Source organism: Urtica dioica, chromosome 3, assembly GCF_054948205.1.
Source record: "Urtica dioica subsp. dioica isolate 48M chromosome 3, U.dioica_male_clone48M_v1_H2, whole genome shotgun sequence".
In the NCBI taxonomy this organism is placed as follows: Eukaryota; Viridiplantae; Streptophyta; class Magnoliopsida; order Rosales; family Urticaceae; genus Urtica; species Urtica dioica.
The window spans coordinates 37,912,325-37,984,413 of record NC_142758.1 but is presented as its reverse complement, the minus strand read 5'-3'; the positions used below and the strand labels follow the sequence as shown (position 1 = coordinate 37,984,413).

Sequence of the window (72,089 nt, the reverse complement as noted above, 5' to 3'; positions counted from 1 at the left end):
AATTGGTAACTGAGTTTGGTGATAAACCACCTAGTCTGGGGGCAATCTATGCCCAATAGTGAAAAACAATGCACTATAATAATCAGAGGTACAAGGACTTTGCATATTCTCTCTCAGGAAGCCATTTCCTCTAATTCCCGATGGACTCTAATTCACCCCTTAGATCATTGATCCTACTCTCTATTACGCAAACCTCTCATAAAGATCGTCGTAGAGAAATAAATGCAAACACAACCTACGATCAAGTCTCTTTGATGCGGCCCTACCTTAGGACCTGATCCAATAGCAAACCCTAACCATCTTCGAACAATCCGACTAGAATCCCCGTAATTCGCGTAGGGCCCAAATTTGAAATTCCAAAATTTTGGCCTCGGGCGCTGTAACGAAACTTATAGTATATAGAATCGAAGCCCAAGATGATATATGCGGTGGGACGGGTGTAGTCAATCCAAAATCGACTTTATGACCAAATTAGACTTTTTGGGAACTTTTGGTCAATTTGAATTTTTTTTCTTTATCCCCAATTTCGAAATTAACTCTGACTTTGATTTCGAAACCCTAAATCTGGTATTTTTGAAATTGAATAAACAAGCTTTTGAAGAATATGAGCATACCTCTACATCATTCTTCCAGTACGGTGCGCACAAAATTGACACGTAATTATCACACTCGGTTGACGATGAAGAACAAAATCAAAAGAAGTAAGACATAAGTCGACATGTGTGGATTATTAAAACGAGTTAATTGATGATCAAATCCCTACGAATATTTTGTTAGAATCATAAGCTATTCTTCCATGAATCAGTGGATATCGAAACATCATAGGATCTATCCTCAAAGATCTCGGAACTAAAAACATGACGATGAAATTTTTAATATGATTCATGCGAAAACGAACTCGTGATCAAAGTGACCCAATTATCTTGAACAACTAGTTGTGTTTAGTCTTGAACATCATAAAATTTGGCCAAAATAATAAAACATGCCATAAAGACATTAACCAATATGTTTTTCTCTTTAACCGATGTTAACAAAAATCCCATCTTTACAACAATATATTAAAATATCCGGGTATGACTATTCCCAAGATTCGAGGTACACCATCTCGGGTTTTGGGGGTCGGACCATCACTAGATCCGGCTACTCCTTGACTCGGGCTTGGTTAGAGGACAGACAGCCCCGCCCTTCTAGCTGGAACCTTGGTGGCTGCGGGAAGAAGAATGTTCCAAGATTATCTGAGATTCATCAGGTGTGGAGCATAGTGGGGAGACCGATCCCTCAGTGATGGCAAATCTCAACATGTGCGGTCGAACCTTACACACATGGAGCAGCGCCAAATTTGATTTTCTGCCTAAGAAAATCATTGACACGGAGAAGCTTGTGGATGAGGTACAAACAAAGAAATGATCGGAGGGCGAGGTTGCCCATTTTCGGAGACTTAAATACCAAATCCTTCCACTCAAAAGCTCGAAGCCGAAAGAAGAAGAATGAAATACGGGGGTTGGAAAATGAAGAAGGATAGTGGTGTGATGTACATTCATAAATTATGGGCATCATGGAGCGGTACTTTCATTCCCTCTTTTCTTCCTCATCACTGTGATATGAAGATTTTGCTCAGGGTTGATGTGATAAAGGTGTATCTCTTCATTCTTTACGGCGAGTCCTCGGTGATTGCGTACAATAATACCACAGTGTTGATAATCCTGAAGGTGAAAAAACCACGCTCATTGAAATATTTTAGGCCTATGAGCCTATATAATGTGATTTACAAAATCGTCACAAAAACACTTGCTAATAGGCTTAAACTCTACCTCGATCCGCTTATTTCCCAGAATCAGAGTGCTTTTTATCCGGAGCGACTAACTACAAATAAGACTATTGTGGAATTTGAGACTATGCACTCGATATCTAGAAGAACTAATGGGACTAAGGGTTAGGTTAGCCTAAAGCTCGATATGAGTAAGGCGACTGTGCTGAGTGGGGCTTTGTTGATATAATGATGAGAAGTATGGACTTTAGTGAGTGCTGGAGAAATGTAATCAATGACTGTATCTTCTCTTCGGCCTTCTCGTTCTGCATCAACGGATCAATCAAAGGCAAAGTGACCCCGAAGAGAGGTCTCCGCCAGGGCTGCTCAGTATCTATGTATCTCTTCTTATTTTGCACGGAGGGATTATCAGCACTCTTAAGTAAAGCAGCAAGAGATGGATATATTATGGGTTTTGCATGCTCGCGAGGGGGACCACGAGTTAGCCATTTTTTCTTTGTTGATGATTTGTCGTGCTTCAAGGGGTGAAGCCACTACGATCAAGAATATCAAGTTCTACAAATCTGCGTTGGGGCAGCTGATAAACCTTCAGAAGTCCTTTATGAAATTCAGCCCGAATGCAGATTTAATTGCTCGTTCAAAAATCGTCACCATCCTGGGTATTCCCCGAGAGTAACGGGCATGACACTTACTTGGGATTCCCATAGTTTTTCGGATGGTACAAGAATCGCGACTTTGGGTCCATTAACAGTAAGGTATGGAAGCATCTATCAATGTGGAACGATAAATTATTCTCTCAAGCCGGACGAGAGGTCCTCATAAAGGCGGTGGCTCTCACCTTGCCCACAAACTCGATGAGTGTATTTTTTATCTCGGTGAGCTTGTGTAAGGAGATGGAGCGTATTATGGCGAGGTTCTGGTGGGTTGGAGAACCGGAGCAATACAAGATTCACTGGCGATCATAAGAGACACTTTGTAAGCTGAAAGTGGAGAGATGACTCAGGTTCAATGACTTGGGATGTTTCAATCAAGCATTTCTCACAAAACATGGATGGCTATCCTCGCGAATACATCCTCACTCGCGGTCCTTGTTTTAAAAGCGAAATATTTCTCTGATCGCTCTTTTCTAGAGGCGGTCAAGAAACCCGCATGTTCTTATCTTTGGAGTTCCATTATTTGGGGTAGGGAGGCCTTTGAGAAAGGCACCGGGTGGAAGGTTGTAGACGGAAAGTCGCTAAGGGTGTTTCATGATCGATGGATACCGTGCCCGAGCTCTTTCTGGGTAATTACGGTACCGTCGGTGAGGGAGCGGAGTGTATGTATCGCTTATCTAATTGAGGAGGAAACTAGACAGTGGGATATTGCAAAGATTAGAGACATGTGTTAGGAGGTTGATGTTCCGTAGATTCTAAGCATACTAATGGGCCTTTCTCCATGCTCCGACATCCCTATTTGGCACTTTGAGGCAACGGGCCGTTATTCTATGAAGTCTGGGTACCATGTGCTGAAGGAACGTACTCTAGAAGCCTCTTCACCCTCCCCGATCAAAGAGATATGGAATATGATCTGGATACCGAGAGCCCCGCCAAAAGTGTGTCGGCTTGTTTGGCGCATACTCAATAAGTGCCTCTCGATGTACGCAAACCTGGCGGGCCGGCTGAGGAATACGGTGTGCCACATTGTGTCCAACGTGTGGTGGTCACGAGACGATAAACCACGCTTTCATGGAATGTTCTAGAGTTCAAAAAATTTGGTAGAAGTCAAAACTTCGAGACAGAGTTCTGGTCCCCGGTCGGTCCCGATTGGTGGATTTCTTCTTCGCTTGCTGGACATCACTCTAAAATGAGGAGAATGAAATTTTTGGCGCCATGTGCTTCTTGATCCGGAAAGCTAGTTATGGATGGCTGACCATTATGTGGACTCGACCGTAGGGGATGTGGGTTACATTGCATAGCACGCTAGTGGGTGGTTGGCGGAGTTCCAGCGAGCACAAGAGACGGGAGTCGAGAAGCAGCCGACTGGTCCGAAGGAGAGAAGGATCTGGAAACCTCCCTCCGAAGGAGATGGATTGAAACTCAACGTGGAAGCTGCGGTACCATGAGATGGTTTAGGCGGCAGAGTGGTCCGGAACAGCAACGGCGAGGTCCGATGGAATGTGGCGATTCTAGAAGGTCTTCTCTTCACCAAAACGCATAGACTCGGGGTCGGGGTGGTGGAGAGTGATTGCAATACGGTGGTGGACGCCGTCAACGGTGGAACGCTTCCGATAGCTTTAGAATGTCTGAATGATTTTTATAAGACTATCAAAATTAAAAGTCAGTGTTGTAAGAAAAATATAAATAGGAACTACTTTGTTAAGTGGTCAATAATTCTGGGAGCATTAGTGTAATTTATATTTTTTTTAAAATACATGTAATCAAGGAAGTTTTAAACACTTGGACATGTGGCTATATTGCTTAACTTCTGTCAAGTTAAGGACATAGATAAAGTGTGTGATCTGAGTAATTTTTACGGAAACAATATAGATTATAGTATATAATCATTATATCCTTTTTTTATCGTTTTAGTTTCGATGTGTTTTGAAAATTTGAAAGAAAAAACTATAGTAATTTATTAAATTAGGGAGAAAATGATGCAGCCATGTGGAAAATACGAAAAATAAAAAACAGTAACTCAATAACTCATATTCTTTTTAAAAATGTAGTTAAAATTTAATTTATTAAAAAAATATATCTCACCATCACGCGGAATAAATTAAATTAATTAAAAATTTAATTTAATTTACTGCGGACTGATGTGCTATTTTTTTTAAAACTAGTTACAACAAATTTCAAAAAATAAAAATCTGCATACAAGTTCACGTGGATTTTAACTTTTTTTTTATTATTTTTAAAGGAAAATAGAATCAAGTTATAAAATCCACAATTTTTACAATCGGGAGAAGACGGTGTATATGCTATAGATTTCCAATTTTTTTCTATTGATATTTGAAAATATAAACTATGAACTATTTAGTATTTGGTAAATATTAGATATTTCTATATTTAGCGCACACGGACCGAAATGAAAACGGAAATATGGGAAAGTAAAAAGTTGGAAAATTTGATTTTTAAATGATAGTAAGTTTTAATTTGAAAAGTATGTGCAATTTGACAAAAATGTCATAAACAAATAATTTTCAAAATTAAAGTTTTTCAAATCTCAACATGACATAATAAAAGACCGCAAAGGTGAAGCAGAAGACCATAAGACACAACATAAAACTGCAGATAAACAGTAGTGTTGTGACGGGATCACAGATCATAACGAGAGACCGCATGCCATAACAGGAGACCGCATACTACATTTTTAAAGATTCGTACTGTATCAAGAACATATTTTTTTTTTATCAAATTACACATACTTTCTAAACTTAAAAAAAAATAAAAAAATAAAAAAATAAAACCCTAATTTATCAACTTTCAACATTTTCTCAAATTCTCCAATTAAAATATAAGACCTGGACATTGGAAAGGAAATGCGCATTCATGAATCAATGAATAATTAGGCAACGACATGTCAACATCTCGCAACTATGTAACAATGAAAAAGATTCCCAATAAAAATAAAATAAGAAAGAAAAGAACTGTAGTAGATAACGATTGGGAAAATATACAGCAGCTAGGCAGAATGAAAAATAAACAAAATAAAAATAAAAATTGGTAAAGTGAAGGAAAAGGCGTGTAATGTAATGTTGGAAAAAACTGCATAATGATCTAGAGACTAGAGTGTAGGTTTGAACGGGTTTGAATATCTTAATTTATTTACGATTTTTGAAACATCATAACAGCATATAAAGCTTTCGACAAAACTCGTTATTACAAATTTAATAATTAGCTGTAATATGAATATTGAGATTTATTTTTACATGTATATATATATATATATATATATATATATATTTAATCAAAACTTCGCAAATTAGATGCATAGAACATATACGAAGTATACACAGCTTTTCTCTCTCTGGACGAAAGGCTTTTCTCTCTGCAAAGTTTAAAACCCTAGTTGCTTCTTGCCGCCGTCCCCTGGGAACCGGACGTCGGCTGTACGACTCCGACCCGGGGGGAGGCGAAGGTCGCGCTTCCTCGCGAGTGGTGGCTTCTCCGGCATCGCTCTTCCCTTGACCTCGCACGGCGGTGACCGAATGGCATTTTCAGATCTGAAATCTCAGATCTGATTTTGCGACCTCGCGAGTGGTCGGCTCTGTCTTCTTCTCCGACCGGGGCTGGTGTAGCGCTTCCGCCGGTGGTTCTTGCAGCAGTTCTTCTCCGTGCTTCACCGGCGAAGGCAGTAGCGGTCCATCGGGGGTCCATGGCTCAGTTCGGCGCCGGCCTCGTCGCGGTCCTCGTGGGGTTTGAGAGCTTTTTCTTGGAAGATAATATTAATTTAGTTTTGTGTTTTGATTTCTTGGTTTTAGCTCATGCTGGTTCTGTAGTGAATCGTTATCTTTGTTGTTGTGCTTTGGTTTTTTTGACTTGTTTAGGAGCCGGATTAGCCGTAGTCTCCTTATCCGTAGTGGATTTCCTGTTAGGTTTTGATCTATGCAGGTGGAAGAGTCATCTTCTTCGTGATCATCGGACCGAGGTTGGTTGGATTTTTCCACCGCCAATCTTTGGGTTTTTGAACGAGCCTATTGTGTGCTCTATTGGTGCTTGTAATTCTTCTCGTTGTCGGAAGTTTGGTACTTTTACCGGATCTTAGTGTTAAATTCACTTCGACTTAGGTCTTGGTGTTCCTTGTATTAAGGTGTTATTCTTCTGTATTAATGAGTTTTTTACCCAATTTTAATGGAAAATCCGTTTATTCAAAAAAAAAAAAGAACATATACGAAGTGACAGTGGTTTAAATCTTACCACAAAATATAATGAAGTTTTTTTTAAGGTGATAGTTTAGTTCATTAATACATCCAAGTGAATCTAAAATGTGTAGAAACTCTACCAAAAATCTAGAAAATAGTTTGCTTCAAACTCATGCATTATATTTATCCAAAAAAAAAAAATCATGCACCGTATTAACATAATAATTTCAATAAATTAAAAATATCTACTAGATATACAAACACATTATAAGTAAATAGTAGTAAACCCAAAATACTACTTATAAGATAATTATCATTTAACTATGTTGATGTCGGAAAATATATTCACTCGGTGATTACAAGTATATTCCGAACAAGCTCGGTATTATAATACGTGTAAAGATCATATTGTTCTTATATTAGACGAATCTAAATACAAAAAATACAAATTACAAAAGAAGTCAATACAAATGTGAAATTCACGATGGAAAAGTTGTTCAGTGTAGGTATATTGTGTGAATGAGCCTCTAGCCTTTTTTCTTGGGGGGTCCTCTACTTTTAATAGGTCATGTATCGACGTAAGTTGATCAGTTCCCACGTCCTAGGTAGTTATTTGATGATTGTACACATCGTATGATATAACCGTTCCGGTAAGTGTTCGTGAGTTACCAAAACGGTTATTGGTGCTTACGTGACCTTTGTAAGCTTTAATTCGACTAGTCTTTATTGTTAGGAATATTGCCCACTTGAAGATAATGAATAAATAATTACTAAATTTGATAATAAGATTACTTTATTAGCATTATATGATTAGTGGGTTGAGTTCTAAACAATTAGAATCAATAACAACTATCTTACATAGCCTCCGTGTTAAACTGAGTCACGTGCTGGGCACCTGAGTTCGGGCGGTGAGCTAAAACGAGGTCGATGATTGATATACGCCTGGAAAGCTATATCTAAAGTCATATATGTGGAACACATAGGTGAAGGCTGATCACTATGTGGGAGCATTCTACACTTGTGGTAAGTGTACGACTTGGACTGGTCTTGGTGTAGATGTGTCGTTTAAGGACCGTTACGACACACTAACCGAGGTCACTATGATGGTCACAGTGAGACTTGATCTAAATCCTGAAGTGATCATGGACACTGGGTTATGTTACTAAGCTCTTTGACTCATTCGCTAAAAGGCTATTCATGCTAATCACAGCTTATGTCTTGGGAGTTTTCTCAGAGCATAATTCGAGTGGGAAATGATTTACAGATACGGAATCCAGCCTTCCTGAAAGAAGGTTGATGTTCTCTCACCTAAGGGTTGATTCCAGAACCGATAGATTGCTAGCACTTTCGAAGTAAGTAACGTTCGAAAGAATCTTTCGCTGGGGAAGCAACAATGCTTAGGGCTGATATGTATCAAGAGAAGTATAACGGAAAAAGTGACTTCTCTTGACACGGGTTGAACCTGGAGGATCTTGATCACGAACTGACTATATCAGTGGACACTCGTCACGATGAGTAAATATAATTCTAGTATAAATGAGAGTTCAGTCTTGGCTTACAAGGTGGAGTATTTGACCAAGATTAGACGAATCGATGGAAAAAGAGAAATGACTATTTCGTCTTTTTCATCGGATTTGTTAAGCTTCTATTACTAGGTCCATAGTCCCCGATTCGGCTCTGATAAAGGCGGATAAGAACTTTCGTATAATAATGTTTATCATTATTAATCTCACTTGCTGTAATTGTGGTTGACGGCATTAATTCTGGAAAACGGGTATTCGCAGAATTAAATAAATATTTATGGTAGAATTGTTTATTTATTGTTTGATCAAGTAAATAAGTAATTATTAATTATTTGTTTATTGTTGGACCAAGTAAATAAATGATTAATTGGGTTTTAAGCAATTGGGCCTTGCACAAAATATGAAAATCGAATTAGGTTTTTTGGCACTAGGGTTTGCGCAAATTCCCCTTGGCCGGTGCCTAAAATTTGATTTTTATAATATTGGTATTTACCAATATTTTCTCTTTAGTTGTTCAAATAAAGGAGAGAGAATAATATAAGATATTGTCCTATATTTTCTCCTTATTTAAAGGAAAGTATTTAGGAGAATATATTTAAAGGGAAATAATATATTCTCCTTTATTCTCTCACTAAATAAAATATTCTCTATTTAAATAGAGAATAATATCCCATAGATATTGATCTGATGGATGAGAGAAAAAGTAGGATTCACTTGTTGAGATCCAAGGGCCTAGATTAAATCCTCTAGTGTGAACACAATAAAAGGAAATAATATATTCTGGAAGATTCCATGAATATCTCATTTTACTCCTATAAATAGAGGTTCATGAGAAAACAAAAATCAATGATTTTGACCTAGTAATTTCGTGGCTCTCTCTTGGCCGTGCGAAATTTTCTCTCCCTCCCCTCGGAAATTCGTTTCCATTCTTAGTAAAAATAAGAGAGAGATCTCGAAACACCTAGTTTCGTGATCTAGTGAGAAAAAGACTGTGCCCACTCATCTTTCTTATTCGTCTCGGAGATTACTTTTCGGAAGACTAAGGTGTCATCCTCGAGTCCTTCATCAAGACGACGCAAGGAGTACGCGAGTGGATTAGGAGTGTTCTGTAGCTGAACCGAAAATCAATGTAAGTACTCGTTTACTCGTATATCGGTTGCTTGATAAATATGCTCTTGTGAATTAAATTAATTAAACATAACTAGATCTTATTAATTATAACCATAATTTAATTAGCTTATGATCAGCGTAATTAATTATTTTTCCGCATTAATATGGTTATATGGTAGAATCATCTCAAATGAGTAGTATCAAAACGATTGTTCGTGTCTGATACGCGCTTGATTCACCAACAAGTTTATGTTCCGTCTCAGTATCAAAGTCCCCTTCTTTATCAACTAGACCAAGGGTCGCACACATCTCTCTCCTAATAGTCTCTTCCATAGCTTGCTTGTTTTCCTTCTTCGTTTCGGTCTAAAGTAGCAACAATCACATCTCGTCTCTCACTTCTCGAGGACACTTCTCACACCGCTTCGCGTCCTTCTTCAACAATGGCTCCAACCAATCCAAGTGCCGAGCTTCCCAAGCATGACCTTCCTCAGTCTTCAACTTAAAAAGATGATTGTAATCTTTCTTTTTTGTTTTCATTTCGAAGACCCTTCAAATGGTTTTCAAACAATTTAACCTGGTTGTAATATTTTTATTACTTTTTTGCTTTTGAGACAAATGTTTGTAGCTCGGACTTTAACGGCCATATATTATTAGGCTGAAGTAATATTTTCCCCCTCATACAGTAATATTTTCGTCCGAACACCGACCAAACAAAATGCTAAGGAATGAGTTAGAACAAATCACCTTCTTGGAGGCTGATGGAATTGCATTCACTTTCTCCGTAACGACCCGATAGTAGTCAAAGCTACAATCCGAAATCGTGCGGTAGGAATGATACTTGTCAACAGTGGAAGCTCAATCTGTTGGTGATTATGCACCTATATAACTAGGGATGGCAATTTGGTCCGGACACGAAACACAAAACGGTTACGACACGATTTAAAGTTGATTTGGATCTCAATAAATGGGTCGGTTCTTAATTGGGTCGAACACGCTAACACGATTAAATAATGGGTCAAAACGACACGATTATGATAACACGATCAAAATCCGATTAACACGATTATTAAATGGTCGACACGAAACACGATTACGACCCGCACGAATATGACCCAATTAATACGATTACGAGTAACAGCACGATTACGACCCAGTTAAACACGATTAATATTAAGTATGTAAAATTATTAATTTATAACTATAAACATAAAATCAATATTCAATTAGTTGTTTTCAATTACTGATATAACTAGTATGCCAAATGGGTGTTCTCATAATGACAATTTACAATCACAATAACAATAGTCTCATAATAACGTATCGTATTCCATTTTATTCGGTTTCAATTAAATTCAATTTATTTCGGACAATTATAATTCACATACACAATAACAATAATCTCATAATAACGTTTTGTATTCAATTTTATTTTATTTCAATTCAATTCATATCGAACAACCACAATTCACAATCACAATAACAATAGTCTCAGAATAACGTATCATATTCAATTTTATTTGATTTCAATTCAATTAAATTCATATCGAACAATCACAATTCACAATCCCAATATCAATAGTCTAATAATAACGTATCATATTCAATTTTATTTTATTTCAATTCAATTCATATCGAACAACCACAATTCACAATCACAATAACAATAGTCACATAATAACATATCATATTCAATTTTATTTGATTTCCATTCAATTCATATCGAACAATCACAATTCACAATCACAATATCAATAGTCTAATATTAACGTATCATATTCAATTTTATTAGATATCAATTCAATTCATATAGAATAATCACAATTCACATAGTTTCATAATAACATATCATATTCAATTTTATTTTATTTCAATTCATATTGAACAATCGCAGACAATAGTCTCACAATAACATAACATATTTAATTTTATTTGTTTTCGATTAAATTCATATCGAACAATCACAATTCACATATACGCTAACAATAGTCTCATAATAACATTTCGTATTCAATTTTATTTGATTTCAATTCAATTTAATTCAATTAAATATCGAACAATCACAATTCAGAATTCAAATTATCCTAGAAAATTTATTAATTCACTTTACATTACCAATGATATTTTTGTATGTAATTAACAAACTATTATAATTTCATATAATTATAAACTTCTATTATTATTTCATGTAACTATGAATTTTTAGATTAATATTAAGATATTATATCCCTCCATAACATTCCCTCATTTTTTCCAACCTCCTTTTTTCCAATGAAATTTCAATCTAATATTTTTTTTATTTTGTTTTACCTCTCTTACTTTCCCTCTCTTTTTCAATTGATATTTGGCTAATTTATTTATTTTTGTGAAAGATGATTGTATTTTGGAGTTTTATTTTCCTATGACTATTATGTTTATGCTAATTTTATTTTGTTAAGAGTATTTATTTTTCTTTTGACTATTACATTTTTTTATAATTTAATCGTAATTAATCGAGTCCGAATGTCTAAACACGATTAAAACACGATTAAATAATCCATTTAACACGACTGTTAAATGGTTTAATTTAAACGGTTATGGATCTGTAAAAAAAAATAAACGGTCAGATTTGGATCTAGACTTCAAACACGATTAATAAATGGTCGGATTTAATTCTAACAATTATTTATGCAAACACGATTAACACGACACGATTACGACACGAACACGAAATTGCCATCCCTACATATAATCATGCGGAAAATTAATTACACTAACAAGAGCTAATTAATATTGATTATATATAACAAGATCTAAATTTACTTTAATTAATATAAGCATGATAGCAATATCAAGCAACCGAATTAAACAGAAGAGTCATTAGGAAAAACTTACAGGTTTCTCCTTAGCTACAAAATCTTCATTGCGTTCTTCAAGCTTTCGTTCCGAGTTTCTCCGACTCCTTATTCAAGCTTTATCTTCCACAATCAGATCTTCGGGAATGGCTTTAGTACTCTCGTCATATGGCTCTCAGAATATGACATCGTAGTCTTCCGAAATGTAATCTCCGAGACGAATAAGAAGATAGTGTGGGCACACTCTGAATCTCACTACGACTCTGATTTATGACTTCAGATCGTACCGTGTTTATGGGAATAGAATCACGGAATTCCGAGGGAGAGAGAGAGAGAGAGAGAGAGAGAGAATTTCGTCCAGCACATGGGAGTTGATCGAAATTTTTAGCTATCAGCTTTAGTGGTTTTTGCTTTCTCTTAGACCCCTATTTATAGTAGTAGAAATGAGATATTCTAGGAATCTCCAAGATATATTGTATTCTCCTTTATTCTTTCCTATTTTGTAGTTAAGCATGAACAGTTTGATCTTGAATAGAAATCCTACTTTTTCTCTCATCCATCAGATCATAATCTAGGATATTATATTTCCTTGTTTTTCTCCAATATTTAAGGAATCTAGATATTTGAGAATAACGAGGACAATATGTTATTTCCTTATTTAATGGAGAGAATATATCTACCATTATTATTCTCTTAGATATTATGAAATTAATTATGAGAGAGAATAAAAGACAATATCTTATTTCCTTATTTAAATGAGAGAATATCTCTACTATTATTATTCTCTCTCTTATTTAATTAGTTACCCGATTTCTTATTCACAAATCTAGCAACTAATTAAAAAGAGAATATTGGGTATTATATACCCAAAGTAGGCGCCCACATTGCTGGTACTGGGCCAAAGAATTTCAAATTGTACAATGTCCATAAGGCCCAACTTAAAATTCAATTAATTATTTACTTTATCCAATAATAAATAGTTAATTTCACAATAAATATTTAATTCGGCAAATAGACAAATTTCTGAAATGAATGCTGCTAGACAATTTACAGCTGTTAGATTGTAATAATAATATATATTATTACCATAGAGTTCTTATCCCTCTTTATCAGAGCCGAATCGGGGACTATGGACCTAGTAATAGGAGTTTAACAAATCAGATTAAAAAGACGAAATAGTCCTTTATACTAGACTTATATTTACTCATCGTGGCGAGTGTCCACTGATATAGTTAGTTCGTGATCAAGATCCTACATGTTCAACCCGTATCGAGAAATGTCAATTATTTTGTTATACCTTTATTGATACTTATATTCCCTAAGCACCGTTACTTCCCTAACGAAAGATTCTTCCGAATGTTACTTACTTCGAAAGTGCGCGCATTCTATCGGTTTTGGAATCAACTCTCAGGTGAGTGAACATTTACCTTCTTTCAAGAAGGCTAGGTTTCGTATATGTGAATCATTTTCCGCTCAGATCATATTTCGGATTCCCAAGACATAAGTTTAATAGCGTCTCAGTAGCCTTTAACGAAATAAGTCAAAGAACCCGGCGATATGACCTAGAAGTCCATGATCACTTCAGGATTTAGATCAAGTCTCACTATGACCATCATAGTGACCCTGGTTAGTGTGTCGTAACGGTTCTTAAACGACACATCTACAACCAAAGTTTGTCTAGGTCGTACACTTACCACAAGTGCAGAATGCTCCCACTAAGTGATCAACCTTCACTTGTGTTCCACATATATGATTTTATATTCAGCTATCCAAGCATGAATCAATCATCGACCATGTTTTAGTGAACCTCTTTTCACTTCAAATAGATAATAATTGTCGAACTTTAATTTATAATAATTTCAGCGAGAATTACAAAATAAAATCTTCTTGTGGGCAAGAATTCCTAACAAATGGATCTAAAGATACATTCTCTTGCACCATCATCGATATAGTTATACAGCTTCACAAGAGATTCTGTCATGCCTAGCGGCCTCATCCCTTCCCCCCCGACTAACAGTTAGCACCCAAAGATGAAGACCGTTAACACCAAATGGGTCTTTGGAATTCAACGCCGTGATCGGAAGACCAACCTTACAAGAATTGGGCGCAGTCACATCGGTGCAATATATGATGGTCAAATTCCCAATAAATTTAAGAATCGGAGTAGCATAAGGGGACCAGGCAACTGCTAGGGCTGCTACTTGGACTATTTAAAAGGCCGTCAATAAAAGCGCGGCCACTCAGTGATGATGGTACATGATTGAAATTCTGATTAGTTGCAATGGCAAGATGTCGCACACAATGTGTTGACAATGTGTCCGACAACTTGCTTGAACACAGATATGGATAAACAACAAAAAGTGCAGAAAACAAAGTACACAGGATATGGTTACCCAGTTCGGTGAATCACACCTACATCTGGGGGCACGCTGCCAGTGGAAAGGATTTTCACTATCTTGTAGTCAATAGTACACACATGGTTATATCTGATTACAATCAACAAATCAATAAAACCTAGAGACTATTACTACCAGTGATCACCTAGACAGGGACTCCCCCTGAATTTGAGCTCCGTCTCAATTCCACTCTTCGAGCAACCTCCTGGCTCGGATGACCTTCAGTCTTCAGTTGTACGTGAACCTTCAATCACGAAAAGCACAAGAACCCAACTCTTATACACTCAATCTGTGGAATAGTGTTTGAGAGAATACACCACTTAAAACCAAAACACACAGCCTCCCAGTCCGCCGGTCTTGCACGTCTAAGAGCTCTGAGTGTTTGATCAAAAGTGTCGAGGCTGCTAAGGGAGAGCGCATGGCTTTTATAGCAGCTGGACAATCCTGGAAGATATCTCGGGTTTCCTTACCCGGCCTCAAGCGAATATCACAAAGTAAAGACTCCATCAAAGTGAATATTCGAGCAATGAAGATAGCAGCGAAGAATATCTTGCAATGAAGGCTCCAGCGAGGCAGATATCTTGAAATGAAGACAGCAGCGAGGCAATAACTCAGCAATAAGTCACCAGCGAAGCAATCTGTCGAAACTGGAAACTTGCCTGATATACTGTCTGCACACACGAGGAAAGATGTCAATCCAGAAGTGGAAACATAACTCTCGACATCTTTCCATACCACTTGCACTAAAAAATAAAGCCAATAAAACAACGTAACAACAATCTCCCCCTTTGGCTATTTTTTAGGCAAGCACATCCAGGACCAGTTCTCATACAAGCGTCATAACCAGAAAGAGAGTCAAAATAAATGACCTCATGACGCCTCTCCCCCTGATTGCCTCAAAAAGATACCAAAGGCAAGGATCGACCAACACAGAGAGAGGAACAACAGCCTGAAAAGGAAATGAGAACTAGGGAAAAATAGCATATCATTCAACAGACAAAAGTACGATAAAGTTGTCTTACAAAACATCCAAAACGAAACACATCAGTCTGAGGCACAAAGGAAAGTAGCAAACGATGTCTAGAAAAGAGAATATTACAGACCTGAAACGAATCAACCAACAGTATCCTGATCATTCTCAGAGACATACACATCATCCTCAGAATCTTCAGTGGCTTCAGAGACAAGAGATCCGGCGGCTGGACTTGGCTGAGAAGAGGTGGCAGCGCTCGGGGTAGTAAGGTCTTTGAGAAGAGCTTCACACTTGACTTTCCTGGAAGAGAGAGTCTCGATGGTCTTTTTCAGAATCTCAACCTCTTCAAGGAGTTCCTTCACCACGTTTCTCTGGACATCTTCAGACATGGAACTCAAGTGAAAGTTGCTCGCAGGTGCGTCAGATGTCTCGCTAGAAGGTCTGACAAGATCCTGAACATGTTTCCCTTCAAACAATTTGGGACTGAAGGAAAGGGCACCAGGACGCTTACCCACCACATCAGAACTCCTCAAGATGTTCTTGTTTTGATTAAGCAGAATCTCAGTGATAAGAGAGGGAAAGCCAATGGGAAGCTTTACTGCAAAAGACTTGGCATGTTTTGCCAAGTGATCAAAAACAAAATCACCAAAGTCGAAAGAGGAGCGAGTACCTATCTGAAATATGAGCCGAGCGAGATCTGCGGTGATGCTGGACCCATGAGAGGAGGGAGCCCAGTTGGCGATGCCGATGCGATATAGGACAGAGTACTTGACAGTGAGCTCGGCAGAGGGCAAAGTTCCCTTTGAGGGCCAGACCTTGGTCTCATTACTAGTAATTTCTTGCACGATGACGTCTAGAGAAGGAACTCGATCAGCGGTGATGATCTTCCCACGACCCAAAAACTTGTTGATCACATCAGGGGAGATCTCAAAACAGTGACCTCTGACAAAAACCTTCCTGAACTCTGGGTCTACTAGAGAATCAAAGGAAGAGGAGAGATTAACAATGAACTCTTTAACCAGCGCCGGATAGAACACTCCAATGCCAGTGACAGTCCTTAGCATCTCGGCGTCGTGAAGAAGCTCCATAATGGCATCAATTTTCAGCGCCTCTGGGGACAATTCCTTTTCAGGAAAAATGGCGCGATGATAGACAAATCTCCACTTGAGAACACCATCTTCTTTGTGGAAGGAGACATTATCCATGGGAGCAGCAGGGATATTTTTCGGCAGCTTTTGCCCTCCTACAGACCTCTTGTTTCCCAATCCAACAGGGATAACAGAGTCTTCTTCTTCTTCAATCACCTGATCCTCAACGACGGGAGACAGGGGAGTCTGAGCCGTCTTCTTCACCCGTTTCTTGATCATGCCCATCTTTTTCTTTTTCTTTTTCTGAGCCGGGATGGGGACAGCCGAAGAGCTTTCTTCTGGAGACTTCTTCTTCTTCCTCTTCTCAGACAGAAGAGTGGCCAAGCACACATCCTCATCTCTCTGAGTCTTCTTCTTCAGAGAAGCGAGAATGTCCTCTGCAGCCTCCTGAACCTGGTCTCCCTTCCTCTTTAGCCCCAGGGAAGATGTGGGCACATCTTTCGTGACATCTTTATTCAGGCCTATCATCCCTCCAATGACATCCTCAGGTGTAGGCTCATGAACATCAGGTCGCGAATTCTTATCCCTAGAACTATCATCAGGGATATTAGGAGCTTTAGGGTTACCTCGAACAATCTTATGGGGGCTCTCGATAGGGGACTCTCCAGACCTTACTTCTTCTTCGCGATCAGCTTCGTTTTGTCCCTTTTCAGAGGAGGAACTGCTGGAGCTTGCTTCTCCTGTGATATCGGCGATGGAAAGGGCAGCTTTCTTCAGAATAGCGCTTCTGGCGGCAGAGAGAGATGGGTTCTTAGAAGGAACCGATGACCCAGCGTTCGCACCTCCGGCCTGACCATCGGCGCGTATGCTGGGTTTCAGACCTCGAACCCGGACACCATGCATGTTACTCTCAGCCCCAGGTTTCTTTGTGGCGACATGTTTCTTCTTCATCGTGGCTTTCTCTGACGGAGTGGTAGTACTGATCCCACTTCTTGTCCCAACCATTTTGTATAAGATTTTAGGGAAACTGCCACAAAGATAACTATCAAAATGGGTAAGAAAGCAAATTCGGGAAACAAATCTTAAGAGCGCCGAAGAAGAATAGGAAATTTCGAAATTCAAACAGGAAATAACTTCCCTTTCTTTCTTGGGAGAGTAACTGTCTGCATGAGCGAGATCATGGCAAGGAGAAAAACGACGTCGCGACTTCAAGTGGGCCTTGATCGTTCTTAGGCCTAGATAGATAACACTTGGCATTTTAGCCCGGCAAACCAGTCGAATGGGCCAACCAGATACATGGGCCCATGAGGGAAAGAACACAAGAGTGACACGAACAAGAGTCAGCGAAGGATTAGCGCAAAAGTTAAGACCAAAAGATCCTTCGATAAACAGTAATTGCTATTGATCAATAACACATAACCCAAGAGAAGATCTGAGATTTTCAAATCGGTTAGCATCCAAAGCCTTGGTGAAAATGTCTGCAAGCTGCTTCTCGGTGTGAATGTATTCGAGTTTGATCTTCTTTTCTTCCACAAGATCTCGAATAAAATGATGTCTGATCTCAATATGTTTGGTCTTACTGTGTTGAACAGGATTCTTTGAGATGTTGATGGCGCTAATGTTGTCGCAGAATAATGTCATGACATCTTGTCCAACATCATACTCAGCTAGCATCTGCTTCATCCAGAGGAGCTGAGTGCAACTACTCCCAGCAGCGATGTATTCAGCCTCAGCTGTGGACAAGGAAACACAGTTTTGCTTCTTGCTGAACCAGGAGATGAGATTGTTTCCAAGATAGAAACATCCACCAGAAGTACTCTTTCTATCAACCGTGCTACCTGCCCAGTCAGCATCACAGTATCCCACAAGCGTAGAAGAAGTATCATAGGTATACAGTAAACCAAAATCAGCAGTTCCTGAGATGTACCTTATGATTCGCTTAGCTTGAGCCAGATGGCTAGCTTTGGGATTGGCTTGATAGCGCGCACATACACCTACTGAGTAGGCTATGTCTGGTCGGCTGGCAGTGAGATAAAGAAGACTGCCAATAATACTCCTGTAGAGGCTTTGATCAACAGATTCTCCATGCTCATCCTTAGTGAGTTTGATGTGAGTAGCGGCAGGGGTCCGTTTGTGAGAGGATTTCTCCAGGCCAAACTTCTTCACCAAGTTTTTGGCATACTTACTTTGGGAAATGAAGATACCATCACTCATTTGTTTGATCTGAAAGGCCAGAAAATAGTTTAACTCGCCGACCATACTCATCTCAAACTCTGATTGCATTTGTCGAACAAAAAGAGCCACCATCTTGTTTGACATTCCTCCGAAGACGATGTCGTCAACATAAATCTGAGCTATCATGAGATTGCCATTCTCCTTTTTCACGAACAAGGTCTTGTCAACGCCACCTCGGGTATACCCATTCTGCACAAGAAATTGGGTCAGTCTTTCATACCACGCACGAGGAGCCTGCTTAAGGCCATAGAGAGCTTTTCTGAGTTTGTAGACATGTTGTGGAGAGCTGGGATCTGTAAACCCTTTTGGTTGAGCTACATAAACTTCCTCATTCAGGTACCCATTGAGGAAAGCACTCTTAACATCCATCTGATAGAGCTTGAATTGCAGGTGACACGAAATGCCAAGCAAAAGTCTGATAGCTTCAAGTCTTGCAACAGGGGCAAAGGTTTCATCAAAATCTACGCCTTCCACCTGTGAATAGCCCTGCGCCACAAGTCTAGCTTTGTTCCGAGTTATATTACCATGTTCATCAGATTTATTCTTAAAAATCCACTTAGTCCCAATGACATTTACATTGTCAGGCTTAGGGACCAGCTCCCAGACTTCGTTTCTTTCAAACTGAACCAGTTCTTCTTGCATAGCATTAACCCAGTATTCATCATCAATAGCCTCATTAACATTTTTTGGTTCAATCTTAGAGACAAAGCAGAGATTACCAATCATTTCCCGGTAGTTAACAGGAGGTTTTGGACGAGTCTTTATTCCTTCACTGATTTCGCCAATTACCTCATGAGCAGGATGATTTTTCTGAATTCTTCGAGAGGGGATTCTCTGTTCAGTCTCAGGAGGGGATCCTTCATATGGAACAATGTCGCTAACTTTGTCATGAGCATCAGTCCTGACATTTGGATTTCCAGTGGAGATGTCGTCCAAGGGGTTATCAGCATCTGTCCTGACATCTGGGTTACTAGGAAAAACTTCATCCTCATCATTAGGACTGTTAGTAACATCATGATCATCATCATTTACCACCACATTTATCGATTCCATTATAGTCTTAGTGCATTTGTTAAAAACACGGTATGCACGACTATTTCTAGAGTATCCAAGAAATATACCTTCATCACTTTTCGGGTCAAATTAACGCCGTGGATCCCTGTCAGCAAGAATATAACACACCGAACCAAAGACATGGAAGTATTTCACATTTGGCTTTCTCCCCCTCCATATTTCATAATGAGTGCTGGAAGTACCTGGACGAATAGTAACTCTATTGTGAATATGGCAGGCAGTATTGAGAGCTTCAGCCCAGAAATGTGGTGGAATATTCTTGGCCAACATCATTACTCTAGCCATCTCCTGAAGGGTTCGATTTTTCCTTTCAATAATTCCATTTTGTTGAGGTGTGATAGGAGCAGAGAACTCATGTGCTATCCCTTCTTCAGTACAAAACTTAGCAAAGCTTATGTTCTCAAATTCTCTCCCATGATCACTCCGGATTCTGATCACTTTGCCTATGCTCTCTCCTTTTTCTCTCTGAACCTTCTTACATAGAGCTTCAAAAACAGCAAAAGTGTCAGATTTCTCACGAATAAAATCAACCCAAGTGTACCTGGAGAAGTCATCCACACAGACGAACACATATCTCTTCCCTCCGAGGCTCTCGACCTGCATCGGTCCCATCAGATCCATGTGGAGAAGTTCCAGAACTCGAGATGTGGTAAGATGTTGCACCATCTTGTAGGACTTCTTGACCTGTTTCCCAATCTGGCACTCACCACAAATTTTTCCTTCGACAATCTTCAGGTTTGGGACACCGATGATAGCATTCTCAGAGACAATTTTCTGCATACTTCTGAGATTTAGATGACCAAGCTTTTGATGCCACAGCTTGGTTTCGTCAACTTTGGTCAAGAGACAATTGCTGGTTGGTACGGGGGACCACATATAGCAGTTGTCACGAGATCTGTTTCCTCGCATAAGTTCATCCTGGTCTTCATTAATCACCACACACTTATCACGAGTAAAGTTGACATGCAAATTCAGATCACAGAGTTGACTAATACTAATAAGATTAGCAGTAAGTCCTTCTACCAACAAAGCCTCAGTCAAACAAGACATACCAGGATAGTTTAATTGACCTTTACCCACAATTTTGGCTTTAACTCCATCTCCAAAGGTAACATGGCAGTTGGAGTAAGGTTTTACGTTGGTCAGGAAGGTGTGATCCCCAGTCATGTGGCGAGAGCAGCCACTGTCGAAGTACCAGTCATTCCCGGTGGAAGCACTCAGATAGGTGTAGGCAATATTGGCACGATAAGAGGCATTTTTCACTCTCCATTCCAACCGAGTAACAGGTTGTTGATGAGAAGAGACATTTCTGTGGATGGACCTGTGCTGACGGACATTCCTCCCATACAAACGATAGCAGAAAGGACGGATATGTCCCTTTCTTCCACAATAATGGCATACCCAATGAGGTCTGTTGACAGGAGACCTGTTTGGTCCAAATTGATGATATCGAGAAATGTCATGAGATTTGTTGTTACCAGATGGTTGAGGCAAGTTTCGCGACATCTGGCTAGTCTGCTTTTGAGGAACGAACGTAGTCTGGGATGATGAAGCTCCATGGGTATATCCAAGTCCCTTCATGTTCTTCGCGGGTTTGCCGATGGTGAGGATTTTGTCAAGACTGTCAGTCCCAGAATTCAGCATTCTAACAGTTTTAGTCATGTGCTCGAGTTCGCCATTCAGACGGCTGACATCCTTCTTCAGATCCACAATAGTCTCCAGAAGCCTTGCCTTATCTTCAGTCAGGGTAAGGATGAGAGCACTCCGTTTGTCTAGAATCTGGGATTCCTCAACCCATTTGGTATGAAGGGTATTGTAGGCTTCATTCATAGCATCGTCAGATAGTTCATCATCAAGAACATATTTCTGAGAGCATTCACCAAATTCATTAGTAGACTCATGAGTATGGACAGAAGCAGTAAAGGCTACAAAATTACTTATCTGATCTGAGTCGCTCTCTTCATCTTCTTCATCCGAAAGAGTAGCGTTGTATCCCTTTTTCTGTTTCTTGAGGAAGTTGGGACACTCATTCTGAATATGTCCAAAACCTTCACACTCGTGGCACTGAATGCCTTTGCCTTTCCCAGATCGTTCACCACTTTTACTATTCCTGTGAGGATAAGTATTTTTCTGGAAACGTTGTTGGAAATTGTCCTTGACATCTTGTGAGACATTTTTCCCATTCATCTGGTTGAGTCTTTTCATGACCCTGCCATAGTTTTTTGCAAGCATAGCAATAGTATCATCAATGTCATTGTCAGAGTCTGAATATACCTGATCCCTTGGTTCATGAACAGAACTTTTGAGGGCCATCCTTCTTTGTTTCTTTTCCACCTTAGGAAGAGAGAGCTCAAATGTCATGAGAGATCCCATTAGCTCGTCGAATTTCAACGTCTTTAGGTCATGAACTTCCTCAATGGCCGTGATTTTCATCTTGAACCTAGAGCTCAAAGCTCTCAGGGTTTTTCGAACAAGATCTTCATCTGTCATAGGTTTTCCGAGAGAATATGATTCATTGGCGAGATCACGAATGCGAACGTTGAACTCAGCGACAGTTTCGTCCTCGAGCATCGTGAGGGCTTCAAAATTGGTTGTGAGGTACTGAAGTTTTTGTTCCCGGACCTTTGTAGTTCCCTCATAGGCAACAGCAAGGATTTCCCAGGCCTCTTTGGCAGTAGTGCAAGTATTTATCAACCTGAAAACATCTTTATCAACACCATTAAATATAGCATTGAGAGCACGGGAGTTACCAAGGGCCGCCTCATCCTCAATGGGGGTCCAGTCTTTTTCCGGCTTTGTTCCAGTACGGGCTCCTTTGTCATCAGTAGTCACAGGAGCTTCCCACCCATGTATCACAGCTTTCCATGTTCGACTATCCAGGGACTTCAAAAAGGCAGTCATGCGTGCCTTCCAATATCCATAGTTGGTTCCGTCGAGTACTGGAGGGCGATTGACAGAACCTCCTTCTCGGGAACTATCCATAATAGGCAATCAGAAAGAAAATACAGGAAACCACCTAAGAGATCAATGTGCCTGCTCTGATACCAATTGAAATTCTGATTAGTTGCAATGGCAAGATGTCGCACACAATGTGTTGACAATGTGTCCGACAACTTGCTTGAACACAGATATGGATAAACAACAAAAAGTGCAGAAAACAAAGTACACAGGATATGGTTACCCAGTTCGGTGAATCACACCTACATCTGGGGGCACGCTGCCAGTGGAAAGGATTTTCACTATCTTGTAGTCAATAGTACACACAAGGTTATATCTGATTACAATCAACAAATCAATAAAACCTAGAGACTATTACTACCAGTGATCACCTAGACAGGGACTCCCCCTGAATTTGAGCTCCGTCTCAATTCCACTCTTCGAGCAACCTCCTGGCTCGGATGACCTTCAGTCTTCAGTTGTACGTGAACCTTCAATCACGAAAAGCACAAGAACCCAACTCTTATACACTCAATCTGTGGAATAGTGTTTGAGAGAATACACCACTTAAAACCAAAACACACAGCCTCCCAGTCCGCCGGTCTTGCACGTCTAAGAGCTCTGAGTGTTTGATCAAAAGTGTCGAGGCTGCTAAGGGAGAGCGCATGGCTTTTATAGCAGCTGGACAATCCTGGAAGATATCTCGGGTTTCCTTACCCGGCCTCAAGCGAATATCACAAAGTAAAGACTCCATCAAAGTGAATATTCGAGCAATGAAGATAGCAGCGAAGAATATCTTGCAATGAAGGCTCCAGCGAGGCAATCTGTCGAAACTGGAAACTTGCCTGATATACTGTCTGCACACACGAGGAAAGATGTCAATCCAGAAGTGGAAACATAACTCTCGACATCTTTCCATACCACTTGCACTAAAAAATAAAGCCAATAAAACAACGTAACAACAATGATGACCTCGACCTGTGATTGCCTAGCAAAGGCTATGTTGGCCCATGCTATGACATCGAGATAGTTGTTCCAGACCTCGACCAACCTGACGAATCTTTGCAAATCAGCAAGTTCCTAAATGATGGTATAAAACTGAATTCATTTCTTTACTAGCAAATAGCTTAGGTGTTTCTATTTGGAAACAAGCCAATATGGTAAGAATAGATCTATTTATGCTTGTCACCAATTAAAGATCAACCAAAAAGCAAGACTGATTAGGCAAAAAAGAATGCATATGAATGCTGATAGAGATGCAACTCTTAAAGAATAATTTGAAGCTTATTTATAATTGGTCAATTAGGGAAACAAAGTACCCGAGATGGCTCGTCAATCCCGTTCTAGTTAAAAAAACCAAATGAAAAATGGCGCACTTGTGTGGATTTCACCTACATAAACAAAGCATGCCATAAAGATAGTTTTTCGATGCCAAGAATTGATCCGCTAGTTGATGTTGCAGCATGACATGAACTATTGAGTTTAATGGACGCCTACTTGGGATATAATCAAATCCCGATGTATGGAGCCGAAGAGGATCATACAAAATTTCTTACCGATCGATGCCTATATTGTTATAGGATCATGCCATTCGGTCTTAGAAATGCGGGGACAACCTACAAAGTTGGTCAACTTGATGTTCACTGAGCAATTAGGAATCTCAATGGAAGCCTGTATCGATGACTTATTAGTTAAAAGCCGAATTGCAGCCGACCATGTTTTAGATGTTACAACTACTTTTGGAATGTTAAGGCAATTTATAATGAAACTAAATCATTTAAAATATACATTCGGTGTTTCTGCATGAGCGAGGCATAGAAGCCAACCCAAGCAAAATCGGAGCGTTGCTCGACATGAAACCACCAAATAGACATGATATTAGCTCATAATATTTTGTAAAACCTCGTTCACGATATTGCTATTGCATGAGCATACTCGAGCATGAAATGTGGAAAAATATTTTTCCAACATATCTTTATCAGTGATACTTTCTCCGCATGACTTCAATTGAGAAGTAATTTTAAACATTGTTGAATTATACTCGCATACACTTTTATAATCTTTTAAACGCAAATGTAGCTAGTTAAAGCGAGCTTTAGGAAGTATCACCATTTTTTGGTGGTCGTACTTTTCTTTTAAATCTTTCCAAAGAATTGAGGTATCCTTCACCGTCAAATATTCAGTTTTCAATCCCTCGTGGAGATGATGACAAAGGAATATCATGGTCTTTGCATTGCTTTGTTCGTATGATTCATTGCCCTCTTTTATGGTATCTCCAAGATTCATAGCATTGAGGTGGATTTCAGCATAAAAAATCCAAGCCAAATAATTATTGTCAGAAATATTAAAGGCATTGAACTCGAGCTTCGTAAGATTTGACATTCTATACATAATAAAACATAACATGAATTAATGCCAAGTCATATATATAATTTTTGATACATATCATGAAATACTAAGACTAATTCTTAGTTAAATTGTTAATACAAGTATCAGAGTTACTGTACTAAAAAGAGCTAACATAAAAACATAATGCTTATTATCATTTGGTATACGGTGTTTTATACAAACTATATAAAAAAATAGCAATTTCACTTCTGTGATGATTAAAAGCAAAAAACGATGGCGATTTGGAGAGTGACAATGATTAATGAGTACATAGCCTTTCTAAAAATAGAAGTAACACATTAATCAATGATGTGATATCATTATGTAAATATTGAAAAGTAAAACACCAAGATGTACTATACATCAGGAATAAAGTGAAACATATTACTCTATGTGGCAGTTATAACATGCTATGAAAATAAAAATAAAGAGAAGATTATAAGATGCTATGAAAATAAAAATAAAGAGAAGATTATAAGATTATTGAGAACATAAGCACAATATAGAGATAATGGAGGAGGGAATTGTATTGCCTAGGGATGACAATTTCGTGTTCGTGTCGTGTTAATCGTGTTTGTATAAATAATTGCTAGAACCAAATCCGACCATTTATTAATTTTGTTTGAAATCTAGATCCAAATCCGACCATTTATTTTTTTACAGATCCATAACCGTTTAATAGTCGTGTTAAATGGGTATTTAACCGTGTTTAGACATTCGGACTCAATTAGTTGCGATATAATTATAAAAAACATAACAGTCATAAGATCAGAATTGTCATCTTTCTTTTTGTACTAACTTCCGATACATCGACACTGTTTGTTCAACAGATTTAGAATCACAATCTATTTATAGCCTGTAAAAAAATAAAAATAAAACACTTACACAAAAAACAAACACACTTTAAATTCAAGCCAAAATCAGAAATTCAACAATGCCCAAGACCAGAAGTTCTACAATACCGAAAATCAAAAGTTCAACAAGTACATAATCAATACCCAAATTCACATTCACATATTCAAAAAATACACTACGAGTAACTCTCTAACCAATACTTATACGATTTAAAGAAACTGAATATGATACGTTATAATGAGACTATAGTTATTGTGACTGTCAATTATAAATTATGATTTTTCAATATGAATTTAATTGAATTGAAATCAAACAAAATTGAATATGATATGAGAGGATAGTTATTGTGATTGTGAATTGAATTGAATTAAAATCACATAAAATTAAATATGATACGTTATTATGATATGATAGTTATTGTGATTGTAAATTGTAATTGTTCGATATGAATTGAATTGAATTGAAATAAAATAAAATTGAATGTGATACATTATTATGAGACTACAGTTATTGTGACTGTCAATTTCAAATTGTGATTTTTCAATATGAATTTAATTGAAATCCAATAAAATTGAATATGATACGTTATTATGAGATGATAGTTATTGTGATTGTGAATGAAATTTTTTCGATATGAATTGAATTGAATTGAAATAAAACAAAATTGAATATGATACGTTATTATGAGACTATAGTAATTGTGATTGTTCGATATGAATTGGGATTCTTATTGCTCCCGTTAAGTCAATTGGTATACTATTGACTAATATGTTATCATACGTGAATTGATATTTATACGAATATACTTTATTTATTACATCATGTTTTCTAATATCAATTTTATGTTTATAATTATAATTTTATGTTTATAGTTATAAATTTATAATTTTACATATATAATATTAATCGTGTTTAAATGGATCGTAATCGTGCTATTACTCGTAATCGTGTTAATTGGATCATATTCGTGCGGGTCGTAATTGTGTTTCGTGTCGACCATTTAATAATCGTGTTAATCGGCTTTTTATCGTGTTACCGTAATCGTGTCGTTTTGAACCATTATTTAATCGTGTTAGTGTGTTTGATCCAATTAAGAACCGACCCATTTATTGAGATCCAAATCCGCTTTAAATCGTGTCGTAACCGTTTCGTGTTTCGTGTCCGGACCAAATTGCCACCCCTAGTATTGCATATGTATTTCAAGATTTAAAATAATGCCTTTATTTATATACAAAAAATTAAGAAAATAGTCAATTTAAACGTTTGATATTGCTAAATGTCCAACATTTGGTAAATCTTAAATAAATAGCTATTTTCAGACATAAATCTTAGATAAATAGTCAACGTTTAGTATATGAAAGTAGCTATTTACCGAAGATTTATATCTGAAAGTGATTATTTACCTAAGATTTACCAAACGTTGACTATTTAGCAATGTCAAACGTTTAAGTTGGCTATTTGCTAATGGACTCATTTGTATATACACTGAAAAAGCATGGTTTTAATAAGAATAAATACAAAGAAATTCATCTAGACATCAATATGCTAAAAGAAAAAGCCATGGATACAAACTGTCATCAAATCTAAAAGGTACTCCATTTGAAAAGCCACCCATGGAGACAAATGGTCATCCAATAATATTCACAACAATATTATTTTAAAATATAATCGATGCAGTTTTTAGCATAAATGTTTATATTTAATATTAAATTAACTTTGACAGGATTTAGTAAATCACTCGTTACTGACTTAATAAAACAACCAAACGCCATGGAAAATGCCTAACGGTTTATTCTTGGTAGGTGATGGCATTTGGCATGCGAAGAAGAAATATTTTCATTTACGTCTAAGTTAAGTAAATTTCTAACTATGACCAAGTTATCGTCCACGTTTGGACTTTCAAATATTACACGTATATATACATTTTAATCGTAAAAAATGGTGCAAAACTCCAAATTAGTCATTTTGACTAAACGTTTTAATAACTAGTCAATATTTACCTAAATTAAAAAATCAAGCACTAGAATTTAAAAAAAAAAAAAAAAAAAAAAAAAAAAAAAAAAAGAAAAGAAGAAGAAGAAGAAGATCAGTATTATATCTTTTGTCACTCAACATTAATTTAAATATAGTTCAATGTAACGATTTCCAAGCTTGATTTGAATTTTATCTTGATCATCTGTTACTCAAATTATGTATGCAATTATTTTTTATTCGAACTCTTATGTTATTAGAGACTTTTTTATTTTTTTATAATTAGGGGGGATTTCGTTCAAACATATCAGCCATCACAATGTCAATATAGAGTAAGGGGAACAAGCTCCTCCTAAACCACCAGTCAAATTCGACTATTAAATAAGCAAATCCTATTAGATTCTCTAGCATAAATGAAATATTAATAGCAATAAAATCTACAGCAATAAGGAGAATATTATCTACTAAAAAACCAGCCTACGTAATAGACTCTGGCTTTTAATCATCTCCAAGGTATGGAGCAGTCCAATTGCACTAGAATAGAGTTGAGACCCTTGTCCGGCTCAATGGCAAAGAGCTCCGCAGGAAGGGGGCGAACTTCGGACATGGAGCTATAAAGGAGGCTTTGATCTCCCCCGTTGTTGAGCAAAAACCCCACCAGCTCCCCCCTTGAACTCTAACACCAAGAACGCTGCATCCACCGAGACCGAGACAATGCTTATTGGAGGTGGTTTCCATGAATTTTGTTGACTTTAGTACCACAAGTAGATGTAGAATGATGTATTTACTTAAGTGTTATAAGTTCTTTTACAAATTTATCTTTTGTGATGATTGAGTAAATTAATGAAATGAAGCATTCAACCTTTGTTCAAAGTTCGTGTTATAATTTGTAATGGCTTGCCCTGAAATTACTTGTAACATAAGAATAGTCTAATTGTGATTTGGATAACAAACTCTTCTATAGTTATTTGAAATAAATATTCACAATCTTAGTATCAATATGGCATTTGATCTTAGTATTGATTGTTAAGAGAACTTATGATGTCTGGTTATGAGACATAGAGAGTTGTGGACTCTATGGTTCTTACTAGATATCTTATAGAGATATTGAATAAGACTAATGCACTTCTAAATCAAATCATTAAACTCTTATACTCATAGAATCACTATGTGTGAATACATTAATGCTCACATAATTCCTGAAATGAGACATATTCACTTATGACTACTCATCTTCATTTGATGAGTCAATGATCAAGGTCCTTTTAGAAGAACCTTTGATTAGGAAGTTGGTGAGGTGATTTAGTCATAGTGGATCACGAGCCTCTTAGATGTGGAATTCATGTGCAATATTGCTAAAATACATTGTATATCACCTCATGCTTTATTCCCGAGTGTGTAAATAAATTAATCAGAGATGATATTCAATTGAGATTACTCATTGAATCAAGCAGTGTGACTTTGGTAGTTCCAACTCACTATATAATGCTTGTACTTATTTACTAAGAACAAATGAGCTGAAGCGAATAATAATTAGAGGGGTTAAATGATAATTTATATTTCTCATCTAGTTAATGATATTCGTGACAATAAAGGGTACTTAAGGCTTAAATAATCTTTGATTTTCCACATGAGATTACATGGATTAACTTCACTTTGTAGGAACACCAAGACTCGACAATGAGATGTTTTGTATACATATAATTATTTGTGTTTTGAACAAAAGGATTTATTGTGTGCTAATCTCTCATTACTAGTCTTCCTCGGTTTAAGGAGGCAAGACTTGGCCGTGTGTGATTGGGAAACGAGGGAGGCTATCGGACACAAACTATTACTCCGACACAGCTCGTCGGTGAATCAAGTAGGATATCAGACACGAACAATCGCTCTAATACCACTTGTTGGGAAAAGTAAGTAGGTATCAGACACGAACAATCGCTCTGATACAACTTGTTGAAGAAACACGAGCGGTATCGGACACGAACAATCGCTCCAATGCCACTTGCTGTAATTATGTGCTCACCTTGATAACCATGTAAATTGCATAATAGATTAATTACACTAACAAGAGCTAATTAAATGTATGGTTATCTAACAAGATCTAGATTTACTTTATTAATCAAATAATGAAAGCATTCAAACATGTCAAGCAACCAATAAGAACAAAGAACAAGGTTCATAGAGAACTTACAGATTGGGCTCACGAACTGAAATTTCAAGCTTTCTCAATCCGTCTTCAAACGCCTTGATCTCCCTCTTCAAACTTTCAGATCCTCGTCTTGGAACGCCTTGATTTCCTTCTTCAAGATTCTAGATCTCGTACTCCTCTTGATGACACCGTAGTTTTCCAAAATGTAATCTTCGGACGAATAAAGAAATACGGCGTGAGACCAGACTCTTTAATCTCACACGATCAAGAAACAAATGTTGATTCAAGATCTCACTCTTATTTTCTAAGAATGAAATAGAGTAATTCCAAGGGAGAGAGAGAGAGAGAGAGAGAGAGAGAGAGAGAGAGAGAGAGAGAGAGAGAGAGAGGGGGGGAGAGCTCTTTGGTCGAAAATTCCGAGGCACCAAAAGTGTATCTTTCTCTTCTCATGAACCCCTTATTTATAGTAGTGCAAATGATATATTCTTGGTAGTTTCCAAAATATATTATTTCTTTTTATTGTGTTCACACTAGTGAATCAAAATTTAGCCATTGGATCTCATCTCATGAATCATACTTTCTCTCTTAGCATCAGATCAATATCTATGAGATTTTATTCTATATTTAAATAAAGAATATTTAATTATGAGAGAATAAAGGAAATATCTTATTTCCTTTTAAATATTATTCTCATTGATATTCATGAGAGAGAATAAATGACAATATATTATTTCATTTTAAATATTATCATCTCCTAATATTCAGGAGAGAGAATAAAAGACAATATCTTATTTCTTTTTAAATATTATTCTCTCTAAATATTCATGAGAGAGAATAAATGACAATATATTATTTCTTTTTAAATATTTTCTCTCTCCTTTATTTAAACAACTAAAGAGAAAATATTGGTAAGTACCGATTCTATAGTGGACGAATTTCTACCTCACGTCCAAGAGGATTTGCGCATATCCCTGAGCCAAATACTAAAAATTCGATTTCCACTTTTGTGCAAGGCCCAATTGCTTAAAACACAATTAATTATTTATTTACTTGGTCTAACAATAAACAAATAAGTAATTGATTAATTATTTACTTGATCAAACAATAGATAATTAATACTACAATAAATAGTTATTTAATTTGCAAATACCCATATTTCAGAATTGATGCTGTCAATCACAATTACAGCTTGTAAAATTATAATAATGAAAAATTATTATTAGAGGTTCTTTATTTGTCTTATTGAAGCCGAATCGGGGATTATGGACCTAGTAATAGAAGCTTAACAAATCCGATGAAAAGATGAAAAAGTCCTTTATCTTTTTCACATCGATTTGTCTAATTTTGGTCAGACTCCACCTAGGTAAGTCAATACTGAACTCTCCTTTCTACTAGAATTATATTTATCATTGCGACGAGTGTCTACTGATCTAGTCAGTACATGATTAAGATCCTCCAGGTTCAACCCGTATCGAGTAAGGTCAATTAATATGTTATACCTTTCTTGATACATATATACCCTAAGCACCGTTGCTTCCCCAGCGAAAGATTCTTCCGAACATACAAACTTCGGAAGTGCCGGCAATCTATCAGTTTTGGAATCAACCCTTAGGTGAGTGAACATTGACATTCTTTCAGGAAGGCTAGATTCCGTATTTGTCAACCACTTCCCACTCAAATCATGCTCTGAAACTCCCAAGACATAAGTTGTGATTAGCATGATAGTAGCCTTTTAGCAAATGAGTCAAAGAGTTTGGTAACATGATCCAGTGCCCATAATCATTTCAGGATTTAGATCAAGTCTCACTGTGACCATCATAGAGACCCCGGTTAGTGTGTCGTAACGGTACTTAAACGACACATCTACAACCAAAGTCTGTCCGGGTCGTGCACTTACCACAAGTGCAGAATGCTCGTAGTCGTGATCAACATTCACTAGTGTTCCGCGTATATGACTTTAGATATAGTTGTCAAGGTGTGTATCAGTCATCGACCATGTTTTAGCAACATCGCCTGAACTCAGGTGCTCAACACGTGACTCAGTTTAATACGGAGGCTATGGATGATAGTTGTTATTGATTCTGATATTCAGACCTCAACCCACTAATCATATGATGTTAATAAAGTAAACCATTATTCTATTTAGTAATCATTTATTTATTATCTCTCATGGGCAAAAATTCCTAACAGATTTACATGTGCCCACACACATATTCAAAGACCATCATCATGTAACTTCCCGAAGTGGAGTGATTGTGCAGTATCCCCATAAACCATAAAAAGTGGACTCATCACACCACCTACACTCGTGTGCAGATTGGGTTTATCTTTATACTCATTCGATCCAACTTTTGGGGTGGCGGGATCCACTCTTGCCCACACTCACCATAGAAACAAACGGATATTCGGGGGGATCTGCAATTTCCACTACACCCCCACATAAAAAGGGTTTGAAGAGCCAAGTTTCGGTAACGAGCCATTAACAACTCGATATCCACTCTTCATCGAGTACTCGCTCTATGTAGTGTCAACACAGTTTGTCGCTTGATGTCCTCAAATGGCGCGAAATTTTAACAAATTCACGAGCACAAATCATTCCTAGAGGAGAGCTTCATTTTACTCACCATTTAGGCAATTTCAAATTCCTCATCGTCACTTTTCGCTAATATTGGTAGTAAGACATACTTTGAAATTCCCTGTTCTAGGAATCATTATACCCTACAAGAGTCCACCAGAGACTACCGTGGTTTCGGGGCAAATTCTCCGAATAATATGATGAACAACAAACAATTAGTCTAAAGCAATTAAACCATCAAACAAAAAATCTGATCAAGTTTTCATTCATCTACAACCTATTATAAACTCTCTGTTTTTTCTAACAACAAACCGCCATTTCATCTCTACTTTCAAACAACAACAAAAACAAACTAAAACATCAAACAAAATTTGAAAGTAAGAAAAACTTGGAAAAATGTGGAATAATTAGTCTAGATGATAAGAATAAGAAATAGCATATTTAAGCGTGATTTTTACTAGCTAAAAACGCAATTATATTTACAAAACAAAACTATAACTAATTACTTCATTGTCCTGTAAATTAGGACAAATAAGTTAACACCAATAAAAGTTGTTGAAAGAGTGCATTAACTCAAATAACATCTGTAAGAAAAGAAACTGTCGATTCATATTTTTTAAAGGGTGACGTAGCTAAATAGCCAATTTAAAATTATGAATTTGTAAAATAACTAAAGTTTGTCTTAATTTAGTGAAATATCCGAAATGTGCAGTAATTTGATTTCAAAATTTTTTTTATCCGAAGATTAATTTTTTTGAAAGTGATAAATTGCTTATAATAATTTTCAAAAAATTTAATCTTGGATGTCAAAGAAATTTTGAAAACGTAAATTTGGTTACTTTGCTGAAAAGTTAAAACTTTGACTATTTTACTAATCAATAAGTTTTAAATGGCTATTTTGTACAATTTTTTCTTTTTTAAACACAAAATAAGAAGGAACATGAAATTGTCTGTTTATATTTGTTTAAAACAAACAAATAATAAAATAAAATTTTTGGGATTAAAAATTGTTAAAAAAAAATAAATAAATAAGGAAGGATAAAATAGTGAAATGAACATGCCTAAAAATGAGAATGGGTAGTTATTTACATAAAATAAAACATCGAGACAAATAGTTCCCAAGCGGCTTAAATTTAATTGCATTCATTGAAGATAATTTTTAATTTCTACCTTTTTCTATTTAGTTTATTACTTTTAGTAAAATGATATTTTTAAATGGTTGTTTACAAAATGTGCAATTAGATCAATAGCTCAATAGTTCATTTTTTTTTTAAATAGCTCAAATTAATTTTATTAAAAAATAATCCACCAAATATACAATGAATTAAATTTATTAAGAGAAAATTAAAGTGACTCGTATTATGTGGGCTATATGGGACTAGTTGTATTTTTTAATTTTTTGTAAAATGAGATATTGAGTAATGATGAAAGCTTGAAGTATTTACTTTTCAGCGAGAATAAATATAGAGATTTTGTCATTTTGTAATTTGTATATAGAAATGAAATCCCCAATATATGCATTAAATGATGGTTTAGTGGTTATTTAGTCATATGAAATGTTAAAAATTTTAAAATAATCAACGTTTTGTTAATTTTTGATAAATAGCCACGTAAATCTATTTATGCAGAGTAAATTTATAGTAAATATATGTAAATAACGTTGATTATGTCATATTTTTGCTATTTACGAAACATTTATAGGTATCTACGAAAAATTTACAAAACGTTGGTTAAAATGTAAATGTTTATGTTTTTGTGATTTATATCGCTAAATTGTTAAATGATTTGCATGGTTAAGTTATTGAAATACGCGTACATAATTTTTTTACGCTATTAGATAACACATTTACATGTAAATAGTTTCTTTAAACTATTAGGTATCCTATTTATTACCTAGTAAATAATTTACTTCTACGATGTAAACAACATATATATACTGTGAAATGAAGATTGTGAAAACATGAACAACCCAACAAAAATTTGATACTTATGAGAATTAAAATTTTAGAAGATATATAATGAAAGATCTATATATAGAGAAATTCAAAATTTCCTCAGACTTTATAACGATAAATCAAAACTAAGAAAAATAAAATAACACTTGGTGTATATAAGACTTAAAAAACCGAAAATAGCCAAAATATATATATTCAATCGAAACATAATAAACATCAAATTAATAATCACCCAGGAAGTATTAGTGTTCAATTCAGTTGTACAAGCTAAAGAAAACGCCATGCCCGCGTGATACTAAGGAAAGCTAAAGGTAATAATAATTAAAAAAAAAAAAAAAGAGGAAAAAAAATACATACATATAAATTAAAAAAAAACAATATAAATTGATTTTTATTACATAGTATTAAAGTTGAGACGAATTGAAGAGTATATATAATTGCAGAACTACAATTATGAAGAATTTAGCTAATTCATGATAAAAACTAACCGAATAATATCGACAAGCATTAAATAAAGAACTCAACATCCATATGGAGTTCAGAACCTTCGCACCTTCGGGATCATAGGCTCAAATGTATTCTCGGTTCTTCATAGCATCTTCGATACCTCGTATTTATTGTTTGTGGTTTAATCAGATGAGGAGTTTTCCTTTCTCTCGAGGAATGATCGGATTGTACGATTATGAGGATCTGACATTTCTTAAATCGGGTTTCTATGAACAGTTAGTTTCTTTTTTGCTCATGAACGAACACCTTAGGCTAACTGTGACCCTATTCGAATTAATTCAAACTTTAATGTGGTAAAACAAATTGTTAAAGCTTCAAGCAATGAAAACTTGCAAAAACATTACTCATGCGACGAATGATATGCCAAGGGATAAAACTAGGGGTGGCAATTTGGTCCGGACACGAAACGGTTACGACACGATTTAAAGCAGATTTGGATCTCAATAAATAGGCCGGTTCTTAATTGGATCGAGCACGCTAACACGATTAAATAATGGTTCAAAACGACACGATTACGGTAACACAATAAAAATCCCATTAACACGATTATTAAATGGTCGACACGAAACACGATTACGACCCGCACGAATATGATCCAATTAACACGATTACGAGTAATAGCACGATTACGATCCATTTAAACACGATTAATATTATATATGCAAAATTATAAATTTATAACTATAAACATAATATTATAATTATAAACAAAAAATTGATATTAGAAAACATGATGTAATACATAAAGTATATTCGTATAAATATCAATTCACATATGATAACATATAGTTAATAGTATACCAATTGACTTAACGGGAGCAATAGGAATCCCAATTCATATCGAACAATCACAATTACTATAGTCTCATAGTAACATATCATATTCAATTTTGTTTTATTTGAATTCAATTCAATTCATATCGAACAATTTTCATTCACAATCACAATAACTATCATCTCATAATAACGTAACATATTCATTTTTATTGGATTTCAATTCAATTCATATTGAAAAATCACAATTTGAAATTGATAGTCACAATAACTGTAGTCTCATAATACCGTATCATATTCAATTTTATTTTATTTCAATTCAATTCAATTCATATCGAACAATTACAATTCACAATCACAATAACTATCACCTCTTAATAACGTATCATATTCAATTTTATTTGATTTTAATTCAATTCAATTCATAATCACAATAACTATTATCTCATAATAACGTATCATATTCAATTTTATTTGATTTTAATTCAATTCAATTTACAATCACAATAACAATAGCATCATAATAACGTATCGTATTCAATTTTATTTGATTTAAAGTCATATCAAACAATCACAATTCACAATTTACAATCACACTAACAATAGCATCATAATAACGTACCGTATTCAATTTTATTTGATTTCAATTCAATTCATATCCAACAATCACACAATCACAATTCACAATTTACAATCACAATAACAATAGTCTCATAATAACGTATTGTATTCAATTTTATTTGATTTCAATTCACATCGAACAATCACAATTCACAATTTACAATCACATTAACAATAGTCTCATAATAACGTATCTTATTCAATTTTCATGTAATTAACAGATTATTATTATTTTATGTAATTATAAATTTCTATTATTATTTCATGTATGTGTAATTTTTTAGATTAATATTAAGATTTAATATCCTCCATAACATTCCCTCCATTTTTTTCATCAAATTTCAATCTAAAAAATTTCTATTTTGTTTTACCCCCATCACTTTCCCGCCCTTTTGGTCTAATTTTTGTGTGAAAAAAAATAAAATAAAAAATGCAACCATATAAACAAAAGGAAATTACAAGGCACGTCACTAGAGCAGAGGCAAGAAAAGAAAAAAAAAAATCGGATCTACGACTCGCCCTTGAGCTTGACCACAAGGCGGCGAATCTCTGTCTTTCGATCCAAGATCTACGACTTTTCCTCCGTCGGACATCTCGGAGTGGCTTCCCCACCTCCACACCCACTCGGTAGCCTCCAGCGGTGTCCTAGCCCTCCAGCTCACTTGGTGGAGATAGAGAGAGGCGCGCGGTATTCACTGTGGTGGTCGGAGTCGTTCGTCGCCGGCGTCTTTAAGTTCTTCTTCCTCCTTCTTCGTTCTTCTTCGTCTTTCTTCGTTGTTTCTTTTCTTCTTCAATCTCGTTTAGAATATGGTGTTTGGCTCAGGTTTTCGTTTTTTTAAAGGCTAGGTGCGACTTTGTGGATAAGAGGAAGGGTTGAAGCCTCGTTTGTTCTCTCAATCACCAGGTAAAGGAAAACTTCGATATTGTTGATTTTGAATCCCACTTTTGTTTCAGAATCAGGTCTTTGTTCAAATTTCATTCTCGTTGTTCGGTTTGTGGTTGTTTTGAACTGCTTTATTGAATATGTAATTTTGGGTATATTCACTTGGAATTGAATTTGTAATTTTGGGTATATTCGCTAGGAATTGAATCTGTAATTTTTTTTTTTTTGTTGAACTTCTGATTTTGGCTATAGAATATAAATATGTATTTTCCAGCAGCTCTAAATTTATTGATTGTGTAACACAATGGTCGTAAAACTGACCGTAAAAGCGAGATCGTTGGCACATTGCCATGATTCGGCATAACCCATGCCTCATCTTAATCGATTGCGGTCATTTTCAGGTACACTTTAGTATATGAATTCTTTCAGAATATCAAGGACATGTTTTGACTTCTCGTGCTTAATAAGTGATTATTTTTCAGCACAACTGTCTGTCTATGGCCTCTGTTCTTTCAAATAAAGATGTATTTGGTACTATCTTGTTTAGTCTCGCTCTCAACCACAAGCAGGTACTTTTCCTTTTAATACTCACTATGTTCTTTCGGCCGAACGATTCATGTCTGAATGTAATGTACTCTGTTTTTTCCTTTTATACATGAGCATGTATTTTGACCCTGCATTTTTCGGCTATATCTTAGGTAAGTTACCTATTATGTTTGAGATATTTTTATTTTGTTAAGACTATTTTTTTTTCTTTTATGATTATTATGGTTTTGATAATTGAATCGCGATTAATTGAGTTCAATTGTCCAAACACGATTAAAACACGATTAAATAACCCATTTAACACGACTATTAAATGGTTTAATTTAAATGGTTATGGATCAGTAAAAAAATAAACGGTCGGATATAGATCTAAACTTCAAACACGATTAATAAATAGTCGGATTTGGTTCTAACAATTATTTATGCAAACACGATTAACACGACACGAACACGAAATTGTCATCCCTAGATAAAACAGCTTAAATAAGGTTACATATTGTCAAGTTTGTTTGGTGGAAAAAAAAAACACATTTGTATTAAGGCACAGTAATTTAAAACCTGAGCAATCACTTTCGCCTTTATATGGTCTTTAATTACTACAAGCCTACAAGGAACATTTAAACGATTCTGTTGCTGTAAACCTCTTGAGATTGTATCTTTGACTGACTATTCAAAGACTCTCAGATAAAACAATTTAATTCTATCCCCTTTTCTTTTAAAAGTAAAATAAATAAATTATATCTTATGCTAAAACAAAAGCATTAAACAAAAAATCAGATGAAAACATACCTATTTACTATACTATAAATAAAAATTACTTGAGGCTTTTAAGAATAAAAGACCTACAACATTTGTGTAACAAACTCAATTTCAGTAGTAAATGTATTAATTAACCAGCTAGCCAGAAAATCAACGAGGCAGAGAATAAAGCTGAAAACCATTGTTTTTTTTTTTTTTTTTATGTATTAATTAACCAGCTAGCCAGAAAATCAACGAGGTAGAGAATAAAGCTGAAAACCATTGTTTTTTTTTTGCTTTGATGTTGTTCCATTCAATATTTCTCCACTTTTTACAATCATTGGGTTCAAAATATTTAAATTACAAAAACACGGTACATATTTAATATAATTACATCAGTTGCCCCTCTTCGGCCACGTACTACAGTACAGACAGCCCAAATACAATAGTTATGTTAGTGAGTGTTCAGTCTCAACCAGCGCACGATAGCAAAGAGCCAAATCACCCGACACGTGTGCGGTAATTAAGCCTGAACTAGTTTTTTTGGCCCACACACCCCAAAAGCCCGCTTCAGATTTCTAGCGCCGGCTTTTATTCCCTGCTTTGCGATCCAACTTATTATAATACGCTCGACAACAACACCAAGTTTTCTCGTATTATCTTTAAGAAAAAAAAACTTTACAATTTCAACCATACAAGACAAGCAAAATACTCGCGCGTTGTGGTTGCTTAATGTATTTTAACAATAAAAAGTTATTGATATTTTTGTAATTATAAATGTAAAAATATTAGTAATAATGATAGTTTTGTGATTGCGAAAGTCTAATAGAGTTATAAAATTCAGTGACATAAATGTAATTAAAAAGAATATAAAAGACATTTTAGTTCACGCACGGTAGAATTGAATAGTGAAAAGTGTACTATTCTTAATAATAATAATAATAATATGATACACGAAGACGGTTGAATTTAAACAATTTACAAAGTAGTTGATATTAAAAAAAATATAGGAAACAGGTACACCATATTGAAGTGTTTGACATTTGTTATACGACCCTGCAGTTGAGAAAAACAGTGGGGATGAATTCCGTTTCGTGGAATTCTGGGTTCAGCTTCACGGGATTCCTTTCAAGTACCGTTCGGTGTGGATGGGAGAGCTGATTGGAGGTAAGATTGGACGGGTCACCAAGGTCGAGAAGAGCAGGGAGGGTCGGGTCTGTGGTGAGTATATCCGGGTTCGCATCGCCATCGACATCAGAAAGCCACTGATGAAGGGCGTTTCTATCAAACTCGGAGCGGTAGAGGGGAAGTCCTGGGTGGCTATCCGATACGAGAAACTTGGCGACTTCTGTTTCGCCTGTGGGCGCCTTGGCCATGGTGACTCCGAGTGTTTCGACAAAGAGGAGATTCCAAAAAGAGATGGTAAGGTAGCGTATGGAGGCTGGATGATGGGAGAGACACCACAAAAAACTAGTCCTAACATCTGGAGATTCAACGGGGCCAAGACTTACCGGGAGGAGGGCTGGGTCGGTCCTGAACCGAGCTCAGCGAGGACTGATCGCAACTCAGCCAAAGCCAGACCTGGAGAGAAACAAACTCGGGCCGGTGAGGGAGATAACGATGAGGAACAGACGGGGGGTAAGGAAAATGGGCCGGAGACGGAAGACACCAGCGAAGGTCTCAGGCCGACGAAGAAAAGCCTGCCGGCGGGGGTGGGTGAACAGGGCGGAGGTCCCAGGCCGAAGAAGAGAGGCTCTACGCCGGAGATGGGCGAGAATGGAGGAGGACCCAGACCGGAGAAGAAAGACTCGCCGTCGGTGGATGGAGAAACAGGCGGAGGCTTCGTGCTGATGAAGGGAGGCGCGCCGCCGATGGCTACAGAGGACGGACATAGAGGGACTCCGGGCAAGGCGTCGGGGATGGAGGGCTCGCCGTCACCGATGGAAGCCGATGCCGAGCCTAGCAGATCTGAGACGCCAGCGTGTGCAGATCCACCGGCGAGTATTGGGCGCCACGTCAGCCCAGATCTGACGAAGAAAGTGCACAGGATTCGCCGATCTCACGCGAAGGGCAAAGTCGAAGCCTCGGGATTCGGGAAGCATGGCCTATTTGGGTTAGGCGTCTCTGACCAGCGGCGAAAGGAGGAGATAGGACTTTCCACTGCGGGAGGGGTTAGAGGCAACGGCTCCATGGAGCAAGTGGGGTTTTCTGGAAAAGATAAGAGAGCAGAGGAGAAGTCTTTTTTTCCCGAAATTCTGGGAAGGAGTGGCATGACCCAAGACTTTGGAATGGGTAATAACAAACAGATGGGACCCACATCAGGTTTGGCTGAGAAGGATGTGGATGTGGGAAGCAATTCTCATGCTTTTGGGCCGAAAATCACTAAGCCCACTAGTGATTTTCCTGGGCCTACCTCAAATGCTCTTTTGGCCCAACCTGAGGGCCTCCCCCACCCGGTCTTGGACCATGTTGGGGCCATTTTTTAGACGGGCCAAGATCATACCGGACCCGTCCTCGCCAAGGAATCCAATGAGGCCCAGAAGAAATGCCCTATCGGACCCAACCATGGCCCGGCCCTCGATCTGGGGGTGGCGTTCGCTCCGGTGACGGGAGGAGTGAGTGAAGGCGGAGCAGGAAAGAGAAAGTCGAACGAGAGGACTAGAATCGGGAGCGTTAACAAAATGGCGCGCATGTTTGAAGCCGGCATGGGAGGTACGAGCGCGGGGAGCCATATCTCAAGGAGCAACGCGGGACCCTCTCCTACCCACCAGATGACCCATGTAAGTGTTCTTTCCCCTCTTTCTAGTTCTTTTTCAGACGACTTAGGATATGTTCAGGGATCGGGAGTTTTGGATTTGGTTCTGGTTACTAGCAACTTAGGAGTTTCTGCGGGTTCGGATTCGACTAAGGACAAGTTGATTGAGAGAGCGGCGCCCCTCATGGATGAGGGCCGCCGAACGCAATGATTGGCGTTATTTGGAACGTCCAGGGGTTGGGAAACCCCGGGACGAAGGGAGCCCTCAAGTCCCACGTTCTTGACCATAAGCCGGACTTTCTGTTTCTATCTGAGACTAGGCTGAGGAAAGACGGGGCCGAGATGGTAAGGATTATGCTTGGTTTTGAGGGTTGTGTGACGGTGGAGTGTCTTGGTAGGAGCGGAGGCTTGATGTTGCTTTGGAATTCGCCAGTGAAGTTCCTACTTGGGACTATGTCGAGGTTTCACATTGAGGGGGATCTAGTGAGTGATGATGGGAGATCGTGGAGGTTTGTGGGGATCTACGGGGATCCTGCGACTCCCCAGAGGAAACATACTTGGGAGCTGCTTCGTCGGTTACGAAGCAATCACAGGGGGCCCTGGTTGGTTGGAGGTGATATGAACGAGGTGGTTTCGAACGCGGAGATTAGGGGGGGTCGTGACAGGGGTCCTGGCCAGCTTGTGGCCTTTCGTGATATGATTGTGGATTGTGATATTCAGAATTTGGGGTTCGAGGGGGATATCTTTACGTCGCGGAGAGGGGGGATAGATGAACGGCTCGATAGATGCCTTGCTAGCCACGACTGGATGGACCTCTACCCCCGGGCTAGTGTCCAGCATCTTAGGTTCTGGAACTCGGATCACAGACCTCTTCTGTTGCGGACGGAAGGTACATGAACTACGCGTCAGCCTAGGAGGCCGAGGAGATTTTTCTTCGAGGAAGCCTGGTGTGGGGAACCTGGGTGCGATGAGGTTATTCGGAGGATCTGGGACATGAGTATTAGGGGAAACCGGAGCCTTCCGTTGATGGACTCGATTAGACAATGCAGAGAAGCCCTGGGCCGATGGGGGTACGGGGAGAACAGGATGCGGAAGGACCGGATCGAGAAACAAAAAGCGGTCGTTAAGGTGGTGGGCAGATCGGGACCGGGTTTTTGCATGGAAGTGTTTCGTCGCGAGGAGAGACAGCTGAACGCCTTGTTGGAGAAGGAAGAGCAATTCTGGAGACAGAGGAGTAGAGTCTCCTGGATGAAGTGTGGTGATAAGAATACGAAGTTCTTCCATCGTAAGGCTACGACGAGGAAGAAGAGGAACACCATCAGTGGTTTGCTTGATGAGGGAGAGGTCTGGCGCAGTAGCGGGGTAGAGGTTGAGGGAGTGATCTCCAGGTACTTCGAAGATATTTTCACCTCTGCGCGGCCGTCTCGGCAAGATATTGAGGCAGCGGTTGAGGTTATCCAGCCCAGGATCCCGGAGGCGATGAACCAAGAGCTCGAGCGGCCGTTTGAGATTGCGGAGGTTAGGAGCGCGCTCTTCTCGATGGACCCTATCAAAGCCCCGGGGAAAGACGGTTTCCCGGCGATCTTTTATCAGAAATACTGGGACGTGGTAGGGGAGTCGGTCTCGGAAACTTGTCTTGGGATTCTCAACGAAGGGAAAGAGGTGGGGAGCATCAATGACACCAACATTACTCTTATACCTAAGATTGAGGAACCTAGGAGGGTGAGTGAATTCCGACTCATCAGTCTGTGTAACGTCGTCTACAAGATCGTCGACAAGTGCCTTGTAAACCGTCATAAAGGCACTATGCACGCAGCCATTTCTAAAAATCAGAGCGCGTTCGTGGGTGACAGACTCATCTTCGACAACGTCATGGTGGGTTTTGAGGCGCTTCACACGATGAAGAGAGGCAGGTTTGGGAACGGGAGGTGGGCGTCCTTGAAGCTTGACATGGCTAAGGCTTACGATCGGGTCGAGTGGTCCTACTTGGAAGCGGTGATGCTGAAGCTTGGGTATTCGGCCCGGTGGGTTGAAATTGTGATGAGATGTGTCTCCTCGGTCCGTTTTGCCTTCAACATCAATGGGGTCAATCGGGGCCACGTGATCCCACAGAGAGGTCTCCACCAAGGTGACCCGCTCTCTCCTTTCCTCTTCCTTTTTTGCTCGGAAGGTCTCTCGAGCCTCTTTAGAGCGGGAGAGCAAACGGGATCCATCAGTGGAGTCCGCTTCGGGAACCTCCGTGTGTCCCACCTCCTGTTCGCAGATGATAGTTTGATGTTCTTCAAGGCGTGCCCGGAGGAGTGTGAGGCTGTGGCGGAGGCCCTTCGGGTCTACTCCGTGGCTTTGGGTTAGCTGGTTAATTTTCATAAATCCGACGTTTGTTTCGGGAAAGACGTTGGGACGGAGGAGGATGAGGAGTCCCTGGCCCAAACCCTTGGAGTCCGGAGGACGGAGTGCCATAAACGTTACTTAGGCCTCTCGGCGTTCACAGGTCGGAGAAAGAAAGAGCTCTTCGATTACGTGAGAGATCGCATCTGGGAGAAGATTAAGGGTTGGAGCGGTATCTTCTTCTCGCAGTCTGGCAGATAGGTGCTTATCAAGCCCATCCTCCAGGCTATCCCGTGCTATGTGGCCTCTTGCTTCAAGCTCCCGAAGACGTTGATCTCCGAGATACATTCGGCTATAGCTAAGTTCTGGTGGGGTAACTGTAACGGAGCCAACAAAACACAATGAGTTGCTTGGGAGGTACTCGTTTGGAACAAGCTGGAGGGTGGCATGGGATTTAGAGACTTGGAGAAGTTCAACCAAGCTTTGATCGCTAAGAACGTGTGGAGGTTCCTCAGACAGTTTAGTGGGCAAGGTCCTCAGTGAGAGTTACTACCCACATGGGGATATTCTGAGTGGTCACTGCGGGTCGAACAGCTCCTCTGTTTGGCGCAGCCTGGTCTGGGGGAGAGAGATCATCCTGGCTGGTACGAGATGGAACATCGGTGACGGGGAGTCGGTCATGGTCATGGGAGATAAGTGGATCCCTAGACCCACATCCTTCTCGTGGTTTGATCCCCCTCTGATCCCCCCTGATATGCGTGTTGCAGAGCTTAGGAGACTAGACGGTGAATGGGACGAGCCGCTCATTCGGGCCATGTTTGATGAGGAGGATGCTCGTATCATTCTGAGTATCCCGTGCGGCGGGGAAGGGGTCCCCGATCGTCGGCGCTGGCACTACACAGAGGATGGAAAGTACACGGTCAAGAGTGGGTATCGGGTGGCTATGGAGGTCATCTTTGAGGCCAGTTCGTCTGATCAGTCCCCAATGGAGAAATGGTGGAGAAAACTCTGGAAACTTAAAGTTCCTCCTAAGGTGAAGCTCTTTACTTGGAGAGTTTGTAAAGGACGGATCCCGACTCGCACCGAACTGGTTAAGAGGAAGGTCATCACTGACGATCGATGCCCGATTTGTGCGGGAACAGCGGAGACGGTTCACCATGCTCTCTGGGGCTGCAAGTGGAGCAGAAAGGTTTGGAAAGAGGCTGGGTTCGGTGATATTCTTCCGATGCACAGAGAGAGTGATGCTCTTGCCACCATTTTCCATGCGGCGGATTATCTCGAGGTGAGTAAATTTGAATTCTATATCACTATCATCTGGGAATTGTGGAACCACAGGAATAATGTCGTCTCCGGAAAGAGAGCTTGGAATCAGACGGAGCTTGTTCAGTGGACTGGGAGTTTCCTCGAAGAGTTCAGAGACGCGAACAGGACAGGGGGTCGGCGAGAGGAGAAAAGGACGACCAAGCCTAGGTGGACCCCTCCGACTCAAGGAACAATCTCGGTGACTGTGGATGCTGCGCTAGATCGGGACCAGGGAGGGTTCGGTGTGGGGTGCATTGCTCGTGACCACACTGGAAGGGTGTTAGCCTCGCAAACGTTTTTCCAAGCTTGGGGTTTCACCCCCAGCTTGCGGAGGCGTTTGCGGTTCTCCAAGGCGTAGTTTTGGCTAGTAGTATCGGCGGGTCGAGACTAGAGCTTCATTCGGATTGCTCGGAGGTGGTCAAGGCGGTGGCCGGGGGGAAGACACCCGCAACGGAGCTCGGGACGGTCTTGCACAACATCAAGATAGAGGTGAGCAACTTGTTTGAGTTTAAAATCATGCACCTTCCTCGCCTTTGTAATGTCGCGGCTCACAACTTAGCCCGTTTTGCTGTTACTCAAAGATCTAATTCGAGATGGATGGGGCTTGTCCCTCCTTGCTCGGAAGAGGCTATTAGAGCCGATGACAAAGAGATCCGATCCCGCACGACGGGTTAGTGCTTTTGTTTTTGGATTGTTGTATTGGTTTTGTGGTTTTGTTATGTTCTTGTTCTATTTGTAACCACGGTTTTCCTCCGCCATACGTGACGGCTTTTATGATATCTCCGTGGCACCGCCCACGTTTAAAAAAAAATAAAATAAAACAAAGTATAAATACTAATCGACATTCCTTATACAATTTATGATATACATTAGAATGATAATAAGAATTTTTTTTTGGAAATGAATGATGTAAGCTAATGGGTGCATTGTGAATAAAGATTATAGAATTAAAATTTGTACCGGATTTTTTTTTTTTTTTTTTTTTTTAAAGTTTAGAAGTATTACAATGTTGTTTGCTAAAAAAAAACAAGAGAAACAAAAATCAAACCGGAGTGTATTATTTTGTATTGACTAAGAGTGCACTTTATAAATTAATTAAAGTTATCTAATAAATAAAACGACTAACAAATAAATCCTATTGAATAAATCCAACATTAATAAATTTGGCTTCAATTAATAAATCGATTATCTAACATTTAAATTGAAGTAAACTGGTTTATATTTTGATTAATTTGAACTTTTTTTACAAGATCAATTAATTTGAACTCAATTGACAGTCTTACAGAAAAAACATAAAACATTAATGTTGGCCTGAAATTACCTCAAAGCCGTCTTAATTATTCGTGATGAAAATGAGTCGATTTAGATTTGTAGAGATATACTTCAGAATTTCGTAATGAGAATAAATCCAATTAAGAAATAATAACGTAAAAGACGATAAATTAAATGACAGAAATTAGGGCAAAATGTGGCTTTGTGCCTTTTTATTGAAATATGAATGACGATGAACGATGATGAAAATTAATGAAGGTTGTAAATAACGAGCTCGAGAGAACAAGACGATACTGAGCGTTGTAAGCTGAATGTAACGTGCGAAAATTAATTGGCTCTTGAATCTCATATTTATAGTTGCAAGAAGTGGTTGACGAGCTCCGGGATTCTAGGGCCACGTCATATGTCGAATCCGGATCTCGTCGGTCTTACGAGGGTTACGTGTCGTCGAGGGAACAATTGAGGGATTGTGCTTTTGAATGGTTTGCATTGTCAGAGAAGCAGTTGAGGAGTTGCTGAGTGAGCTCACCTTTGTCAAGGTGAGCTCGCAGATTTGGGACCTATTTGACCTTAGTCTAGGTCAGCTCGGCCACTTGAATGCTCGAGGGTATCGAGCTAATCATATGAGATGTCCAACTGGATTTTTTCACGGGTTAATTTTCTTGGCTTGAGCCAAATTAATTATGATTTGAGCACAATCAATTGCGTATTAATGTTTGACGAAATCTAACATCAACAAATACTATAATATAATCTTAAAAAAACAATGTGGAGGCAAAGAACTAGACTTGGTAATATAGGTTTCTGATTAATCAAAACAAATCTCAAAACCACAAATTGCCGATAAATAAATAAAATAGGAAATGAAAGCCAACAAATTTTCACAGAATTTCCAAACAATGACAACATGACTTTTGGCCAATTTCAGAAATCACCGCTAATATCTGAAGTAAGGAATTAGTATCTTCCTAATTAGGATTTGTTTAAACTTTTGACTAAACAAATACAAAATTAATCTACTATATTATCCTTAGTGGTGGTGGTGCACCGTGTGACAAGTTGACAACTCACATGCCAAATATAAAATATTAATAAAAATAAAAAAGTCAACGAGTTCGAAGGCTCACGGTAAATCTCGATGCACAGAACCGCAGACAATCCCTATCACGCACACTCGTTACTGGTCATACATGGGGTGGGACCCACAAAAGTGAATATTGTACTGCGTTATATAGCAAATGAGAGGTATTTGATGATCATGATGACGACGATTATGGATTGGTCAACGAGAAAAAAGCCAGCTCAAAACTTAACAATATGTATTGTGTTTGTGTACTATCGTATCTCTCTCTCTCCACTTATACTTATTATTATCTGATTTTTTTTTTACCAAACTACAAAAAAATTAAAAATTAAAAAAGATACGTAATATAAAAATAAAAGGGCACCTCGTACGACGCCGTATTTTCTCATCTCCCAATTTTTGCCGTCCTTATATTTTGGCCTGCCAATACATATGTGTCTCAGGAGAGAGAAAAGACTAGAAAGGAAAAAGAAAACCAACAAACTGACAAAAGGAAATCAAAGGACTATCTCTCTCTCTTTCTCTTTTTGGTTTTGACTTTTATTTTAAAAACAGACAATCGTCGTTGAGTTATACAGAGGAAATTTTGAAGCGAGTGTTTGTGAGTTGCTGGGAAAAATTTCTATTTGATTCTCGAGAAGTGACTCAAATTAAGAAGAACCACGAAAAAAGGAAATGAACACAACAACAGGTAAAAATAGTGTTTGGTGAGAGAGAGATTGTTTGTTGGAGGAATTAAATGGTGGTTTAGCAGTACAGATAGAGAGAGAGGGAGAGAGAAATGGTTCGGTATTAAATGCAAATATTAATTACTTGAAAGAGGCCGTTTGTAGTCTCTCTCTGTATTCAATTCTTTGTATGTATTTGTATATATACGAGTATATTAAACCTCTGATATTCTTCTTCTTCTTCTACTATTTTTTTTCCCTTCTTCTTGCGGTTATAGACTCTTCAGCTTCTTCAACTGTATGTGTTTATTTTATCCGTACAGTCTCTCTGTTTCATGACGAATAGTTCCTCTGATCTCGGCACGGTTTCACAAATCTGAAATTCTTTGTTGCAGTGCTTATCAAAGCGTGAGAAGAAGGAAAAGAAGAGAAGAATATTAAAATAAAAAAGGTATTGCTGATATTTTTCTCTTATACTGAACTTGTTGGTGTTCTGTTATTTATTTATTTTTTTCGGTGGGATCTGAATTTAGATCTTTCTTATTCTCATCCAATTCCAGATTTATATATTTTATTTTATTCGGTTTCATTGTTGTTAAAGAGTCATAGAACCTATAAGATATATAGTCCGGGGTTCTGTTTTTCCCGAATTGTATTTAGCAGGTTTTAGATCTGAGGCATTACTAGGTGACAAAAGGAAGGTGTTTTTTTGGAAGAAGACGACCCTTATTTAGTTTAAAATTAATTTATTTATTGTTGTGATCGAGAAATTCGGGATAATTATTTTGCTGTTGAAGCCTTTGGGGCCTCGTTCAAGAAAATATAAAAAATGTTTAACTTTTGCTCTGTCCTTTTCTCTTCGCTGAGAAACTGACTCTTTAGATTCTTCACTGTTTTCCCATTGTTTTTTCAAATGGAAGTATACGATTTGTCTTCTTTCAATATTTTTTCTGTTTGGAACAAACCGAACTGGGTACACTTCATCTACTTTGATTTTCAATATCCGAAGATTTTTTTATTCGTTGTTTATTATTCAGTTTAACTGTTATTGTTTGATTTAAATTGGATAAGATGGTTCGGATTTGAGACTGGAATTTCAACTTCAATTAAACCTTGGTTGGTATGACTAAGTAGTTATTTATGTCCACTTTTTCTTTGCATATTTAACGGCCACAACTGATTTTGATTTCGTATCAATTTATGTTTATTTCTCCTTTTCAATTTCGCGGTTGGTCTTGTGATCCATCAATTTTTTTTTTTTTTTGGTGAAAATAAATAATAAGGATCTTAGCTTGATGGTGGTCTTCTTTTTTTTCAAGTGGGTGTCAATTATTGTAGCAGATAGTCTAGTTGTATATTTCTTGTTCACTACTTATTTCCAACCACTTTCTTCGTAAATTCTCAACTCATTGCAACTTGTATATCTTCACATGTTTCATCTCTGTTAAAAGTGTCTCTTTGCATTGGATTCCATAGCTCCTGGGTGTGTATAGTATTGAGATTTCTTGAACACATTTGAACTTTTATCTCATGCCTTTTCTTTTGTTTGTTTCACTTTACAGAATCCAAGCTTAAGTTATTTCCGAAGACTCTTCTGTGTCCTTCCTTGGTATTTAAGCATGAAACTAGGTACACGACAGCGAAACTTATCTACTTTTGTTTTTACACTTGGATTAGCACTGCCGTGTATTTACCTGGAGTTGTAATTTTGATTTACGCGCAGAAAGAGAATCAGTGTTTAGCCATTTGACTTTAAGCCACAAACCAGAACCCAAATCATTCGAGTACGACGAACTCTCTCTAGACTCGAACGGGCTCAAGTCCGGAAAAGTCGTAAAGGAGACTTTAAATAAGAACGATGATGTCGACGACGATCAGCTACTTTATTTGGTGAACGATACTAACGGCGAAGAAGAATTTGCGGCTCCGTTCATCAAACCATCGTCGGAGATCGAGCCGATGGGGAACGAGGTGTGTTTCTACACCGAAAAAAGCGCCGTGGAGTGTGAAATGCCGGAACTTCAAGTTTGCTACAGAGAGTGTGGCTTTGCTTCGGTGAAGGACATTTGCATCGACGAGAGCGTGAATTCACGCGACAAGATTCTGTTCGAGAGCAGCGAGAGAAGCTTGTGCACGTTCGTGTTTCACGACAAGGATGTGGAAAAAATGGAAGTCGAGAAAGAAGAAACGGGAATCGGTACCGTTGATGCGAACGGTTTGAAGCTGTCTGCTGTAGAAACCGAGTCAAAAGATCAAATGCATTGCGATTCGAAAGATACGCTTGGGAATGGCAGTTCACAAGATAATATGAACTTTCCGGAAAATGTAATTCCTGTGAAAGAGACGGAAGCAGAGAATCCTCATTCCATGGCTTCTGCAAATTCTCTTCAACAAGATCAGGTATGATATTATATGCTTCAATGCTTAACATAGCTTTTTATTAATGCAAATAGTCTTTGAATCATTGTGGACTGACATCCTGGTTCCCAAACTATTTTTTTAGCAGAAGTCTTCAAACTAATTTTCGTTTAAAATAAATTATATTATCAATGAAACTTAACATGATTATCAACTTAAATAACTTCTTAAGCATGTACGAAAATTTATTTAAATCATAATCTCATTGTAAAAACACTAATAAGAGTAACTTTGGATTGTTAGTGAAGATGTGTTCTTAATGATCTTGGAAGTTTCAAATATGTTTTAAGATATATAGGTGTAAGCTTTCATTAAATAAATAAAAAAATAGATTTTTATGTAAAATCATATTCCGAGGGCAATTTTGTTCATAAAATTAGTTTGAAGGATCAAAATGCCATGAACACAATAGTGAACTATTTATGAATTCTGTGGCTCAGTGTCAAAAGGCTTTGTGGCATTTTCATGAGTTCAATTCGTGATGTATCTCGCTTTGGCTTGTTGCCAGGTGTCAAGTGATAAGGCCGACGAAACAACACCACCGCAGAGCTCGGGTTCCGAGTTGGAAGCCGAGAAGTCGGAAAACAATAACACCGAAGAAGCACATGAAACCGCGGCTCCCGATTCCGTGCCCGAAGAGCCGAGAAATAGCATCACAGCGAAGGAGTTGCCTTACAGCAGTAAGGTCGAGAAAAAGCGAATCACTTTCAATTTCAACCCAACTTCCGAACCCGCTCCTCAAATCGACACATCAGAGAGTCCCGGAACAGAGATCAAGGACCCTGAAACTACCGAGAAGAATGAAGTTGAAGACACAGAGGATCGCCCACAAACCGGCGTCTCAGGATCGGTCGAATCTCCCGAAGAGAACAACAAAGCTCCGTGCCAACTCCAAGACGTCACGGCTCAGACTCAGAGCAGCGATTCTGGTCGGCACAGAACACATCCGACCGCGCTCTTCGGCGAAGAAAGTGTACCCGGATCGCAGTTTGTGTCGGGCCATTTCCAGTTCGGCGAGTCCAGTTTCTCCGCGGCGGGCCCAATGTCGGACCGCATAAACTATTCAGGCCCAGTTCCGTATTCGGGAAGTATCTCTCTCCGCTCCGATAGCAGCACAACAAGCACTCGCTCCTTTGCCTTCCCAGTGTAATTCACTCTTGGTCTATTAGCTTTTCATTTTCATTATGATTGATAATTGTAGTCGACCATGTTTATGATCAACTATTGCAAATGCAGATTGCCGAACGAATGGAATAGCAGTCCGATAAGAATGGCAAAGGCTGACCGGAGAAATTTTCGCAAGCATAGGGGTTGGAGACAAGGCATTCTGTGCTGTAGATTCTAATTGGTTCATTTCTACACACACAATCCAAAAAAGGAAAAAAAAAAAGAAAAAAAAAGAGAGCGTATTAAGTCATTTGATGTCAAGTATATAAATGTATACACATCAGCGGAAATTTTCTTTTGATGTTATTTTATGATTAAAATACACCTTTGATTCTGTAGTGTGTAGTAAAACGTGTAGGATCTGCAGTGGCATGTTATTATTATTAATTTTTTTTTTCTTAACTACACAAATATAGAATTTTTTCTCCCCTCGGAAAAAATTGTTAGTCCATTGTATTTCACCAGTTATTGGTTCGTTGATCTTATTTGTGTATCTGAATTTTGCAGATTCCTTGAAGTTATTTGAACTTTCATTGCACCAAAAATATCTTTCACATCACGTGAAACCAGCGCTAAATCAACTGTATTGATAAGATTTCATTTTCAAAAAGAGAGAGTGAACTAACGGCGATTTAATATTCTGTTAATTTAATAATATGTTGTACATGTACATACTTAATTACAATTTAAATATAACGACACTGTTATTTTTTGAGATTTGCAAGTAATTAGACCACTTTAAACATGTGATTTTGGATCTAGCCTATGTCTGATAATTTTTAGGGATATAGCCAAATGACTTATGTGGTAATAATTAAGGTCTGATTTCCCCTTATTTATTAACAAATTCGTCACTTTCTCTCTCCTATTTTTTTCAAATAATTTTTTTTGTATCCAAACTTCAAAAATTCATATCTTTCTCATACGAACTCGAAATTGAGTGATTTCAGATCCTACAAATTCGTGGCGTCGAGATCTTCAAAAATAGACCCATTGTGTTTGATGAAAAATTATGTTTAATGCATCATAGTTACGTTTCCATTTATTTTTTTTTATAATTTCAAAATTTTTTAGTTATTTCCATATTTAAGGTAATAACGTGATTTTTCTACATCGACTCTTTCTCTCTCTAAAACCCTCACCCACTTCGCTGAAATCGCGGAAATCCTCATCCACGTCGTCGAAATCTCCGAGTTCGTTGCTAATCTCTCCTAAATATCTCAGGTTCGTTGCTAATCTTCATTATTCTTTCAAATCTCTACGAATCACCTTTTTTCAAACGCTGAATTGCAGAAAATGACAGCCAAAAAATGCGCGCCGGTTCGGAAGAATTCGAGGACGACGAAGAAAGGTCCGACGCCGCTGAAGAAAAGTCTCTCTAGCGAAAAAGTCTCCCGCCGAGAAGCCAACAACGTCTCGTCGAGTGAAGAAACCAAAACTAGTCACTGAATTGCCGGCGTCAAATTAAGATGAAACATCGCCATTTGAGCTCCGAAAACGAAAAGCAACTGTAAATGAGGTACATTTCTTCACTTTGAGCATTTTGGGTAACTTTTTGATGGCATGCAAAGCTGAATTTGGGTTATTATTTATGTGATTGTAGAATTCTTTGATTTGCATTTTCTGTGTGTTGAAGATTTCATAGGTTATAATTTATGTAATTGTAGACATTTATCGCTATAGTCACTAGAATTGTAGATGTTTATGTCTAGTGACTATAGCTATAAATGTCTACAGTTACATGTTTGCGTAGATATAGTTCTTGTGATATGAGGACTGTTTGTGTAGAGTTTCATGTTTTTTTCTTGAGATATGCAGGGATTTGTAAGATTTGTCCCCGAAAAAGAGATTGCGGACCACAATTTCATCTTCTTCGGCGCATTGGACAAGTTTGAGGAGACCATGTGGCGGTGAAACTTGCGACCGGCTACGAATCTGACGACTAGTTTCCGACATCTTTGGGCTGGGATTTTTATGTTTACATGAACTCAAATATCAAACTATGAAGTTACTTTTAAAACTATGTTTTATATTTTTGTATGGTTCTGTATGACAATTTGAAGTTTGAATGCCTAAACATTGCTATATATTTTCGTATGCTTTTGTTTTGTTTTATTATGACTGTATGGCTTCAGTATGCTTTTGTTTTGTTATGGCTGTGTCTACAGATGTGTACAGTGATGTCTACAATTGTGATGATTGTAGACATATATATCTACAATTTGAACTGATTGTAGACAGTAAATGTCTACAATCACCACAATTGTAGACATAAATGTCTACAATCAGTTTAATTATAGACAATGATGTCTACAATTTGAACAACTTCTATCATGTAATGCATTCAAGACGTAAAAAAGACATACAACTATAATAATTCAATTCTATCATTAACCCTGTCTCACTGAAATATAACATTGTAAATTCATCACCACCATAACACTGCAAAAGTATCAGTTCAAACCAAAAATTGTCATTGCATTGCATTGAAATCATCTTAATTACATCATTACAAAACCCTTAAAACAGATACCTTAAAATCTGATTCGAGCAGCTATTATCTGACTAACCAAACATATTCAGAGCATGTAAAAAACTACAACAATGACAATGACAACGAACAGAGCCATCTTCAGCTTGAAAATTTGACTTCGAAGTCCCGCATTCTCGGATTCTAACATGTTTTTCCTCCTCAGCAAACCGGGAATGATTTGCTTCGATCTATAGCACATTTCTGGGTCTATCCATTTGAAATACCCGCACCCACCATCTTCCTGAGAAAACAAACACAAAGAGGTGACTTTTCGGCGAAAACAAAGACGCGATTCACAATCGTGATTCGAGAGCTTACCTTTTTTGTGATGCAACCGTGGAACCTCCTTCCAGGATTCAAAATTGTCCACGAAGCGCACTCGCGAACAGGAATGCCACAGTAGCAAAGCTCTCCCATGACTGCAAGATCGCGACTTGAAGTTAAGCAGACAAGAGAAATAAGAAGCAATTTGGGGTCCTTTTCTTATTTAGGGATTTCAAATTGTTTTTCTCATTGAGTCCAGAGAAAGAGTTTGATGATTTATGCTGCCAATTCCCCTTGATATGTATAATTGTAATAAAAACTGTAATAAACAGTAGACTTATAAGTCTACAGTTAACAACAATTGTAGATATCGACGTCTACAGTTGTAGTAACTGTAGACCTATAATATCTACAATTGTTACAACTAACATTCCTGCATAGCAAAAACGCATATCTGATTGTTATTATCGTGTATGAAAAAATTAAATGTCTACAATGAGACTATTTGTATACATGTATATCTACAATTACACCAATTGTAGATATACATGTCTAAAATTCTTGTAATTGTAGACATATAGGTCTACAACTTCAGTTGTAATAGACGCATTAGTCTACAACAGCTGAAGGTGTACACCGATACGTCCACATTTACAAGAATTGTAGACATGTATATCTACAATTACAATTTCAGTCTACAATTTCAGAGACTGTAGACATGTATGTCTACAATTCAAGAACGCGAAAAAAAACTCAAACATCCAAAAACACGAAGAACAACACACAAACAAACCCAACAACAAACAACACAGAGACGACGGGTAATGGCACCAACAAACCCAGAACGACAAAGACCTAAAACCCAGACAACAAGCACACGAAAACAAAGATGATCGACGAAAAAAAAACTTTCTTTTAAGATGCACGAGGATGACGTTGAACAAACATGTTCTTCGAAACCCAGAAACTCAGAAACCCGACGAGGATGAACGAAAACCCAGAAACAAAAAGAGAGGAGAGAAGACGACGACGGCGATGAACGAAAGAAGCTTACTTTTAGACGATGACGAGGTGGCCGAGAGCTGAGCTTCACTTCAAAGACACACACAGCTCATGGAGGAAGTTCAAACGTCCTTCACACGCAGAGAAAAAAGAGATGACAGAGAGAGAGCTGTGATGACACAATAAACAAGACGTACTAGACTTCGTATTGAGCAAGTTTTGGTTTAGGACTTGAATGAACAAAATTAAATTTTAAAGGGCAAACCGGGTATCAAATTATTATCTCTCTTCAAAACACTACTAAAAGTGTCCAAAATTAGGTTACTCTATATTTTGGTCCAAACTACTGAAATGAGTAGTAGAATCGGCCATTTCCCTTATATCTACGAATTTACATACATAATAAAAGGACATTGAAACCACACAGATATGTGAAACCTCGGGGGGTTTTTTGTTGGAACTCCCCGTTTTGTGCTTTGTGTGAACTCTCTCTCTCTCTCTCTCTCTCTCTCTCTCTCTCTCTCTCTCTCTCTCTCTCTCGGTATTTTAAAAATAATAAAAACCCACGCCATATATAGTATTTATCAAAGAAATGATCTTGAATTCTATACATTGTACCAACAACTAAGCTACTACAATGGAGCTAGTAATGATAGTCATGACTGCGACGTATTTGATCATCTTCTCTGTTTTATCAACGACGTGTATTTCCATAGAAATGCAATCACCTTCTGAACAAGGTATATATATTATATATATATATATATACACATCTGCTGTATATATATTATCTAATCTCTTATCTGTTGTTTTGTACCTTTCTATTTGAAGCATATTTGCATTAAACCCTTACATAATGTTTATTTTTCCTTGTCACACGAGCAGATCATCAAAACCTTGAATCACTACAATCGTTTTTTAGTACTCCTACCACATTGCCGAGGAAGCTTGGGTTCGCTGAAGAAGTAAGTACTGTATATTTCACATGTACAAAAAAACTCGAAATTAATAATCTTGTTTTTTTTTTTTTTTTTTTTGTGTTGATATTATTTTCAAATTCACAAACAATATCATTAGAATATTCCTTCATTTATTTTTTAATGTTTAAGAAACAGGTTGAAGGACAAATGGCCTGGTCTACCAGAAAAATGAAGAAAAACTTTTCAGCAGGTAAATTTTTTTTTTTTTTTCCCATGAAATATATGTTTTTTGTATGCATGTGATATAGTATACTTATGTGGACTCATTTCATGCTTTTCCACTTCAATTTATTATTTAATCTTCTCACTTTTTTTCTTATCACATTTTTTCTTCTTCTTATTATCCCCTCTGATTAGAACTTTATACTATGATGTACCACAAGTATAAACTTCGTATTTTATGTGTTATTATGAATAGCTGTCATAATTTACTGTAATTATTTAGGGATAAGAATATTTATACATATACATATATATATATATATATATATTTATATTATTTCTAGTTACGGTAAAAATTATTTGCGAATTAGAAATATAACAAATAAATAAAAATTATTGGATGTCTTTCTATTTTCAGCGTCAATTTAGATAGAAAATATGAGAGACATCCAATAAACACACACACCACACACACAGTGACGGAGCCAGTATAGGCCCAGCAGGGGCTTAAGCCCCTCTCAATTTTTTTTTTTGCACTTTTTGCCCATTTTAAAAAAAAATTACATTTTTTTCCCTTGAAAATTTATACTTTTGGCCCAATTTTTATAAATTTTTTACAATCAAGCTCCCCTGAATTTTTTTTTTTTCAGATTAGCCCTCTCTGATGGGCTTTTCTAGCTCCGTCACTGCACACACACCCACACATGTTGATTCACTAAATAACGTTCACGTTGCAGGCAATTATAAGCTTCAGAATCAAGGTCAAGCTAAAGAAGAGGGTGATTTTGACAATAAGGACGATACAGAAATTTTCACAATGGATTATAGCGCCGTGAGACGTAAACGTCCCATACACAATAAGTCCGTTCCGTTTACACCATGACATGATTAATATGGTTTGTTTTTCCCTTCAAGAACAACATGTGATTAGAAAGTAGAGTTGTGTGAAATTAATTATGACATGCAATTAGGAATATAAGGACTTTGTCTAGAGAATATATGTCTCGGGTCCGGTAATTGTGGCCATTCGACGTTTTAACTTAATTAATACGTGAAAATAGTTACTAACTTTCACTACGCTATCTCCACCAAAACAATCATCCTTGTTTCTTTTCTTTTTCTGTTGTCTACGTTTGTTTCTCTTTGTTTCTTCTTCTATGTACCTGATATTTGAACTTTTGGCGATATATAGCTACTTGTATGAATGGTACTATTTTGTGGTCGTCATGGTCAAATGAGGGCTACAAAACCCAACATTTCGTAATTAGGGTTTCACAAGTAACGAACGAATATTTATTGGAATTAGGTCATTTATATTATTACTTGATTCATCACTTGAATTACATGGGTTGCATACATATATATATATATATATATATATATATATATATATATTTCCGTACGTTTATATCACATGTACTTTGTCAGCCATGGTGTGTTCAATCGAGGAAAGCTTTGACCCATTTTATTATTGTGTAAGATTTTTTTTATATATATGCCAACATATAAAGAGCCATTATTCATCTAAAGAATTAAAAGGTATAAAGAGCCATTATCTTTTCTACAGTACAAATACTAAACGCAACCGATTAGTTATTACTACCTCCCTTTTTTCTATTAATTAATATTATGTAAACTATAATTCGTTCCTTCTCAACTAGTGAAAATATACGAGCAAACGTTTTGATTTTTCATTTTCATTGAACGGGATCGTCCCACACCAACGGGATCATCCTAGCGGCATCGGCGGTCCTAGCAGCTCTTTCTGAAATATCGATGGGGTCAAGAGACATGTTATTTATTATTATTTTTTTGAGGGATAAGAGACATGTTATTTTGATTGTTCTTAGATTTTTTTTTTTTTTTTTTTTTTTTTTTTTTTTTTTTTACGTAGATTTTGGTATTTTCGACTACTATATATGTTCTTAGATTTGACATATTTTATTTTCACATATGTTTTTGTTTTCGGAAATGAATGAATGATATTTTAGTATATCAGTTTCTTTTATTTTAAATTAATAATTAAAATAATATAAATTCTAAAAAATAAAATTAATTAAAAATAAAAATAGATTAGAATCAATATTTGTCCCTTCGAATAATTAACTTCCCACTATACAGTGTGATGCCCCAAAATAAGACAACAAAATAAAACGCCTCGTCAGACTTCATTTGAAAATTCGACAAAGTATACACCCATGAGATTTAAACACGTAAGCAAATAAAATTTAACGACCAATCAACAAATCACCACAGTTTAAAAACGACAAATATTGTCGAGTCATCTCAGTCAAAGTATTACCGTAAAGGAGGAGAATATCTTATGAAAAGGTGTATCTCCGCATCATTCGTTGGGATGCCACAACATTTCTACAACCAAAAATCTATCTTCATACACCTGAAGTGGAATTAGAAGAAAATGAGTGAGCTTCCACGTGCTCAGTGTTGCGATTTTTACGTGCGCAAATACACGTGTCGCTCAAGTAATATAGTGAATTAAGTACCAGTGTCGATCCCACGAGGAACACGCTTAATTAGCAAATAAATCAACTAGCACGAATTGAACTAAAAGGAAAGATGGAAAGATGTCACAAATTATTGACAAGTTTTAAAACACTTAAATAACAAAATAATCAAATGAAAGTTGTAAGCAGAAAGAGAGGCTAAGGACCAAGGCTTCACGGGTTTATTCAACGGTTTGGATACACAAATTTGACGCACAATCAATAATCAACTTACTACTCTTTGCTAACCATACTCACAGAATAATATTGCTAAATCTCTCTCGAGCATCTAACAACCTATGTCAACGCTAGGAAAATCTTCTCTCGAACTCAATCCCTAACAAAAACATGCATTCATATCAAGAGCATTAACGCGATTCTATGGCAACCTAACTATCTCTAGCCTAGGCATGCATCATAGTAATTCAAACCAAAACACTAACAACCTAATCTTTCTCAAGCATCAAGTTGAAGTATTAAATCATGAACAAGGTAGCTAATCTCGATCAAGCATTAAAAACGGATTTGAATTAAGCAAAGTAGTAGAGAATGGAAATTGAACTTCAATATATTAAATCATATCCATAACCGAATCCTAAACCCGCTACGCCATAGTCCTTAACGGAATTAGTTCATGGCGTAGCGAGAAAACAAAAATAAAATAAAAGAATAAGAAGAAGAAGAAACCATAATTGAAAACTAAATTGAAAATTAAAATACGGGAGTTCAAGAGTAAAAGAGAAGAAGAAAACTGTAATTGGCGCGAATTGATGAAGAACGGCTCTCCTCTTTCTCTCTATCTCTCCCAAACACTAAGTGAAAACAATGAAAAAGTGCCAAAAGTCCTAAACAAGAGGTTGAGAAGTGAATTTATAGGCTTAGGTCGAAATTAGGGTGTTTCCTCTAATTTTCGGAGTAGACTGGGTAACAAAACTTGATCCGACGGCCCAGATTGCTCCAGAAAACGTGTTTCCTCTTTTGGATTTGCGCACCTTGCGGCGCGCGGTACAGGGGTCGCGGCGCGAGGTAGTTCTTCTCGGGAGGTCGCGTTTCGCGCTTGACGCTCGGGGATTTTCGACGCTGAAATTCTTCGACCTCGCGGCGCGCGGTCTGGGGGTCGCATCGCGAGGTAAACATTTCCACACCCTCGCGGAACGCGCCAGCTGCTCAGAGATGGCTCGGGATGCTTTCCAAACCTCGCGGCGCGCGCTAGGAGGGTCGCGGCGCGAGGTCTGGAGTCTTCTTGACTCCTTCTTCGTTCTTGACTCGCTTTTTATCCCGAATGCCTCGATTTGTACAGATTTGCCCAGAGTATCATAGAAATCCCATTTTTGACCTGAAAACCTTCAAAACACACGAAAAACCTCAAAACTACTCAAGAACCAGCTCAGATTTAGTTGGGATAATAGGAGTTTTCTTACGACACGCACCTATCACTCAGCAGGAGAACCATTACCCAACCTAAGTTTTTGTTCATTTTAATATATCTAACCACATTATGTATCCACTCTATATACATTATTAACCGATCATTAATAACAATTTATTTAAAGCTCAAAATATCAACGAAACCTCCGGCATGAAGCTAAGAGTAGCTACCATGGATTGCAAGGCTTCGGGTGGACGCGAATCACCTACAACCGAAGCTAGACCCAAAGTAATTGGGCGAGATTTGCCCAACGACCGGTAACCCCGAGTCTCGCCCTGCATAAACCCGTTGCACAACAAAGGAAGAAGAATGCACCATCGCTCTCTCTAGTCAACTTTTTTGGACAATAATGTCCCCGGATGGAAGCGCATCGTCCGATAACGAATACATTGATTTCATATCATAGATCATAATCATTTTATGTTATAATTACTCAAAACTCTATCTCGTCGAAAAATAGGTTTAGTGATTTCACCTAATCATATACCTTACTACTAACAATTTTTAATCTAATGAAGCTCTCACAAAAGAAGAGTAATAGAATGTCGAACAAACTCGAGAGTAGCCTCTCCTCAAAATTTCAGCACCGGAGCTCCAGCAACAGTGGCAGTCCGGCGGCGGCGGAAATTTCCTGCGACTGGAAAATTTGTCCGAAAAATGTTTCTAGAACTCTTCAACCTCCTGAATACCTTGGCGGGGTTTGTTTTATGAGAAACCACACAAAAACGCAGTTCTACATAAAAATCACAAAACTTACGTTTTATCGGCGATGCTCCGACGAACGACTTCCAGTCTGATTTGAAAGATGAAATTCTCTAGATCTCTTAAAAACAAAGATAATTAAAAAAGAATCATGTCATTTAAGGCTCGGACGGAGAAGATATGTCGAAAAGAAGTTTCAATCCCAAACTCACATTTTCTCCGACTTTGGCCGAGCTTTTCCAGTGAACGGCAGCGACTCCACGGGCGAAGTTTGTACTCAAAATGATCCTTGTGATTAGAACTTGGTATGGTGGTGGAGGTGCATCTCACCTCCCATTGATTTGGTCGGAAACCCGTCGAAAAGAAAGAGAGAAAAAGAGAAAGCTAGGAGAGAGAAAAAGATGGAGTAAGCTTGTGAGAGAGAGTGACATGAAGAGTGAGGGAATTAGTTTTTTTTTTAAATCATGCCACCTCAGCCTGGTCAATCCAAAGACAAATGGTCAAAGTATGACCATAAATAACTAAAAAAAATATATATGGGTTTCACATAAACGATATAAGAAATGTCATTATGCTTCTTAAACGCTTTCTGCGAAATAGCATAAAGGGATTAGAAGTGAGGTTAGAAGCAGCATATCGCTTCTAGACATTTGCTTCTAAAGGTTACAAGAGAAAAATTTTGTTTCCTAAAGGTGAATTAGATGCGACATTTCAAGATAACTCTTTGTCGTGTTACCTTACTATTGGTGCGTGTTGTTGGCACTTGTCGCACCTAGTTACCACTTTGAGAAATCTGCGAGCATGGTTGGCCAAAAGTATCCTTTTGTTTAGCCTTGATAGTGAGCGATCAGCCCCAATGGGATTTGAATAATCTCCATCGAGGATTTCACACAGGACCCGATCGGCCTTTACCTTTCCAAGGCATCTCATATAAGGTTTGGAGATGCTTCTTGTGTGGAGCTTTCCTTCTTTAAGCACAAGTTGTGCTTATAGACTTTCGCTTATATGCTTCTTTTTTATTGGATGGTAACTTTTCGTCTCGGGTGTACCATGCTATCGGCGTCAGAAGTGAACGCCAATGTTGCCAAGGCATTTGATGTTGTGTTTTCTCTTATAGGTAACCGATTAAATTCGAATTTATCAAATTGCTTGGCGATGTCAGGCACCATGGCCACATAGTCTTTTATACATTCATCGCGGTCTCAAACTAGCCGCAAAATATGTTGGCCACGAGTTGTGAGTCGTATTATTCGATCACGTTTTCGGAGCCCACCTCTGTAGCGAGCCTAAGACCCACGATGAGTTGCCTTGTACTTGGCTTCGTTGTTTGATGCGCTAAAGCCAAATTAAAATGATTGTTCAAGTACCTTTCCAATCGGAGAAACTAGTCGGATTTCAGTTTGGGATCTTTTCATTGAAGATACTTTGTCCACATTAAGGGTCCATACAACATCTTATCCTAGGTCTTCCAAATGATCAGTCAGGAGTGCAATGAGGAAGTTCGCTAGTACTTATAATTTTGTATAAGTTCTCATTCGATACTCGATATCATATTCGCTCAACTTGATTACCTATATAGTCAATCTCCAGATTGGTTGGGACAGTTGAGGACGGTTCATCACCAATTTTGAATAGGACTGAAAGTATGAGTAGAGTTTTTTTGCCGATATTATCATTGCCAATAGGAGCATCTCGATACTTAGGTATCGAGTCTCCACATTTTTGAAGTTTTTCATATTTAGAAGACGAGTTTATGAATGCATATTTCTTCCCTGATTAGTGCCCCACTTACCGTGGCGGGGGATAACGCTACGTATAAGAGTAATGGCTTCCCCTCACACTACAAGAAATATGACATTTAGCTACGAAACTATTAGCGATGACTTAATCATCGCTAATATATCGTCGCTAAATATACTTTTAGCGACGATATTGTCGTCGCTAATTATTTGGTGCCAAAAATTTTAAAGTTTAGCGGTAAAGATAATTAGCGACGATAATATCGTCGCTAATTATTTCTTGTCGTCGCTAAGTTCGCGGGAAAATATGTAGCGACGATATTATCGTCGCTAAATTGTTTTGAATTCATTTAGCGACGATAATATCGTCGCTAATAATTTAGAATTAATTTCGAATTTTAAAGAGGGAAAAATCCCTCCAATTTAATTAAAACGAAATCATTTAGCGACGATATTATTGTCGCTAATTATTTTGTGTCGTCGCTAATTTCGCGAGAAAATATTCAGCAACGATAATATCGTCGCTAAATGATTTCGAATTAATTTTGAATTTTAACAAATTTTAAAGAGGTAAAAATCCCTCCAATTTAATTAAAACGAAATGACGTAGCGACGATATTATCGTCGCTAAATGTATAGGAAAACTATTAGCGACGATATAATCGTCGCTAAATGCCTGGTTATGAACTGAAAAGCTAAGTTCATTTAGGTACGAAAGTTAAACATTTAGCGACCATAAAATCGTCGGTAAATGTCTTTAAATACCAGATCGCGCGTTCAGTTTTTCTCATTTCAGTTCGACCTAAATCCCCAAATTAAAAACCGATTTTATCCCCTCCGCCGTCCTCCGCCGCCGATGTCCTCCGCCGATCCTCTCCTCACGTCTCTCTCTCTCTCTCCTAACCGCTTTCTCTCTCCGGCCGCGCGTCTGAAGCTTCGCCGTCCTCCGCTGCTCCTCTGCCATTTTCTGTAAGTTTCTCTCCCTATCCCCCTCTCTCTCTCACTTTCACTGCTCTCTCTCTCTCTCTCTCACTTTCACTGCTCTCTCTCTCCTTTTCACTGCTCTCTCTCCTCCGGTCCTCACGTCTCTCTCTCCCAATTTGCAGGTCACCCGAGTTCCGCCGCCGTCCTCCGCCGTTCCGCCGACGACGCCGAAGTCCTCCGGTCACGATATATACAGGTATGTATATATGTATATATATATATATATATATATATATATTTATATTTACATAAATATTTAAATTATGTATAAGTATAATTATTTATATATATATATAAATATAAATTAGGATTAGTGATATTAATATTTATATTATGAAATGAAATTTTGTTTGGATTAGTAAATTAGAGATTACTAAATTAAGAAATGTAATTTTGTTAGGATTAATTGAAATTGTATTTAATTTTTGTTACAAATGAATAAATTAATTAGTTGGTTATGGATTTAAAAATGAATAAAAATGTGAAATTAATTAGTTGGTTATGGATTTAGAAATGAATCAAATGTGAAATTAATTAGTTGGTTACGGATTTAAAAATGAATAAAAATGTGAAATTAATTAGTTGGTTATGGATTATGTATTTTAATAATCGAACCACTGAGGTTCGATTTATTGTTAGTTTTAGGATGTTTCTATGCAGGTTTTAAAGTTAAAGGCTTGATGCCGGGTTGTTAAGTTTATAGGGGAGGTTCTGCCGAAATTTCGGTAGGATCGCAAAATTATAAAATAAAATCCGAAAACTACTAAATTTTTAAATGTTTAATCTTTAGGTAAAATGAGTTATCCAAATAGGAATTGCATAATCGAGGACCAACGTTTAAGCGTTGAGTTTGCAGCTGGCATGACAGAGTTCATGGCAATGGCCCGACAACACGTAAACATCGAAGGACGAGTTAAGTGTCCATGCAAGAGGTGTAACAACGTGTTGATGCAAAAAATTTCTGATATAGAGAATCATCTCTTTATCAGAGGATTTAAGAGAAATTACACGAGCTGGATCTTTCACGGGGTGGGAGAAGATGACGTAATGCAGTATCAGACGGATTACAGAAGAGGAGGTGGGATGTTTGATGTTGTACACGATATCTTAGATCACAACGACGTAGACGGTGACGATGACAGTATTGACCCAAATGCAGAATACCAGAGTGGACAGTTCGATGACCTTTTCAACGACCTTAACACAGAATTATGGCCGGGTTGTACGGAGTATTCGTCACTCTCCTTTGTTGTCACGTTGATGCATTTGAAAGTGATGAACAAGTGGACGAATAAGTCGTTTGATCAGCCACTGAAAGTACTGAAAAAGTCTCATCCGATCGGCAACACGATTCCAGAGTCACACTATGAAGCAAAGGCGAAATTGCGTCGATTTGGTATGGGTTATGAGTCGATTCATGTCTGCAAACACGATTGCGCGTTGTTTTGGAAGGACAACGCCAATCTAGACTAGTGTCTAGTTTATAATGAGAGCCGGTGGCTGAAGAAAGATGGTGGAAAAAAAGTAGCGCATAAGGTGTTGCGCTACTTTCCACTGAAAGATCGGCTTAAGAGATTGTACGCGAGTCGGCACACAGCTCTAGAGATGCAGTGGCACGAGAATGAACGCATTAAGGAGGATGGTGTACTACGACATCCTGCTGACGGAGCAATGTGGAAGGAGATCGACCAAAAATGTCCCATGTTTACGGCAGGACCGAGGAACGTCCGGCTTAGACTTGCCGCCGATGGTTTCAACCCAGTTGGTGACATGAGTTTATCGTACAGTATGTGGCCGGTAGTCTTGACTGCGTACAACTTACCGTCGTGGTTGTGCATGAAAACATCGTACTTGATGTTAACATTACTTATACCAGGTCGTAGTGCGCCGGGAAAAGACATGGACGTTTTCTTACAACCGCTGATTGATGAGCTGAAGGAATTGTGGGAAACCGGTGTTGTGTTGAGAGATGGTTCGACCGGTGAGCTATTCAGGTTGTTTTCCGTACTACTATGGATGGTGAATGATTTTCCAGCGAGAAGCAGTTTGTCGGGATGGAGTGGTCAAGGGTACCTTGCTTGTCCGACGTGTAACAACGACACACCGTCTTTCAAGGCTCGAAACAAGATTGTTTACTGCGATCATCGTCGATTCTTGCCGTTGTTACACCCGATGAGGAAGAGCAAGCTGTACAAGGTACGAAATGAGAAATGACCACCACTAATGAGAAAATCAGCGAGCGACATACTTCGACAATTGCGATTAGTGGGAGATGCAACCCCGGGGAAACACCCTGACTTCGGCGGGAAGAAACGAAAGCGCGATGTGAGTGAGCTGAATTGGACAAAGAAAATTATTTTCTTTGAGTTGCCGTATTGGTCGAGTCTTACGCTGAAGCATAACCTCGATGTAATGCATATAGAAAAGAATGTATGCGACAATCTTCTGGGTACCTTGCTGAACATCGAGGGGAAGACGAAAGACACAGATAAGGCGCGGTTGACTCTGGCGGAATGGAACATAAGGCACGAGCTTCATTTGTACCAAGAAGGAGATAGATGGATGAAACCGCCTTCGTCATACACTCTGACACCTTTAGAACGGAAGTGGTTTACTGAGTTCTTGAGATCTGTCAGATTTCCCGATGGTTTTGCAGGGAATTTGAAGAAGAATGTTACCATGGACGGGAGGTTGACGGGTTTGAAGTCTCACGATTGTCACGTGATTATGCAGCGCCTATTGGCTCCTGCTATTCGTCATTTTCTGGATCGAACCATTCGAGATGCCATAATAGAGCTCTGCAACTTCTTCAGACTTATTTGCTCAAGAACGCTGGTAATTTCAGACATTGAAAAGGCGCAGGAGGATGTGAAGCTTATATTGTGTAAGTTGGAACGAATTTTCCCGCCCGATTTCTTCACAATCATGGTTCATTTGGTAATGCATCTACCGGAGGAGGCAATTAACGGATGTATCCATTTGAGAGATACCTTGGAACGCTCAAGAACTTTGTGCGTAATCGAGCTAGACCAGAGGGTTCAATTGCCGAAGCCTATGTTGTAGACGAAGCATTGATATTCTGCTAAAGGTATCTAGAAGGCGTTGAGAATCGTTTCAACATGCCCCAACGAACAGACGTCGCGTCTAACTTCGAAGGTGTCGAGCGAGAGTTATCGGTGTTTCAGTCATCAAGTTGTCGGCCTTATGGGAAGATGACCACGATACGCTTAGATGAGAATATACGATTGCTCGCTGAGTGGTACATTTTACGAAATTGTCCCGAAATTGACGATTTCATGAGGTAAATGAGTGAAATAAATGAACTTCAATTAATTGTACTAAATGATGTATTAAATGAACATGAATTTTATTTCAGTGAACACATAGATCTCATGGAATTAGAAGGTCGACCAGATGTTGAAGAGGCGCATCGACTTGAGTTCCTAAAATGATTTTGGGAAAAGGTATTTGACTAACTTAAAGAATATGATTAAACTCGCTTCGACACTAACCGACTCGTTAATGGTTATATGTAGGTATTTCGCATGAGCCAAGACGGATTACCCGTATCCTCCGAATTATATGCATTGGCATTGGGACCACATTTCGCACCACAGACGTATCCGTGTTGTGTAGTGAACAGAGTTAAATTTATCTCCCGTCAACGTGATAGCAGAAGAACGACTCTGAATAGCGGGGTACGTGTACCAAGTGAAGGAGGTCACGACTTCTACGGTCAAGTAGAAAACGTCATTGTCTTGACTTATCAGAGCGATTGTCGTGTCGTCTTATTTCAATGTCGTTGGTTCGGTGACCAAGATCTGAGGAAAAGGACACACAACGACAACAACTTGACAAGCGTGTATGTAGCAAAAGAATGGTACAAAGATGAGCCATTTATTTTGGCAACTCAGGCGAAACAAGTTTGCTGCTTGGAAGATAACTTGAATGGTCCTGATTCGCGAATCGTCGAAGAGTGTAATCATCGAAATGTGTGGGATCTTCCTGATATTGACCTCATTCTTGGTCAATCTTCATCTTCAGTTCAGTTGTCAGTAGAACCGTCAGATTTAGATTCAATGTCGATGCATCATCAGTCTGCGATATCAGAGCCCGTGAGCAACGAAGGACTGAACTTGGAAAATATTGAAGAAGAAGAGTTTATCGATAACGAAGAAACTGAGGACGAAGATTTGATGGAAGAAGATGATTTGTCAGACGACGATGATTGATAGTATATAACGTTTTTCATTTACTTACTAAATTAACTTATTTAAATTATTACGAATGCATAACTAAATAAAGTTTGTTTTGAATTTCAGATGGCAACGGAGGAGGAGATGACTACTTATCTCGTCTCCCGAATTATTGCGAGTCGGCGCCCATACGCGATGGCGTCGAAGAAGAAGACGAGGATATCGAACCGGTCGTGCGTGGGTCGACGCTCGGGATTCCATCTGAGCGTGCACAGCGTCCCGGGGTGAAGGAAGTCGTTATTTATAACGAGGAGTTTCAGTCGTTCTTGCAGCCAGAGCGAGAGATGGATCCGGATCTCGCGACGTTCGCGAACACGCTCGGGTTGGTCGTCCAAGACAAGATCTCGCCTACGATCCCAAGGTGGACGAATGCGAATGTGGGGCCAGCGAAGGAGGCCGAGATCCGATCAGCGATTCGAGACAAGTACGACATTCGAGTCGATGGTGACGCAACCGGGAAGAAGAAGGCGATTGTCGATGCGGCAATCATTCGATACGCGAAGACTCGTCTTTGCGATTGGAGGCATACCTTGCGGTCATGGTTCGACATCGACTGCAAGAGCAGCGTACAGGTGGCGCGGTCGATGAAACCGAGGACCGTTAAGCTCGACACCGAATGAGAGACGCTTATACAATGATATACGAGCGATGAGTTTAAGGTAATCAAATCATTTACGTTAAATATGTGTTTACTCTTTTATTATACAATTTGTTAGTTACGTGTACGTTTACTTATGTGACAGGCCATACAAGCGAAGAACAAGGCGAATCGCACGAAGAAGAAGACGTAGAGTCGACAGGGGACGATTGGATTTTGACCCACCGCATGAAGAATGTAAGTTTTATTTTTATATGATACATCAAATCGTTAAAACTATCTAACACCTGAAATTTTGTTTACATGCAGAAGAGCACCGAGACAGGTGCTTTCGAGAGCTTGTTTGCGAACTACAAGCGCCAACAGCAGTCGGACAAGTCCGAATGGCTGACTCCTGAAGCCTCCGCACCTTATGTAAGTTTATATTTATTTTGTCTTATTTTTCGATTAATATATACTAACTAGATAATTATATCAGGATTGACTGGTCGATAGGTTCAACACGTTGCGAGTGGAGGCTGAGCAACAAGGAGCGGACGTTGATATTTCCGTCCTAGAGCAGCAGGCGATCCGCGATATTATGGGTTCGCGAAGTGATCACTTGACCGGCGTCGGACGTTTGGTGCCACATGGAGCATGGATGGCGGCTGAAATCGCCGAAGTCTACGGTTCGGAGGCTGGGACGTCGCAACCAGGATATATCTCGCAGGAGGTGTTCACGTCGACCCTCGCCTTGTTTGCCGAGGCAATACAGAGTCAGGTGCTCGGGCTCAACCTGAGCTCGTTTATGCCTCAATTTCCGCAGAGTTCGCAGCAGGCTCCGTCGACCCATAGCCAGCAGACTCCGACGGCCGGCATCCACACTCTGACGCCCGGCGTCCACACTCCGACGAGCGGCCAGCAGAGGACTCCCGACGCTAGCCAGCAGACGACGCCCGACGGTCCAAGTCAGTCTGCTGATGAGCACATTGTTCCGCCGCAGCTTACAGAGTTTCAGCGCCAGCAAAAGAGCGTTTCATGTCGAGGAGGGGGAAAACGAGCGGCGGGACGTGTTGGAATTGATCTAGGGTTTAAGAAAAAGTTTAACGCTTTGTTAAGCGGCGGAATTTTAAAAATTTTCTTTTTCAAGTAAAACAGTTTTTACTAACCTAGACAAAGAGCAAGCACATGTAAATAAAAACTAATATGAGCATAGAAGTTTACTAACCTTTTTAGACGCTTGAACGTTGAGAAGCTTTTGGAAAAAGGTTGCAACATTCGTCTCCCCTCGCAGCACGTCTCTCTTCCTTCCTCGGCAACTCGAGCAACCACGAAAGTTTCTATACCTAAATCACTCGAGAGAAAAGGAATTAGTGAGTGGGCACTTTTAAACACTACGACTTAAAAACGAGTCTTGAAGTCGCAGAGCTAAACACTAGGTCAAATGAGAACCTAGGTGCCAAAACAAAAATCGAAAATTAACTAGAGAGAGAGAGAGGAGTTCGGCCAAGTTCTAGAGAGAGAGTCTCTAAAATCTCTTAAACTTGGATGATTGAAATGTGAAGAATGAGGCTCCTATTTATAGGAGAGGTCTCACCTTCAATAAGGTAGTTTCCTCTTCTATAGAATATCACATATTCATGAGCCAATTTCCTCTTTTCCTTCTTGAGACACATGGCCAAACAAGCCTTCTACAAGCCTTGATTTGTTTCCTATTTTGTTCATTCTCTAGGTTGGCCGATTTCCCTAATGCATCCACATGCAAATTTGTTTCCTCTTTTTCTTTTGGCAAGTATCTTGATAGATTTATGCACAAAATATTCTCTCTTTCTCTTGGGTAGTAGGCGTCCATATGGTCTCTAGAAGGGGCTTCTAGAAGCTCATTCATTTGTTCATGACAACATGAAAAAGACCCATTAAGAATTTTCAATAAAATTCTTATGAAATGAAATTAATCCACAAGGCCCAATGATCAAGTCATGGCCGAGTGTTATTGAGTAATCAAATGACCTTGTCAAAAAAATTTATTGACATTCATTTCATCGTATGTCTCAAAAGACAAAAATACTCTTTTGACAATTTTCGTTCTTGTTTTGACTTAGCTTCCAGTTTAACTATTCCTACTCGATGTGATTCGTGACAGTGACCTCATGGATCCAAATGAACAAAGCTTGAGCTAAACACTTGGACTCAAAAGTTCACAAAACCTTTTCCAAGTTTAGCTTAATGTCAACTGACTCCACTAAAGAGTTGACACTGAAAATCTCTCGGTTCAAATGAATTTATTTTCTACTCAAGAATTCAACCTAATTGTAATGAGTGGATCCACAGAATATTATCAGTGTTTACCCTTCATGAATATCATCAGCTAGTCGGGATTTACAAAATTACCATTATACCCTTCTAGCTGTTATTTCCTCAACTCCTTTGTCGCTTGTAAATAAGTCAGAAACAATGTATTGACGAGGAGCTAACAAGTCACATTGTTTCATCCAAAAGAGTCAGGACTCAATTTGGACACTGGCCAGTTCATTTATTCACACTCCAAGGAACAAAGCATGAGGTGATATACATTGCATTTCAGCAATCTTGTACATGAATTCCATATCTATGAGAACTTCACAAAGTTACTCATGACATCTTCACAACTTAGTACTTCACCAATAGGCCTTGTTCGGAATCACATAGTGAGTCCGAACTCTGACTTTCTCAAATGAGAATACGTAAGGTGTGAAATGGCATGTCTCATTTCAGAATTAAGGTAAGCACGATGCAATTCATACGTAGTGACTTCGAGACATAAGAGGTTAAATGGTTTGTTCTTATCTTGTCTCTAGAAGTGCACTGGTCAATTCAGTACCTTCGGGAGATACCTAGAAGAACTATAGAGTCTCCAACTCTCAATGCCTCATAACCAGACATCATAGATTCTTCTAACAATCATACTGAGGTCAATAGTCCGTTGACCTTTAGATTGCGAATATATCGTTTTAAGCAAACTACGAAGAGTTTGTTCATGCAAATCTACATTTGTCTCTTCGTAAGTTGTTTAGTTTGTTTATGAACTAAAGACTAATGTTTTATCATAAAGCTTCAAACATACACAGAAGAATGAATGAACGTTTCAACTTTTATTAATGAATAAGCAATTACAAGCAAGAGTCTTCGTGAGATTTTATTACATCAAATGTACAAAATAAAGACTACAACTCTTCTTGTGGGCACC

General features: G+C 38.2%; 4 protein-coding genes and 1 long non-coding RNA gene across 6 annotated transcripts; 4 read left to right on the top strand and 1 right to left on the bottom strand.

Moving 5' to 3' along the window:
• Positions 1 to 41,699: 41,699 nt before the first annotated feature.
• Positions 41,700 to 42,389, top strand: LOC149402724 (uncharacterized). The gene has a single exon (XM_089608504.1). The coding sequence runs from the start codon at positions 41,700 to 41,702 to the stop codon at positions 42,387 to 42,389; it is 690 nt and encodes a 229-aa protein (XP_089464630.1).
• A 96-nt stretch (positions 42,390 to 42,485) lies between these two features.
• Positions 42,486 to 46,913, top strand: LOC149402723 (uncharacterized). Its single transcript, XM_089608502.1, has 5 exons — positions 42,486 to 43,839; positions 43,885 to 44,052; positions 44,336 to 45,399; positions 45,447 to 45,611; positions 46,752 to 46,913. The coding sequence occupies exons 1-5, from the start codon at positions 42,486 to 42,488 to the stop codon at positions 46,911 to 46,913; spliced, it is 2,913 nt and encodes a 970-aa protein (XP_089464628.1).
• Positions 46,914 to 47,897: 984 nt separating this feature from the next.
• Positions 47,898 to 52,157, top strand: LOC149402722 (18S pre-ribosomal assembly protein gar2-like protein). Of its 2 annotated transcripts, none has more exons than XM_089609997.1 (6): positions 47,898 to 48,169; positions 48,542 to 48,597; positions 49,709 to 49,775; positions 49,870 to 50,546; positions 51,073 to 51,710; positions 51,801 to 52,157. In XM_089609997.1, the coding sequence occupies exons 3-6, from the start codon at positions 49,766 to 49,768 to the stop codon at positions 51,907 to 51,909; spliced, it is 1,434 nt and encodes a 477-aa protein (XP_089466123.1). In that variant the 5' UTR covers positions 47,898 to 48,169; positions 48,542 to 48,597; positions 49,709 to 49,765; the 3' UTR covers positions 51,910 to 52,157. The 2 variants fall into 2 exon arrangements, with proteins under 2 accessions (XP_089466123.1, XP_089466124.1); XM_089609998.1 differs by lacking the exon at positions 47,898 to 48,169 and adding an exon at positions 48,255 to 48,444.
• Positions 52,158 to 54,326: 2,169 nt separating this feature from the next.
• LOC149402721 (uncharacterized) lies at positions 54,327 to 55,667 on the bottom strand. Its single transcript, XR_016295995.1, has 3 exons — positions 55,583 to 55,667; positions 54,583 to 54,683; positions 54,327 to 54,505 (listed from the first exon to the last, which is right to left on the bottom strand). It is a non-coding gene; the product is annotated as an uncharacterized LOC149402721 (long non-coding RNA).
• Positions 55,668 to 56,133: 466 nt separating this feature from the next.
• On the top strand, positions 56,134 to 57,814 carry RGF8 (root meristem growth factor). Its single transcript, XM_089608845.1, has 4 exons — positions 56,134 to 56,270; positions 56,416 to 56,495; positions 56,646 to 56,700; positions 57,410 to 57,814. Exons 1-4 carry the CDS (start codon positions 56,168 to 56,170, stop codon positions 57,553 to 57,555), a joined length of 384 nt encoding a protein of 127 aa, XP_089464971.1. The 5' UTR covers positions 56,134 to 56,167; the 3' UTR covers positions 57,556 to 57,814.
• The last annotated feature ends 14,275 nt before the right edge of the window (positions 57,815 to 72,089 follow it).

Coding starts and splice junctions, on each gene's coding strand:
- LOC149402724 (XM_089608504.1), top strand. CDS start 41,700: ATGATTGGCGTTATTTGGAACGTCCAGGGGTTGGGAAACCCCGGGACG.
- RGF8 (XM_089608845.1), top strand. CDS start 56,168: ATGGAGCTAGTAATGATAGTCATGACTGCGACGTATTTGATCATCTTC. Junction 56,271..56,415: donor GCAATCACCTTCTGAACAAG/GTATATATATTA, acceptor TCACACGAGCAG/ATCATCAAAACCTTGAATCA. Junction 56,701..57,409: donor GAAGAAAAACTTTTCAGCAG/GTAAATTTTTTT, acceptor TTCACGTTGCAG/GCAATTATAAGCTTCAGAAT.
- LOC149402722 (XM_089609997.1), top strand. Junction 50,547..51,072: donor ATTCTCTTCAACAAGATCAG/GTATGATATTAT, acceptor GCTTGTTGCCAG/GTGTCAAGTGATAAGGCCGA. Junction 51,711..51,800: donor CGCTCCTTTGCCTTCCCAGT/GTAATTCACTCT, acceptor TTGCAAATGCAG/ATTGCCGAACGAATGGAATA.
- LOC149402723 (XM_089608502.1), top strand. CDS start 42,486: ATGAGTATTAGGGGAAACCGGAGCCTTCCGTTGATGGACTCGATTAGA. Junction 45,400..45,446: donor CTCGTGACCACACTGGAAGG/GTGTTAGCCTCG, acceptor TTTCACCCCCAG/CTTGCGGAGGCGTTTGCGGT. Junction 45,612..46,751: donor TGCACAACATCAAGATAGAG/GTGAGCAACTTG, acceptor TCATATTTATAG/TTGCAAGAAGTGGTTGACGA.